The sequence below is a fragment of the Neophocaena asiaeorientalis genome, unplaced genomic scaffold (assembly GCF_003031525.2).
Source record: "Neophocaena asiaeorientalis asiaeorientalis breed wild unplaced genomic scaffold, Neophocaena_asiaeorientalis_V1.1 scaffold134, whole genome shotgun sequence".
In the NCBI taxonomy this organism is placed as follows: Eukaryota; Metazoa; Chordata; class Mammalia; order Artiodactyla; family Phocoenidae; genus Neophocaena; species Neophocaena asiaeorientalis.
The window spans coordinates 9,770,105-9,842,193 of NW_020185339.1; positions in this window are offsets into that span (position 1 = coordinate 9,770,105).

Genomic DNA, 72,089 nt, shown 5'->3' on the forward strand with positions numbered 1-72,089 from the left:
CCTCTTACTGTATCCTCACATGGCAGAGAAAGAGGCAGAAAACTCTGGTGTCTCATCCTCTTCTTATTCCTGTTGTATTAGGGTTCCACCCTTTTAACCTCTTTTAACTGTAATCCTTAAATTTTGGGACCTCCTTAAAGGTCCTATCTCCAATACACTCACAGGGAGGCTTAGGACTCCAACGTATGAATTCGAGAGCAATATAATTCAGTCCATAGTGATCACTTTTTTTTTTAACTAGTAGGTTGAGAAAGACTGTATAAGATTTTCAAGAGTATTACCTACTATTCTAGGTGTTGGTAGCTGGGATAACACCAGTGGAGGTGTTATTATATATAGCCAGAACAACATGTGTGAAAGCCCTGGGTTGGGAGGGAGTTTGACCAATGTAATTGGAAAATGGTGAAAACTGGTACGCCGATTAAGGGAATTGCAAGGCAATCAGGGGTTAATTCATGCAGTACCTGGTAGGACCTAAAAAGATTTCGAAGTGTTTACAATTGTCCGTCCCTCTGTATCTGTGAGGGACTGGTTACAGGACTGAAGGTATATGCCAAAACCCAGGATACTCAAGTTCCATAGTTGCCCCTGTATCATGGGTTCCACATCTGCAGATTCAACCAATAGCAGATCTTGTAGTACTGTAGGTATTTTTTTTTAAAGTGTATATGTGGACCCTCCTAATTCAAACTCATGCTATTTAATGGTCAAATGTAAATCTTGGGGAAAATAGACAGCAATTAGGGAGGTAACAACATCAAGACTGAATTTGAAGATGACTGACTCCATATAGGAAATGCATTGAAAGGGGGTGGGGAGCATTTATGCTGTAGGGCCAAATATAGGAGAGTAATAATGGGGATTTAGGATTATCAGAAAGCATATGAGGTATTCCTATGCTGAAAGAAACAATTTAAAGTTCAGTCATTGAGGAATGGTTGTACCAATCTTGCTATATCAAATTTTAACATTTTTGTATATTTTAAAGATGATTTTAGTAGTATTTTAAAAATAATTGAATAGCAGATAAGTTTTAGTTTAGATATAAATCACACCCATATTTATTCATAATTAATAAACATCATTTAATAATATGCTGAGTATATGCAAATATAATGTGTACACTTGGGGTAATTATAGTGGATATAACAGATAAAAAGAATGGTTTAAAAAAGTTTCTAATAATGAAAGGGCATTTAAGTCTCTTGGTAGTCAGAGCAAAATTGAAAAATTAATTAGCATCATGCATTTCTGTTGTCGATGAAAATTGTGTGTGGCTTTAAATTGATTTCTTCAAGTCTCTCATAATCATACAATGTTCTGCTAGACTTCTAAAAATATGCCTGTAAATTCCTGAATTTCTCTTTTTACTAAGTGTGATCAAGAATGACAGGAAATTCTCTTTGCAGACTCACATAGGGACAGATCAGTAGTGTGAAAGAAAGAATGTCCATCCTGTTGCGTCTGGTGCTGGCTTCTCTTGCCCTTGATTTTAGTTTCTTCGTTAACCTTTCTGGGCCCAACCTAACCCAAAACTCCTTCAGAGGCCCTGAAATGACTTTAACAGGGGACCATTTATTTTCTGCATCCTATTTCAGACTTAATAGCCTTAATACTTTTGAGGGGCCTAAAGTAATTTCTTTAATTTGTTCGTGGTCAATCAAGCTGAAATCTATACATGGCTCATTTTCTGCAAAATGAACAGCATCAGATTAAGATAGCTAAATGCTGTAAGGATTGAAAAAATATAGATCCTTGTTTGTGTGACATTGGAAAGTAAACACTAATCTCCAAAATTAATTTGAAGAAATACCATATCATATCTCTCATGTGTTACTTAGCATGTTTTGCAATATCAACTATCAAATTCTTTAAAATGTTTCTAATTTTTCTGCTGATTCTTTTAACTGGCACACAAGTAAATGATTATTATAACAAATAGGTAAAGCCCCATGGGTTATTCATTATAATTGTATCTCTGTTAATTCCACATGAATTTCTCACCCTATCAACATATATATTCAAGTAATGTATCCTTATGCTTGTGACAACAACTAATTTTTTTAAAAAAAGAGTTTTGAATAGAATATGGAGAATCTACTTGTAGTAAATAAATACTTTTTCTCCCATAAACAAATCTTTTAAGATAGGCATTTGACTGATTAACATAAAACATCATTGTCAAAATAATTATGTCTTTTTTGCAAAGTACTAATCATTCAATCAGTACATTTTAATATAGTGACAGGAAGATTTCTGAATTTGATTTACTTAAATTTTTCTCACCATATATAAATTTATTTCTTCTGTCACACTTTTTTTTTTTCTGGAAATGGAAAAGTAAAAAAAACAAAAAAACAAACTTTACCTAATTGTTTACTTTTAAGAGTTATATTATGCCCCTTACTTTCAAGAGCCATATCATGGAAAAAGGCACGATAGATTGTCACTATATTATCTTTAGCTATAGAACCGACTAACCATTTAATAATATCAAAAGTAAGATTTCCTATTTTCAAAGATTTAGTTTTCTATTCAAGTTAGATCTTAGCTAATTAGTTAGGTGTATCTGACTGAAACATGCGTTTTATCTTCCTTTTCTGTGTGCTGCCTTGCATAGAATTCAGCTGAAACATTTTAAAACCATGGAGTTATTACATAGCTAATATATTGAGTCAGTTAAATGGGTACTGAGAAATATGTGCTATTTCTTTCAATCTGTTCACTTTTCAACCAAAGAAGAAGAAAGGGTGAACAATTTTCTGCAAAGTATTTGCTGGCTGTCCTTTGAGTTATAAATTAAGAATAAATTTAGACAGAATCAAACTTATGTTTTCCCAAATTATGTAATAGTTATTCAGCAAATTTTTCTAATATTAAAAGCAAAGTACTTAAATTTATCATTTGGAAGCCATAATATCAGAATATTGATTATGAACATGCAAACAATACATCTTTTTTGAAAGAATGGGGAAAAATACAGCCAACAATTATTTATCTACTTTCAACACCTAATTCTACCAATTTCATAATTACAGCTAATATTTATTGAGCTCCTATGTGCTATTAATGATGCTAGGTACATAATGTGATCATTTTGCTTCATGTTGATAGTAATTTGATAACAGTGTTACTAGGCTAGATTATTATCCTTATTTTACACATTAAGTGACAGACACCTGTAAAGATGAAATAGTTTGTCTAAGATCATTCAGGTCAGAAGTAGGTGCTGAGGGAATCATTCCCAGGGCTGGCTGGGACCCCCTAAACCCTTTCTGGGAGAAAACTGGAACTAACTCTGCCCTACCTCCCTGCACTAACCTGCTTTGAGGATGGCAGTGAAGAGCTCTGGGAGGGAACACACCTCCCATGTGACTCCCACATAGACCATTAAAGTTATTTTATTTTATTTAAATTTTATTGATGTATAGTTGATTTACAATGTTGTGTTGATTTGTGCTGTACAGCAAAGTGACTCAGTTATGCATATACATATGCTTTTTCATATTCTTTTCCATTATTGTTTGTCACAGGATATTGAATATAGTTCCCTATACAGTAGGAACTTGTTGTTTATCCATCCTATATATGTTTGCCTCTGCTAATCCCAAACTCTCAATCCTTCCCTCCCCTACCCCCTTCCCCTGGCAACCACAAGTCTGTTCTCTATGTCTATGAGTCTGTTCTTATTTTGTAGATATGTTGATTTGGGCTGTATTTTAGATTCCACACACAAGTGATATTGTATGGTATTTGTCTTTCTCTTTCTGACTTACTTCACTTAGTATGATAGTCTCTAGGTCCATCCATGTTGCTGAAAATGGCATTATTTCATTCTTTTTGATGGTTGAGTAATATTCCTTTGTGTGTGTGTGTGTATAAAACACATCTTCTTTATCCATTTATTTGTTGATGGACATTTAGGCTGTTTCTATGTCTTGGCTATTGTAAATAGTGTTGCTATGAACATAGGAGTACATATATCTTTTCAAATTACAGTTTTGTCTGGTATATTCCCAGGAGTGGGATTACTGGATCATATGGCAACTCCATTTTTAGTTTTTTGAGGATCCCCCATACTGTTTTCTCTAGTGACTGCACCAATTTACATTCCCATCACAGTATAAGAGGGTCCCCTTTTCTCCATACCCTCTCCAGCATTTGTTGTTTATAGACTTTTTAATGATGGCCATTCTGACCAGTGTGAGGTGGTACCTCATTGTAGTTTTGATTTGCATTTCTCTAATAATTAGTGATGCTGAGCATTTTTAATGTGCCTATTGGCCATCTGTATGTCTTCTTTGGAGAAATGTCTATTTAAGTCTTCTCCCCATTTTTTGATTGGTTGGTTTAGTTTTTCATTGTTGAGTTGTATGAGCTGTTTGTATGTTTTGGAAATTAAGCCCTTGTCAGTCACATCATTTGCAAATATTCTCTCTCAATCTGTAGGTTGTCTTTTCATTTTGTTTATGGTTTCCTTCACTGTGCAAAAGCCTACAAGTTTGATTAGGTCCCATTTGTCTATTTTTCCTCTTATTTCTGTTGTCTTGGGAGGCTGACCTAAGAAAACATTGGTACAATTTATGTCAGAGAATGTTTTGCTTATATTCTCTTCTAGGAGTAAAAGACCCTTTGTTAAATTCTCCTGAATATACCTGAATCATTCTTAATGCTTACACACAATTTCCTGAGAATTGAAGAGAGAGATCAAATTGGTGTGTTGTTACAAAAGCTGTAGTTCCCAGAAAGATTTGCTGGTCTCTCCAGTATTGTAGCCATTAGCTACATGTGTCTATTGAACACTTGAAATTGAAATGTGCTTTAAATGCTTCAAGTGAATAGTTGAAGTTGAGATGTGCTTTAAGTGTAAATAGACACTGAATTTCAAAGACTTAGTATGAAAAGAAAGTAAGATATATCAGCAATATTTTAAAAATCTAATTACATGTTGAAATAAAAACATTTTGGAAATAGTGGCTTAAACAAAATATATTGATAAAATTAATTTATTTAATGTACTAGATATTTTGGTGGCTGCTTTTTACTGTTAAGTTGGTTCATATATGTATTGTCTCTGCATATACTTTTGTATTCTTATGTACATTTTGATTTGCCCCAAAGATCTTACATTTTTAAAGAGCAGAAATTGTCTTCTATTTAATTTTTAATAATTCATCTGCTGGCCTGAGATACTAAAGACAGGCTGGCACATGGCTCTGTGATAACTGGCTGTGGGTGGCGATCGCTTCCTTCCTTCTTTGGTGGTGTAATCTCATGATTATATTTGGGCAATCCTCCCTTTTCTAAACAACCATAGGGAACCAGTCATAACAACTGCCGTTTTCCTTAACAGTGATTTGTTTATATCTGAGCCAATGATGCAGTGCAATCCAAAAAGTTTTCTGAGAGCAAGCCTGGTGAGACGATTTGGGGATTTTTTTTTAGTATAAAGAGATTAATATGGTGGGGAAAGGTGTAATTAATTCTTCATTGATTGGATACTTTTCTTGGTTAGGAGCCTGGAGCTGTGACATATACCCTCCTGCATCACAATGAGGGTAGTTAAGTTGACACAGTAATATTCAAAGGAACCTGGGTTTCTGATGTCATTAGTTTTATTTTCTTTCTTCTTTATTTATTCATTCATTTATTAGTTATTTTCTTTATTCTTTATATATCCATACATTGTCATGCATTTCCAAAATAAAGATGAAAATTGAGCAGTTTTAGATGGTGATCAATATTATCTAAAAATGATAGGGCCTGGATTTACTATAAACTGTTATTAAAAAAGTATAAGATTATCTCATTCATAGATTTTCATTAACCCTAATAGTCATATATTTTATAGTTTTATCCTAAACATGCTGCAACTCCTGACGGTGTATAGATTCCTGTATCTAACATCACCATGCCTTTATATGTCCATTGTATATTTTCCTGATAGTTATGTATATTCTTATTGTGTTTCTCTGTCATTCATTTGGAACATTTTTTCTTTATTATGTATATGCTTTTTTATATCTATGCTTTTAGTCTACCTAAATATTTATATAAAAATACATATCTGAAGCCTTAAAAATAAATATATTTTCCCTAAACTACAATACATATTCACATGATTCAGGGGTTGAAGGATTATAGGTGATATTTACTCTAAATTCCTCCTTTTATAGTAAGTACATTGTCACAAAAAAGATTGTAGAGCTGGTAGTAGCAATGTTAGGATAAAAAAAAATCTCCTGATATGCCCAGCTTAAAATTTTTTCAAAATAATGACAAAATCTTGGCTATCATTCAGTTTTATATTTTCTAGACTATTGCAGATTCTAACATCATGCACCCAAATTTATGGTACCCATGCCCTACACAATCATCAGTCTATCACCTTCACATAAGTTATCTCCACAACAGTTCTGATTTTGACCAGGACTCCCCTATCTTTCCACATAGGCAGACCTCCTGATGTGCTGAGACTGTGTTCTCAATATTTTATTTATTAGTATAATTCATGAGCCAGGCCCAGGAAAGGTAGAAAGAGATATGGTAATAAAGATGGATACAGAATCCACCTTTGATTGTAATTAATGTGATGAAACTAAAATGAAATAATTTTGACTCCCCAAAGAAGTGGACTGTTGACTTTAGAAAAGCTTGTATTACAGATGGCAACATTATATTGATTTCCTCTGATCATCTTAACTCACCTCTATTTAAGAGCTGAGTTATTTGATAGGCTTTATTATCTATTCCCCAATCCCTTAATCATTCCCAGCCTGTGATCATACTTTTGCTTTGCTGCAAAGAGTGTTAAGCTTCTTTTGCTTATTTGTTATTAACAAAAATAATATTTTACCTTACAAAGTAAGTTTGTAACATGTACAATACACACAGCGAGTAAGCCTGATATAAATACGGTAGTTGAGGAAAAAGGAAGGGGGTCTTTTCCATTCCTCTGCTTTAATCAGAATTACTTGCACTAAAGAAAAACAAAGTGGTTCTGAAGAACATAGGGGCAGGACAGGAATAAAGACGCAGATGTAGAGAATGGACTTGAGGGCACGGGGAGGGGGAAGGGTAAGCTGGGACGAAGTGAGAGAGTGGCATGGACATATATACACTACCAAACATAAAATAGATAGCTAGTGGGAAGCAGCTGCATAGCACAGGGAGATCAGCTCGGTGCTTTGTGACCACCTAGAGGGGTGGGATAGGGAGGGTGGGAGGGAGAGAGATGCAAGAGGGAGGAGGTACAGGAATATATGTATATGTATAGCTGATTCACTTTGTTATAAAGCAGAAACTAACACACCATTATAAAGCAATTATACTCTAATAAAGGTGTTAAAAAAAAAAGAATTACTTGCACAGATTACCACATTGGTTTAGGAAGTCAGGCACTTTCCAAAAATCACAACTCTGGAGTCGTTCATCGTAGACAAACCTCAGAAAGACCTTCAGCCTGAAGACATACCATAAAAACATAAACAGCCTCCTAAGTTTATCTCATTGTCTCCATTCTTGTATAACATCTAGCCTGCTCTTATATTATAAAGCTAAGTTTCTAAAAAATCAAATTTAATCCTGTCTTTTCTTATGTTTAAGATATTTCACCTTTTTCATTCATTTCATAATAAAATTGAAAACCATATCATTAAATCCAAGGGCTTTTATAATCTGAACCTTTTGATAATTCTAGCATCATTTTTCAATAATTGCACTCCCTGAACTCTGTACCTTTGCCAGATTCAGTTGATGTTAGCTGTCTGACATCCCCTGGCCTCTCACTTTGTGGTGTTTGTGTATGATATTTGTAACAATTCCCCATTCCTGGCTCCTCATGGTTATGCTCAATTCATTTTTCCTTACTCATGTGACATCAGTTCCTTCACAAATCATTTCCTGAAGTGGTATGACCAGAATAGCTCTTTCTTTTATTTCTACCCAAAGTACCTTCTACTACCGAATGTACTTTTACTTGTGTTGAGGGGAGAGTTCATAAAATAGCTATTTATTAGTTTTTTGTTATTTTTAGAGAGAGAAATTGACATTTAAACATTTCAAGGATATTCTAATTTCTAGTAGCATAATCATCCTGGAAAGAATTATTTGAATGATAGCTTTCAGTTATGCATATGTGAGAAATGTAGACTAGACAGATCAGCCATTAAGTCACAAGTTTTGCACTAGATACTATTTTTGTAAGTCAGTGCCTGTGCCACAAGAGTAGTTACAAATTTTGCTATCACACTTACATTAGAGCCTCCATTATTCTCGAGAAAGGCTGGAATGCAGAAGCCTGCCCTTGCTTCTCCCTCATTGACAGAGAATTTTAAGATTACCGGGATGAGGTGGCCCAATCTGCATAAGGGTCAATGAATGCCCTGGGAGAAAAAATTTCAACACTTCTACCACACCACTTTTGAGATTCAATTTCATTAGAACATATCTGGTGCATTGTTATGATCTGGAGAAATGAGCCAGGATGATAAGTAGCTTCTAAAGGGGAATTCACCGTAAAAGAGAAAGGAGTCTGGACTGGTATCATAAAAGATTGCTAAGAGCCAACCATTCTGGGGCTATAGGTAAGTATATTGTAAAGAACGTGGTGGAGTGTATCAAAATGTAAAAACTGAGAGAGTTGTATCACAAAAGTAAGACACCTTGGAATCTCAGGTCAATTTGGTTAAAGTGCGAACAGCACCCAATCGCTCTTATAGGATCTTTCAAATTAAAATTTCCATATATGAATGCTAGATTAAAAAAATTAAGTGAAGTGAGAACAATCAGAATTGATTCTTTAAATAGGACATATAGAAATAAAGCACTCAAATATAAAGAATTACCAGAGTTTTAAGTCTCTGGTTTGGTGAAAATTACCGCAGCTGCACCCTTCTTCTTGGACTATCAAGGGGGTGGTCTCAGCTTTGGTTTCAACAACCTGGTATGGGAAAGCAGCTCGTCTGAACCAGTCCTTGATTTCTTGGCTTTATCCATGTGGAAGAGAGAGAGAGAAAAGAAACGATGTCATTACAATAGGGATCACAGTTGTAATGATATAAAAACTGATTTTTAAAAAAATTCAGTCCTGTATATATTGTTTAATAAAGAATTTCAAAATATACTGTAGGGCTTCCCTGGTGGCACAGTGGTTGAGAGTCCGCCTGCCGATGCAGGGGACGCAGGTTCGTGCCCCGGTCCGGGAGGATCCCACATGCCGCGGAGCGGCTGGGCCCGTGAGCCGGTGGCCGCTGAGCCTGCACGTCCGGAGCTTGTGCTCCGCAACGGGAGAGGCCACAGCAGTGAGAGTCCCGCGTACCGCAAAATATACTGTATATTTATTTTTCTCTACCACGGTGACCAGAGATCATCTTTGTCTTATCAGTTGTTACATATCTGGTACCTATACATAGTCTAGATCTGAACAGACACTGAATAAATATCTGTGAAAACAATGAATGGTGTAACATATTTTCTGAATCTAAGATGCCTTGGATTTTTCAAGAGGACTATAATTAAATTATAGCTTTGATGAAAACAAGACCTAAATACTATCACATAAAATGCAGTTTTAAATTATATAACACATATTCCCTTCAGAAAAATTTTAAAAATAAAAAATATGTCATTGATAATTAAGAAAATATGCTAAGTAATTTGGCTAAAATAAAACTTCCTGGCATGTGGAATACACGACACAAAAATGCAAATCTGGTAACTTCTGTTTCAGAACCGAAATATGGTCCATCACTTATAAGTTTTATAAATGTTTAAAATCCCATTTGCATCATCTCATTTCAATTTATAAACTAGACAAAGAAAAGTGAGACTCAAGGGACTATTTTATGAAGCTTGTACACTTCTCTAGGTGTATATGGAAGTGAAAATATGGTCTCCTTTGGTTGAGTAGTTTCTGAATTCCCCAATTGTTTCATTGAACATATTTGTTATCAAGAGAAATTTAACTTTTTAACTATAAGAAATCATTTAAAAATTATACTCAGAGACCTGAACCAAGAACTTCTACACCAAGCTGGAGAAGGGTATTTTCTCTCCTAGTTTGTGGAGCTGAAAGACCCTCTTCTCTTCATCTTGCAAGAATTTCATGCAGAAATTATTAGAGCCCAAGTGCTAGAGCACCTCACAACTCCTACCCATCACATTATATCATCTGCCTGCCTATGATGTAATTTGCTAAGAAAATATCATTGCCTACCATGGAACAGAAAGACAAGTTAGATAAAGCTCATGCTTATAGGAAGTATAGCAAACTAAATATTAATAAGAAATGTTGTTTTGATGGAGAAATGTCATCAGCAAGATGGTGGAATATGAGTTTTCTGCTGTCATTCCCTCATAGAGAATTGACTTTGACTACCACCCACAGACAAGTGTACCTTTGTGGGAGTCTGGGAGCTCAGAAGAGAAGTTCCAGCACACTGATGGGGAAAAAAAAAAAAAAATCAGAGAACAGACACATTGAAGAGGATAAGAAGAACAGATTCACTTTATCCACATCATCCCTCCTTCCACAGCAGCACAGCTCAGTGTCAAGAGACACAACCTCAGCCAGTGATTTCTCCCATGGGGGAAAGCGAGAGTAGCTAGTGAGAACTCAGCTTCCCAGACATATGGGATGCTGGCCAAGAATCCACTTCTTTCTTTCCTCACCAGCAATAATGAGGCAAGCCATGAGTAGCATGGCTGTGGATTGTGAGAGACTGGGAGTAACCAGGCTTGGAAAACATCTAAGGGCTGTGGATCCTACTAAACACATCATGGATCCAGTCAGGGAACCTGACCACAAACTGCTTGGGACACTTTGCCTATAGACCCCCCCAACTAGACTACAGGAACCCTAAATGCTCTGAGTGTCTCACTTATCATCCCACCTCCCACCCATGGCAGACTTCCATGAACCAGTATGGATAATGAGTGAGTCTTTGCAGTTGGCTCATGAACACATGCAGAAAGCCAGCCCACTCTTTGGGATTGGGAGAAGGCACACAAAATTAAGAATTTAAGGGCATTACCGTAGCAGAACCAAAGGCCTCTGAACCTAGCCTGGCCTTGGGGGATTGAGAAAAAGCATACAATTTAAGAATTCTCGCACCAGAGGGAATAAGTGTTGGGGAGGGTGGGGGGGTGAATCCATGGAAAAGCCCTGAGAGATGGTCAGAAGCTCTAGCTAGCCTGATTGGTGAAGGTAATTATATTCCCAAAGGGAATCAGTAAGACTGGAAGAGATGACTATTTCTTTAAATGTGAAGACAGCAACATAAGATTTCAAGGAGCATGAAAAATTAAGAAAATATGACATCACTAAGAGAACATAACAATTTTCCAGTAACAGATCTCAAAGAAATGGAGATCTACAAATTTCCTGACAAAGAATTCAAAGTCATTATTTTAAGGAAGCTCAGCAAGCTACCAAACTGCAAATAAATCAGGAAAACAAAACAAGAACAAAATGAGTAGTTCAATGAAGAGATAGAAATCATAAAAAGAACAAAACAGATTCTGGAGTTGAAGAATACAATGAATGAAATGAAAAATACGATGGAGTATATCAACAGCAGATTTGATCAATCAGTAGAAAGAATCTGTGAACACAAATACGAATTATTTAAAATTATAAAATCAGAGGAGAATAAAGAAAAAAGAATGCCCATTCTAACCACTTCTGTTCAACATACTACTGGAAGTCAGAGCAATTAGGCAAGAAAAGAAAAGTCATCCAAATCAAAAAGGAAGAAGTAAAATTGTCTCTCTGCAGATGGCATGATCTTATATATAGAAAAGCTTAAAGAAACCAGAAAAATATGTTGGAACTAATCAATCAATTCAGTAAAGTTGCAGGATACAAATTTAACTTAAAAAAAATCTGTTGCATTTCTGTACACTATAAACAAAATTAAGATGCATATACTGTTACTAATGTCACAATTTTTTTTGCCATCTTTCTAAAGAATTTTTCAAAACGTATATATTTCCTGAATTCAATAGTGACCTAGTACAACACATCCATATTCTCTTTCTTTCTCTCTCTCTCTGTCTCAGTCACACACACACACTAACACACAAACACAAGTCTCCATTACTTCTGACATTCAGAATCTACTTAGCAAAAGATAAGTCAATATAGTTACATCTAATGCCAATGCCACACCCACACCCAACAGAATGAGGATCCATCTCACATAGCATGTATTAATTACATTTACTTTTTTTTTTTTTTCTGGACACGTGCCTTACAGCATGTGGGATCTTAGTTCCCCAACTGACCAGGGGTTGAACCCACGCCCCCTGCATTGGCAGCACAGGGTCTTAACCACTGGATTGCCAAGGAAGTCCTTAGCATGTATTTATTAAAAGCTAACTGTCATCTCATACCATGCTAGTCGCTCCAGGGAACACAAAGTCAACAGAAGTTATTTGAATAGTCACTCAAATTATTTCAAATGCGGTTAGACAAAGACAGGACATACTGTATATTATTACTATTATGCCTGGTGGAAAATGATTAAACCAGCTGTTGATATAGTATAGCCATTGATCTGAACTCTCTCTGTCCCTTGAGGGGCATTAGGAAATATGTGAGGTTGCTAGAGGTTGTCATAGTCACAAAGAGTGAGGTATACAATGGGGGGGAAGCAGAGATTCTATATATCTATCAGAGTATGAGACAGTTCTGTACAGCAAAATATGAATTGATCCAAAATGCCAGTATAGTCCCAGAAATAAATAATACAGACTACTTATATACATACATATATGTATATATATTTGTGTATATTCAGTATAACAATTTTATAGCATTTCTTGCCATGTAGAAATATATATGAATTTTATATAAATATATGTATTTTACATATATGTTTTTCCTTCACTATAAAATTAAGGAAAATATCTTGAGAAATTTTATTTCAAAGAAAGAAATTTTACAGAGTTTCTTTATATATTTCAAAGAAAAAGAGACAGCAAAGGCTACATACACAATGTTACTGCTCTTCTAGGAAAAACAAAAGGAGCCACATTGGGAAAATATTATCTCTATCAAAAATTTAAAAATTGTTTTCAGTGACTACCATTCACCTTACACATACTTACAGAATTCTCTCACCATCCTCCCCTATCGCTGCAGTATGCATATTAATGTCTTTTTCTCCAGATAGAAAATTAGGGAAATGCCTTCTTATGAAACTGAGCTTGGGTTTCCAGAATGTGGCTGCTGCTCCCTAGGATACTGTGTGGTGTATAGATTGGTCACTGTTTTTGGTGCAAGAAAGCTAAACCTACCTGAACACTGAAGTAAAACATATTCTACATATCTTTCTGCTGCAAATAAGCTTATAGATATAGTTCTCTGGTTCAGAGAAATGGCCAGCTATGCAGAAGAAACTATGCCAGCTACCTAAATTAATAAACCTATGCTTTCATTCATAAATATAACTCGACAACAAAAAATTGGCAGATATTTAGAAAAAATAAGTACAAAAACTTAATTTACCTAGGAAGAATAAGCAGACTGTGGAAGAAATTCAGAGTGGAGACTATAACTTCTTAAAAAATTAAAATAAGAAAAGCAAACAAAACATTCTAATCAGTAAAATTAGAGGAATATGAGAAGATAATATTTCTGCTAAACAAGAACAAAAATTTATGATAAAAGCAATTAGAGAGCAATAATTCATAAATATTAAAAATAAAACTCCCCTATAAGTAAAAAAAATTGAGGCTATCTCTCAGAATGAAGAGTTAAACAAAAAGAGGTGCAAAGCATGAGACGAAATCTGAGACATAACATATTCCATATCAGAGGACCAACAAAAGACTAATAGACATTCCAGAATAAGAAAATTGGGGGGAAAAAAAGGCAGAAAGTTATAATTGAAGAAAGAGTAGAAGATAGTTTCCCAAAGTTGAAACATGTCATGAGTCTATTTTCAACTCTGGTTTTTGATAGAAAGAAATAACTTTCAGGTAAACTACAGTGAAAGAAAAGAACTAAAGAAAGAGAATCTAAGAAATCTGAGGAATCTAGAAAGATTCCAGAGGATCCAAGAAAATACCAATCTTACATTATACTAAAATGGAAATAAATGTCAGGCCTAGAGATAAGAAGATGTTAGAAAAGTCCATGAATTTTGTAATCAAAAACTGACCAAAAACTGAAAGTTCTTAATGATATGGTAACTATGGTATATGTTTTATCTGCCAAAATGAAAATGAAATTTAATTAGATTAACCAGAAAAAAACATACCCAGAAAAGTAATACATTATTTGAATATAAAGTAAATTAAGACATGAAATAATTTTTACATTTTATGTAAATGTGGCTTATGGCTTTCATTCTCTGATAGATACCTGTTATATAGTGAGCACTTGATAAATATCTGTTAAAGCACTTAATTAAATATAAGTAAAGAAAATTCATTTGACGCTGGTGCAAATAATTAATATACGGTTCAAATATATATGTTGCTGAAGAGGCTTTCTGCTACTTTGTGGATGGAATTGCTGGTTTAGCAGTAAATCATATTTGCATTGTCAAAGAATTATAAATAATGTATATTCTCAGGCTTCCAGTTTTTACACAATGACCTATAGGCAAGATATAGAATATTGTATTAGAATTATAGAGTTGATTGTAAATGTTTTAAATTTATTGCTAATGTAAATGTGAAAGAATGGAGATTTAAAATTCTATTAGTAAAACTAAAGCTGCCTCTTACCCTAACTGTGTAAGCTTATGGTATACCAGACTGATGCTCAGAGTAGGAGAGAGAAGCATAGAGGAGGAGGAATGCAAAGAGACACTAGTTTCCTCTTCTCATATACTGGAGTGTCAAGCAATGTAATACATAGTTGATAGGCCATAATATATAAGTATGCACATATTACAAAAAACCTATAAAATCTTTTTTTGGTGTTTTTGTTTGTGTATGTGTGTGTGTTTCCTGTGGTAACAAATTACCACAAATTTAGTGCCTTAAAATAACACAAGATTATTCACTTGCAGTTCTGTAGGTCAGAGTCTGGTGTGAGTCCCATAGGGTTAAAATCAAGGTTGGCAGCAGTGTTATATTGCTTTCTGGAAACTCTGGGGAAAGTACTGACTTTCTTGTTTATTCAGATTGTTGGCAGACCTAAGTTTCTTACCACTGGAAATGACCAAGGTCACTGTTTTCTTGGTATCTGCAGGCAGTCCGCAATTTACAAGCTGTTGCATTCCTTGGCTTGTGGTTTCATTCCTCCATTTTCAAATCCAGCGATGGTGGGTTGAGTTCCACTCACATTTCAAAAATCTTCTGCCTCTTTTTTAGTCTCATCTCTCTGACTGAAGCTTTCTTCCACTTTTAAAAGTCGTAATCACATTTAATCCACCTAGATTATCCAGGATAACTTTCTGATTTTATGGCCCATAAACTTAATTCTATCTGCCAAATTCTCTTTGTCATGTAACTTAACATATACAGACATAACACCAGGGTTAGTGTGAGGATATCTCTGGGGGTCTTACAGTAGATTTCAGTTCAGAAAAGTGCAGAATAATTAAGCAGATGCTGTGAATAATTGATTTTTTCATTAGGAAGTAGGCAGAGGTATCTACCTCCTTTGAGGAAGCATTCATCATGATTCTAGCATGTAGTTCCTAGCATTCTATGCGAATACCCAACCACGGTACCCAGATATGTTTGGCTAGACTAGTACAGTATCTGTTTTGAGCATAGTTCCTTCATGTTCTCTGAATTGAGCCATCCACTGCTATAGTAATGCTTCATAACAGTCAACTCCCAAATTCTCATTTACTGTTCTCTCATGTTTTTTGGGTCTTCTGGGGTAGATCTGCTTTAGGCTAGGCCATCAATTTTAAGTCCTGAATCTCCTCTGCATATTTCTCATTTGAAAACCCAGGGTCAAGGAACAACAACTAATTGGGTATGTTCTTTTCATAATGACTGGTAGAATACCACGAGGCTGGCAGAGAATGTGTGTTGGTTTGTTTTGGGTTTTGTTTATTTTCATTTCAATATTTGTTTTTAACTAAAAACCTTGAATGATACAGAGGATACAGCAATACGTGGCTGAATTTTCATTGAATGATTTTGGAACAAACTATAAATGCTTCTTATTGGTTATTTCACTTGAAAAAAAAGTAATCCATGGGTGATACTGCTGAGTCAGACACTATTTGAAGAAGAGGCAGCCTAAAGATATATTTTTTAAAATTTAATTTTATTTACTTATTTTTATACAGCAGGTTCTTATTAGTTATCTATTTTATACATATTAGTGTATATATGTCATATATTTTAAGTATGATCTTAGAACCCCTTTTCTCAGAATAACATAGTTATTTTTATTATTTTTAATTAATTTTTATTGGAGTATAGTTGATTTACAATGTTGCATTAGTTTCTGCTGTACAGCAAAGTTATTCCGTTATACATATACATATATCCACTCTTTTTTAGATTCTGTTCGCATATAGGTCATTACAGAGTATTGAGTAGACTTCCCTGTGCTACATAGTAGGTTCTTATTAGTTATCTATTTTATATATAGTAGTGTGTATATAGTAGTGTCAATGCCAATCTCCCAATTTATTCCTCTCCCCCTTCCCCCTTGGTAACCATAAGTTTGTTTTCTACATCTGTGACTCTATTTCTGTTTTATAAATAGGTTTATTTGTACCATTTTTAGTAGTTATTTTTAAAAAATCAACAGAAAACTTTTTTGCCCTATTGGAGAGCTACTTAAAAATATACGGGGCTTCACTGGTGGCGCAGTAGTTGAGAGTCCGCCTGCCGATGCAGGGGACACGGGTTCGCGCCCCGGTCCGGGAAGATCCCACATGCCGCGGAGCGTCTAGGCCTGTGAGCCATGGCCGCTGAGCCTGCGCGTCTGGAGCCTGTGCTTCGCAACAAAAAAGAGTATATGGTTGCTATGCCTGAGAATCTGATTTCAAATTAATTTCTCAACGGCAATTTCCATGCACCTTTTAAAACACCTTATTACTCTTGAACTAATATGCATTTAGTTAAGTTACATCATTGCTTTCTCTTAATGAAAGCAATTGATTCCTAATCTTCTAACAAAAACATTGTTAAACCGTACTATCTTTCATTCTTTAGTTATAATAAATTATTGCTTTAGGTCATTGTAAAGTATTTATCATGTATTCATATATTTGATCTCGTTTTCTCTACTCACAGCACTCCTCTCTATTAGGCAGAAGAAAGAATAGTGGATCTAAACTTTTCTACTCTAAATCTCAACCTATAATGCCCAGATGCTTTAGAAAATATTGTAAATTCCTAAGATTCCCTTCAAAACAGAGTGCTTAAATTTAAAATTTTCGAACAATTTTTGCTTTGAAAATTGTTTTTATCATAAATTTTAAATATTTAATCTATTTTAGGTTGTAGAATGTAATATGTAATGGAGAGATGATTACCTCTTTTTAAAGAAATATCTTTAAAATTACTTTGATGATGTAGTGGTTAGATGCAAGACAAACATTGGCTCAAATCCCAGCTACTCACTCACTGGCTGTATGATTAAAAGGATTTACTTAATTCTTAACATTTATCCTTTTTCATCAAAGGAGGCTAAAATAACCATAATATTATAAGAATTACTTTAGAACAGTCATGTAAGCTTTTAGCATATATCCCAACCCCTCAGCTGTTATTCCTGTAGCTCTGGCATTTTTTTTTCCTGTTAATGGAACAGCATGACATTTAGCCTGACATGAATTTTGAAATAAAAAAAAAAACTTAAAATCTGAGTATCTGAGTTCAGTTCCACACTTCCATCTAGATTTTAAAGGTGGTGTAGTATATTGCTTAATACTGTGGATCCCAGAGTCAGGGTTTCTTGTTTAATTTTTTACTTTTTCACTCAGAAGATGACTGACTTGAAGAAGTCACTTAATCTCTCTATTCCTCAGTTTCTGCATCTGTAAAATTAAGGGAGTAAATTAATATAGCAGAAATTAATTTGTAAGGTTATGAATCTTTAAGACATAAATCTGTGTAAAATGCTTAGGAGCATGTCTATGTTAAGGGGGTTACTCATGTAAAGTTGGTTCTTATTATACAAATTTTTGTACAAAAGGGAAGTATTTTACTTTTGTGTGATGTCAACATTTGACATTAGGTATAATGTTGTAGTCTTGCCCAGCAGGGATGGGAGATGTAAGAAAGAAAATTGGAGAAGTGCTACCAAAAAAATCCTTATTAAGTTTTCTTTGGACGTAAATGGCTTTATGTCACTGTCAAATATATTTTGAGTATACAATTATGTTTATGATTCATGAACCATATGAGACCAATGACAATATTATTGCTATTATTTTACTTTGCATTTGCATAGCCCTTTAAAATTTAGAAATCTTATTCATGTACAAAATTGTGTTTAATATTCACAAGCATAATGTGTGAGATGGGTTTACTTAAATACGTTTACTGATAAGAAAACTAAAGCTCAGAAACATTAAATAATTTGATAAAGTTTAAACAAACAGTAAGTGGAAGAGCTTAAATTTAAACCCTGGTCTTCTGACACTCATAATAGCGAGTTTTTCTTTGGAATCTAAAAGAAAATATTTTATTTAGGGATAGATGTTATCTCACTTTTTATGACAGGAGTAGAATCTCACCATACTAACTTTATGTAAGCTAAAAAATCTCAAAAAAAATTCAAAAAAAACCCCTGATAATTCTTAACGATGTCCTAAAATGAGGCCATACAGTCTCCAGAAAAATTAAGCCATTTTCTTTGTGACTTCTTTTTTTTGTTTTTTGTTTTCTCCTTGAGATGAAAAATATTTATACTTATAGCCAGAAAAATTTACTTGCACTATAAAAACATAGGCCATGTGGCCCATTTGGCTCTGCCAGGAAACCTCACATTCATGTAAGCCACTTATTTTACAGATGTACAAAGCAAGCTTTATTTCCTTGTGTCATAGATGAGAAATCTAGCCTTTTTTTAAGGGAAATATACAGCAGATCTAGAGATATCAATGAATATTCCATGTTAAGATAAGAAATATAATATTTAAAATAACTCAAAAACAAAACTACTAGGCACATGTACTATTGGTTTCCCATGTAAAATAAAACTTCTCCCTGAAGTAATTGTGAGTGTGTATCTTCTCTGGATACATATAATTTTTTCTTTTCTCCAGAGGAGGTCAAACTACAGGCAGCATATTGTGAAATTAATCAAGCATCTCATTTATTGTGTCTGATTGAATTTTTTTTTGTCTGATTGAATTTTAATGGAGCTGATAATCTAGTTTGACAACTTGCTGAATTATTGTCAGATATATTAAATAATCTCTTCTCATTATGTATGACAGTTAGTTAAGTGCTGTAAATTATGGGACTCTGTAGGAGTTGGGTGTGTTATAAAGCCAAGTAACAGGCACTTCTGGAGAGGGAGGAACTGTTCTTAAGTGACCTCTGATAATAATTCCCAAAGAGCATTCACAGGCAATTCTACACAGCCTCTTTTATTCTAGTCAGAACAACAGCTACTTACTTGAACAAGAAACAAAGAGCTAGCTAGCTAGATAGATCTCTTTTCTAATATTACTTGAATTTTATCCAAACTTGAAGACCCAGTTTCTAGCAACCTTGTTCAACTATTTCAGCCCAAAATTCACAAATATAATAAATATTTGTTGAATTAATTTTAATGCAGCAAAAGGAGTGGTAGTCAGAACTGTACTCTCATTGATAACATTGTATCCCATGGAAATATAGCATAACAAATTTGAAACACACACATACACTCACATATAGGCACACATATGCACACTATCATTGAACACTATTAATTGGTGGATGGTGGGGGTCAGGCTTCTCACTTTTGGAACAGAAATTTACAGATAAAAAAAGAGAGTAGACTAGCATGATTTATGTGGTAATGGATTAGAGTTTGAAACATCAATATGAACTCATTTTCACTGAATATAAATACAGATGTATGGAATTATTTATAAATTTATATACATGCATGAGTTAGTATATACACTTACATTTCCTTGCTCTCTCAGCTGAGAGAGCCTAGGAGCAAAGACAACCCAGTAGCAACAAGCACACCTAGCACAAAGAGTTTGTTTTCTAATACCATTCTCCAGCAAAAATAACCAGAACACCTTGGAAAACTAGCTGCTTTTAGAACTGGGACAGGAAATACCCAAGATGAGCCTGGAGCATCTTGTAGTACCAAAAAACAAGGAAGTGCTCAAAAAAACCCTACAATAATTATAGTATGTCAGATGGACACAAGAGTTAACCTAAAGAACTCCCAACAGCCAAAGCTGGAAAAATTTGAACAAAAAATAAAGCAGTATTTTATTGAATTATAAATGAATTATGAATTATAACACAAAATATATAAAAATCCATTAATACATACTAATATATAAAAATAATTGAATACTTTAATAAATGGGAGAGAATAGACAAATATTCCATATAGAAAAATTCCAAATAACTTATATAAATACTTCACTATCAAGAAGGTGGAGCATAACTTCCAACTCATTAAATATGGGTTGCATATAGTGACTTCCAAAAAGTACAGTATGAAAAGAGGAGAAAAAAATCAGATTAATTTTACAGTGGAGAAACCTGAAAGACACTAACTCAACCAGTTGATCAAGGTTAAACTCAACAATGTTGATAATATATACCCTTGATGTGGTATGATGAGAATGGCACTTCACCTCTGTGATCTTCCTCCCAAAATACTATATAACTCCATTCTAATCATGATAAAGATATCGGAAATATCATTAATGAAGGACATTCTACAAAATACCTGGTAAATACTCCTCAAACTGTTAATATCAACAAAATCAAGAAAAAATTGAAACCTGTTACATCTAAGGGGAGTCTAAGGGTACATGATGACTAAATATAATGTGCTTTCCTCGGTGGGATCCTGGCACAGAAGAACACTCTGTTAAAACAAAACAAAACAAAAAAACCTCTGAATAAAGTATGAATTTGAGTTAATAATGAAGTTTCAATACTATTTCATTAATTGTGATTAATTTGCCATACTAATGTGAGATATAAATAACAGAGGTTACTGGGTTTATAGGGTGTATTAAACCTTTGTGATATCTTTACCACTATTTTATGAATCTACACTGTTCTAAAATTAAAATCTTATTAAAATATAATATATTCATGGGACTTCCCTGGCAGTCCAGTGGTTAAGACTTCACCTTCCAGTGCAGGGGGTGCGGGTTCAATCTCTGGTCGGGGAATTAAGATCCCACATGGCTCACAGCCAAGAAACCAAAACAGAAAACGAAAGCAATATTGCAACAAATTCAATAAAAACTTTAAAATATATGTATATAATATATTCAAATTAGTTATGTATATATTATTAGCAGATACATATTAGGCTGTCTTCAATGCCTTTCTGGTTTTTTTTGTCTTTTGGTTTTTATTTTGCTATGTAGAAAATTATTATCTATATGTGGGTCTGCCTGAATATTTCAGACTTATATTTCTTTTTGAGAGCCAACATTACTTTCACTAATATTTTAAATAGAATTTAAAAATATGTGATAAGGTAGCTATTAGCATATTCCAGAAACAGTCTTTTTTTTTAAATGGGTCAAAAGTTATATAAAGAGAAAGATGGCTATAGTATGATGTTGACTTATCTACAGAGTAGGTGTAAGTGTGGTATACATTCTTCAAAGCAACATTTGTCTCATTCTTCAATACTAAGAAACATTTAAGAGAAGCTCAATATCAAATTGTCCATGCAGCCTGGGAGATGATACAGGAACTAATGTTCTACGTAAGCCTGAAGTTTAAATTTTACATAGATATGATTATTCCATTGAGTATGTGTGTGTGTGTGTGTGTGTGTGTGTGTGTGTGTGTGTTTGAAGAATATTTTTTCTATTTCTTGTTATTCTTTCTCTTCCACTTTTTCTTTTAACTTGTGTAAATGGAATAGAAAGTGCAAAATTGTGCACACCCTCAAATATGTATGGTTTAGCAGGAACTGTCAGAGAAAGAAGTTTTTAGGTTCATTCCAGGATGAAAATAATGGAAATGCCAAAAGGATGTTGAGATTCCATGTAAAAATTACATTTTGATGGCTCTGATTGTGTGCCTTCATGGAAATAATAAAACCCTATGATTTCAAAACACATTTAGATAGCACTTCTTTTTTTGACAATCCTCCATAATTCTTGAGAAGTATGCTATCATTTGTGTGTGTGTGTGTGTGTGTGTGTGTGTGAAGATAGAGGGAGATTTTGTAAAACAATAAAAATTTACATAAATTATCATTTGTAGAGGAAGGGAGAAGGGAGATTTCATAAAACAGTAAAAATATACATACCAGAAATGTATAAGGCAGGAAGAAAAGTGGAACCTAACTCTCAGTGTTGGGTAGTGAATATTTCTGCACTATTCTCCATGCATTATATATAAATCATAACTCAGATTACATTGTCTATATAGATTGCTTTGTACAGTATTTTGCAGAAATCAGCCCATGCAATGCTATTGTTATATACCTTGCTTTATTTTGACTTTACCATATAAGATGGTGTTTACCATGGTGAATTTTATGTTATAATGAAAGTTTTTATCCTATCTACTTGTATTTGAAATTTTATCTCTTCTTGCTTTCAAAACACTTTTAGCTACAACTATTCACATTTCTTTATTGGTTACATATGTTTGTTTATTTTTTATTAACATTTAATTTCTCTTTGCCATACATTAATTCTTAACTTTGAATGTTATTAAATGTGTTCTTCCATGGTTCCCATTCCTTGATTTTTATCTTTTTGTATTGTTTGGTTTGGGTATGTTATTTTAAGTTTCTGTGTTTTGATGATATATTTTTCAATCCAATTTTGAGTTACTTTTTCCTCCTATAAACTGAGAAATTCTACCTATTCACATTTACTATGCTCACTGATTTATTTAGTTTCTTGTCTGCTATTTCTTTCAACATATAATTCTTTCTACTTTCTTCAAGATTAATAGGATTTTTAAAATTTTTTCTTTATACCCTTTTCCCTTGTAGTGTGGAAGTTCTACCTCTGTTAATGGGCTGAACTGTGTTCCCTGACCCCCAAATTCAGATATTGAAGCCCTAAACCCTATTACCTCAAAATGTGACTGCATTTGGAGACAGAGCTTTTAAAGAAGTGATTAAGTAAAAATGAGGCCTTTAGGGTGAGCCCCAATCCAATCTGACTGGTATCCTTATAAGAAAAGGAAATTCAGATTCAGGAGAGACACCTGTGCATTGACACAGAGGAACGACCATGTGAGGACACAATGTGAAGGTGGCCATCTGCAAGCCAAGGAGAGGCCTCAAAAGACACCAAACTTGCCAACACCTTGATGTTAGACTTCTGGCCTCCAGCACGTGTGAGAAAATGCATTTCTGTTGTTTAAGCTACCAAGTCTGTGGTATTTTGTTCTGGCAGCCCTAGCAAATTATTATAACCTCTATTGAGAGTTGTTCTTAAAGCTCTTAAATATTTAACGTCCATATTTTAGCCTAAATTAATTTTTCAATATTAATAATTAAATGCTATCAGTAATGCTTTTCCATAGCAACAATGGTTTCAGCATGCTTTTACTTAGGGCTTTTCCCTTCCCCCAGTCTGATGGAGTTGTAAATCCAGATATTACGGTTTTTTTTTTAATAAATGCTTCTGTTTTCATAATGTTTTCTTATTATTTGCATTAAATTTCACATCTGCATTGTCAACTATTATTGAGATTCAAATATATTTTTAAAACCTTATTCCTAAAATATATTTCATTTCTCACATTCTTAAATTTAATATATGTTTCCTTTGGCTAAAGTACTTTCTCTATTCATGGCAATATTAATTTTTAAGAAAAATGTATGTGGCTGGTATAATTTATTTCAGTCTTTGTCACAAAATTGCTTTAATTTTCAATCTTCCACATAAGAGTATTTTGCTTAGATCCAGATTTTTAAGTTAGCAATCTTATCCTTTACAATTATGTAAATTCTGATAAATTCTAAAGGTTAGAAAGCCAAAAGGAAAAGGAAATCTGGTCTTAATTGATAATATTTAAAAAAAAGAAAAAGCAGTGCTTTGTGATTACTGTCTCTATACCAAATGCTAGAAAATTTCTTGTTAACTTGAAGTAAAAAAGAGGATTTTAATATTATGACCATCTTTTCACTGCTATTTTTTGCAAACTATTTGCCCTCTGACATGTATACTCACATGAAGTGTTTTCTTTCTTCATCATATTGTCATTCCTTTGAGTACCACAGAAATCCTTTCCTAAGTAAATTAATAAGAATGAAGTATATTTCATCAAATTAAATCTGACAAGAGTGATAACATGCTGCTTCTTTAAGTTATGGTTAATAGATGCAAGCATGCTGATTGTATGATAATTACAAAATGTAGAACACTAAATATTAAACAATTTAAATTGTTGACTGCAATAAAGTTAATGTAATCATAGTAGTCACTTAAAGGAGGCCCTTTTACATTTAAATAGCTATAAGCTAAAAAATAGTTCTTCATAGATTTTAGAATATAGATGTGTTCATTTACATAATATTTTATAAATATTCCTTTATGCAAATAAGCACTTTATTACTGAATTATTTCTTTAAAATTTCCAAATCTGTGCAGGTTATAGGGAAAAAGTGAGGTACTTCTTTCCTTGGAATAAATTATCTAATGTTCTGAATAAATAAACATTAGACTTTAACTTGCCCACCTACCACCACACACATGCACGTGTACACGTGCGCACGCACGCACACACACACACACACACACACGCATATACCCTTTAAGCACTCAGAACATCTGATTCACTAAAATTTTAAGTCTTACTTAAGCCAGTGATGAAAAAATGGCTATATTGAGGCAAAATGAATCATACTGAGAGATGTGTATAAACTTTCCATAAATATTAGTGGCAGAGAATCCCATTTGGCTTCTGGACCAACTGACATTGTTAATGAGGCACAGCTAAACCATCAAATGCGCAGGTTGGGATTATTCTATCTAAATGCACATACTAATAAATGAGTGTCTTTATAAATGTGTTCTCAACCATGCAACTAGTGTCAGAAACATCAAATTACATTTCTTTTATGAGAGTCCTTACACTCTGGAGTTGGAACTTAATAAACCCTACACACCTCACCTTATGTAGCTGGACTATTACCATAACACTGATCAGATCCACTCAGAATTAGGCACTAAATTAAATTTGTTCTTTGCTCTTTCACAATAAGTATTTAAATGACAAAAGGCAATTGTCAGAAAGTGTTGAAAATTCAATCAAGAAATTTATATTGAGATTTTATATGCTTCGGTAAAAGTGGTAGACACTAATGGATTTTGTTCTAAATTATTATATTAATACAAGTGAGCAGAATTTATCTAACAAACATTCTCTTTTTCAGAAATTTTGAATATAAGTAGTTGTTCTAATCTTCAATTTTGAGCATTTTGAACTCTGGCAGCAGAATTCTGGTGCAGAGAAGTAAGCTAGACAGGGAGTATCACTGAAAATCTTCATGAAAGAATGATCCAAATATTAAAACATCCTAAGGTAATCTTCAAAATCAAATCTAATAACTTATGGGAATGAATCATAACTTGAGAAACCCCTAATAACTGACTTTATGGTTTTCTAGTCAACTGCAGTGATCCCACTGATTCTATTCTATACACTTATTCTACACAGAGAAAGTATTGGATTGGCCGAAAAGTTTGTTCACTTTTAAGTAAAAATAAAACACGCATTTTTCATTTTCACGAAGAACTTTACTGAACAACGTATTCACTAACTGAAAGAACTTTTGGCCAACCCAGTATCTAGCTCACTTAAGTTTGCAAAATCCATTGCCAATGGATTCATTAGAGCCTCAGAAGAATATTGAAACCCTGTTAAATGTATGATATTAGGTATTTTCAATACCTCACTAGTATCCTATGGTATGATCAAGATATTAGACGTATCTGAAACACAATACTTATTATATTTTTGACTTATAAGTAAAACATATTGTGTGTATATATTTCTCCTAGGAGAAAAATGAAGCAAGTTGATTTTGAATAAATTTTTATTTGAAATATATATTATTATATAATCAATTATACTGTATAATAAAGATAATACAAATAAAATGGAAAAATGTTAAGTCTACAAATTATAGATCACCACAATTTTCTGTATATAGGCAAGGGCTCTGGCACAAACTAGTTTGTGTTCAAATTCTATTTTTGCCAAGTACTTGGTGTATAACCTTGGTTTCCTTATATCTAAGTGACAAAATAATGTTTCTTAGAATAGTGAGAAAGAGAATCATACAATTATTTTTGAACATGCTTTTTCCACTTAACATGGCATAAATTAATTTTCACACCATAAACATACACCTATGTCATTTTATTTATTTTGCTTTTTTCCAGTTTTGAGATAAAATTGACATATGGCATTGTATTAGTTTTAGGTATACAACATAATGATTTGATATATGTATATATTGTGAAATGATTACCACAGTAGGTTTAGTTAACATCATTCACCTCACAGAGTTACACAATTTTTTTCTTGTGATAAGAACTTTTAAGATCTACTCTCCTAGCAACTTTCAAATATACAATAAAATATTGTTAACTTTTGTCATGAAGCTGTACACTATATACCCAGAACTGATGTATCTTATAACTGGAAGTTTGTACCTTTTGACCTATGTTATTTTGATGGCATTCTGTTATATAAGAATATCATGCTTTAGTTTCCAAGTGGATTTTTAGTTTATTTTGTTATTTATTAGTGATTCACTGCATTTAGGTAAGATTTCGTTAGTTTGTTGTTGATTCTTTAATATTTGCTGAAACAGTGTACTCTAATAAATAGCCATTTTAATCAATATTGTATACATGGTGCAAATATAAGTATATTTTATTTGGTAGGAGGGATATCTTATTCAATGTTTTTAAAAATTTTTTCAGCTTTATTAAGATATAAGTGACATATAACGTATAATTTCAAGATGTACAACATGACTTCATACACGCATGTATTGTGAAAGGATTACCACAATAAGGTTAGTTCACACTTCTATCACCTCACATGATTATCGTTTTTTGTGTGTGCATGTGGTGAGAACATTTAAAATCTACTCCCTTAGTGCTCAAGTATATAATGCAGTATTGTTAACTACAGTCACTATGCCGTATATTAGATCCACAGAACTTTCTCATTTTAGGATTGAAAGTTTATATCCTTTGACCAATATCTTCTCATTTTCCCTATCCTCAGCCCCTTGGCAACAGCTATCTTACTCTCTGTTTCTGAGAGCATTTTAGATTCCACATAGATGTGAGATCATATAGCATTTGTCTTTCTCTAACTTATATCACTTAGCATAATTTCCTCAAGGTCCATCAGTGTTATTGCAAATGAAAGAATTTTCTTCTCTTAATGGCTAAATAATATTCCATTTTAATATATACCATATTGTCTTTTTTTCCCCAGCTTAATTGAGTTATACTTGACAAATAGATTTATGACATTAAAATGTACAGCTTGAGGATTTGACATTCACTGTGAAAATTCTCTCTATGGAGTTAATTAACATATCTATCACCCCATGGAGTTTATTAACATATCTATCACCCCACATATTTACTGTGTGTGTGTGTGTGTGTGTGTGTGTGTGTGTGTGTGTGTGTATGTGAGAGAGAGAGAGAGAGAGAGAGAGGGAGAACATTTAAGTTCTACTCTCTTACCAACTTTCAATTATGTTATACAGTGTTATCAACTATAAAAATGTTAGAATCTTAGACCTTATTCATCCTATAACTGAAAGTTTGTATTCTTTTACCAAGCTCTTCTTATTTCCCCTAATCCCCCCACACCCTGCCTCTGGCAACCACTTTATACTCTTTATATGTGTAGAGTATATGTTTGAATTTGGGGGCTTTTCTAGATTTTACATACAAATGATATCATGCAGTATTGTCTTCCAGTCTGGCTTATTTCACTTAGCATAATACTAAGCATAATATGATGCTAATTATAGCATAATCCATATTCATCTATGTTGCTGCAAATGACAGGATTTCCTTCTTTATAAAGGCTGAATAATATTCATATATGTGATATATTGGAGTTATATCAAAAAAATGCTGCCAAGAACAATGTCAAGGAACTTTTCCCCTATCTTTTCTTCTGGAAGTTTTATGGTATTAGGTCTTACATTTAAGTCTTTAACCATTTTGAGTTAATTTTGTATATGGTGTAAAATAGAAATCCAATTTTTTTTTTTTTGCATGTGGATATCCTGTTTCCCCAACACTGCTAATTAAAGAGAATACTCTTTCCCCATTGTGTGTTTGTGGCACTCTTGTCAAACATTAGTTGGCTGTATATGCATGGGTTTATTTATGGGCTTTCTATTATATTGATTGGTGTGTCTGTTTTTATGCCAGTACCATGCTGTTTTGGTTATTTGTGCTATATAATGCAGATTAAATCAGGAAATATGATGCTGGCCACTTTATTCTTTTTTCTTTGGATTACTTTGGTTATTCAGGGTCTTTTGTAGTTCTATATAAGTTTTAGGATTGTTTCTTCTATTTATGTGAAAAATACCATTGAAATTTAAATTGAGATTTTATTAATTTCATTGATCATTTTGGATAGTGTGCATATTTTAGCAATATTGATTCTTCAAATCCATTTAATATGGAATACCCGTCTATTCATTGATATATTCTTCAGTTTCTTTTATCAAAGCCTTATAGTTTTCAGTGCACAGATTATTCACCTCCTTCATTAAGTTTTTTCTTAACTATTTTTAGTTTATGATGCTATTGTAAATTGAATTGTTTTCTTAATTTCTTTTCAAATAGTTCCTTGTTAGTGTATAGAAATGTAACTGATTTTTGCATGTTGACTTTGTAGCATGTAACATTACTAAATTCATTCATTCGTTCTAACAGTTTTTTGGTAGAGTCTTTAGAATTTTCTATACATAAGATCATATCATCTGTAAGCAGAGACACTTTCACTTCTTCCTTTCTGATTTGGATGCCTTTTACTTATTTTTCTTGCCTAATTGCTCTGGGTAGAACTTCAAGTACTATGCTGAGTAGAGGTGGTGTAGTTGGGCAGCCTTGTTTTGACCTGCTCTGCCTTTGGAGCTTTCTTTTAAATTCTTCAGTTCAGTCACTATATTCTTCAGCTCTAGGATTTCTTTTCTTTTTCTTTTTTTTTAATGCTTTCTATTTCTTTTTAAACTTCTCATTTCCTTTATGCATTTTTCCCCAATTTTGTTTAATTGTGTGTTTTTGTAGTTCACTGAATTTCTTTAATAGGATTATTCTATTTGTCAGACAGTTCATAGATGTCCATTTGCTTATGATCATTTATTGAAGCTTGTTTCCCGTGGTGGCATAATGTTTACCAGACTTTTTTTTTTTTTTTCATTTTAACATCTTTATTGGAGTATAATTGCTTTACAATAGTATGTTAGTTTCAGCTTCACAACAAAATGAATCAGTTATATATATACATATGTTCCCATATCTCTTCCCGCTTGCGTCTCCCTCCCTCCCACCCTCCCTATCCCACCCCTCCTGGCGGTCACAAAGCACTGAGCTGATCTCCCTGTGCTATGCGGCTGCTTCCCACTAGCTATCTACCTTACGTTTGGTAGTGTATATATGTCCATGCCTCTCTCTCACTTTGTCACAGTTTACCCTTCCCCCTCCCCATAGCCTCAAGTCCATTCTCTAGTAAGTCTGTGTCTTTATTCCTGTTTCACCCCTAGGTTTTTCATGACATTTGTTTTTCTTAAATTCCATATATATGTGTTAGCATACGGTATTTGTCTCTCTCTTTCTGACTTACTTTCTCTTCAGAACGCATAAATCTTTCGCCTTTTACCAGACTTTCTGTAATCTTTGCATTTTTGCCTTGATATTGGTGCATTTGAGGATGCAATGTCCTCTTCTATACTTTACACACATTCACCTCAGCAGGGAAAGACCTTTATCATTCAGCTTAGCTTGGGATTCTGAATGGATTAGTTGGTAGTGTCCACAGGCAAGATGGGATTGCTGTCAGATTCACTAGTTAAAGTGAGGCCACTGCTCATGCTCTGAGGTCAGGGGGTATCACTGTTTCAGCTGCATTGTTGGATGGGCCTGCTGGCTGTAGTCTGTGTTCAAGTAGGCATGCTCTGTGGTCAGGTGTGGCCATCAGTGGGGCTCTGCAATTACCTTTGTTCATATGGGTTTGCAGGCTGTGTTCCCCAATAGGGCAGTGCTGCTAGTTGGACTCCATGATGGCACAGGTCTTTAGCCTGAGTTCCTGGTCAGGTAGGACCTCAGTCTATGCTCCCCACCCAGATGGTAATGCTGGTTGGACTCTGCATTTAGGAGGTGCTGCAGGCCGGACTTCCTGTTCAGTTGGAAGCCTAGGCTATGCTCTGCTATCAAGCAGGACTGCAGTCTTTGCCCTGAATTTAGCAAGGCTACTGGCTGGGCTCTGCAACTGAGCAAGCCTCTGTCTTTGCTCTCCTGTTGGGCAAGGTCATCAGCTGGGTTCCCTGTTTAGGTGGGACTTTCAGCTGTACCCCACAGTTGGATGGGGCTGCAGCGGTTTCCTGTGGTTGGACCAGGGAGCTGTCCAGGCTCCCTAGTTGGGTGGATCTGTAGGCTATCCTCTGTGATTGGGAGGGGTCACTCGCTGAGCTTCCTGACTGGGCAAGGATGCAGGTTGTGCTCAGCAATTGGACAAGACCATAGGCTGGGTTCTGTGGCTGGGCAGTACAATCGGCTGGACTCTGAGGCTACCTGAGGTCACTGTTCAAGCTCTCTGATCAGGTGGGCCAGAGGTCATGCCCAACAAATGGGCCTGAGAGGGCTGTAGGGTGGGTTTCATTGCTACCTGGGTTCTCTGGCCAGGCTTCCTGATTGGGCTATACTGGAGGGCATGTCCAGCAGTTAAGCAGAGCTCTGAATTTGCTTCCCTGTCTGGGTGGGATGAAGGATGTACTTTAAGGCTGCCCAGGGTCTCAGGCCAGGCTTCCTGGTTGAGCAGATCTGGAGGCTATGGTCAACAATTGGTCAGGGGATGCTGATTTGTCTCTCTACTCTGGTGGGCCATAGGATGTGCTCTGAGGCTACTAGGCATTTGTGGCCAGACTTCCTGGGGCTTGGGAGTGAAGGGTATGCTCAGCATTTGGTCCGGGCTCCAAATTTGCTTCCCTGCCCAGGTAGAGTTGTAAAATGGGCTACCCAGCAAATATGGTCCATAGGCTGGGGACCCAAGCCAATCAAAACTGCCAACCGAACTCCCTGTCCAGAAAGGGCCACCAGCTCCCCTCTAAAAATGAATAGAGCTGTTTGCTGGCATCTCTGCATGGAAGCCACTGCCTGTAGAAATGAGGTCCTCCAAGACCTGAGTGCTGGTCGCTATAAGCCCCACCACCTTCTCCATCCCTGAGCCCCAGTGGTCCAGCCCTGCAGGTTCCCTCAGTGATCCCCATAAAGTGAGACCCAAGTGGGTCTCTCAGGAAGTGTCCCACAATGCTGGAGAAGCTAGATGTCCATGTTGGGTTCTCTCTGTCCTACTGGAAGAACTGTATGACCAGGAGGGGCCTTTCCGTACAGTACTGTGCTGGCCTGTGGGAGGAGTGATGTGGTCAGTGTGAATCCACTCTTCTTACCCTTCTGCTATGTTCCTTCTAGGTCTCTGTGGTCCAGGTGTGTGCTTCAGCCTCATGTCCAAGTTCTGGGATTTTCACAAAGGTGTCTTGTCTATGTTGGTCCCTAACAAGGGTCCTCCTGCCTGGTGTCATTCTAGCCAATAGAACAAGACCAAGTCCAGTTTGGAAGCAAAGAAAAGCTTTATTCTTTGATCAAAGAATGGAGAGGTGCAAACTCTGTGCTCTAGAGCAGTGGTCCACAACCTTTCTGGCACCAAGGACTGCTTTCGTGGAAGACTGTTTTTCCACAGATGGGGGTGGGAGGATGGGGATGGTTCAGGTGCTCATGTAAGGGATGGGGAGCGAGGGAAGCGGCAGATGAAGCTCCGCTCGCTCCCCCGCAGCTCACCTCCTGCTGTGCGGCCCAGTTCCTAACAGGCCATGGACCTGTAGCGCTCTGCGGCTTGTGGGTTGGGGACCCCCGCTCTAGAGTACACTCTCTCCCAGCCAGGCCAGTGGCAGGGCTGCTTTCTAGGGATCTCATCGGTGGGGAGGGGGTGGAGTTCTCAGGGATCTGGCACGCAGCTGTGCTGCTCCAGCCCCAGATCTCGCAGTGCCAGGCCCAGTGTCTCTGCGCGCAGCCCACCATCTTGTATTGCCGTGTGGCGCGCAGCTCTTCACTAACAGCCCACGGAGCTGAGGTGTCAGTTTAGCCATTAGAGGTCGCACCCCTTTGGCCCTGGGAAACTCTGGTCTGAAGTACCTGAGGCAGGGCCTCTGCACACAGCATACTATGAGCAAATGAAACTAGTTGAAGCACAAAGGATTTTATTTTATCACCCAGATTCTAGTTTTATTTCCTGGGAATTGTTAAGGGGCTTTGCCAGTGAATAGGGATAGCCGCTAGCTGGTTTTCTTGTGAGGGGGACTGAAGTTAGGAGTAACCTGTTTTACAATCTTGATAATGCCACTCCCCTAGTCATAGCTGTTTTAAATTCCTAGTCTGATAATTTCAACATCCCTGCCATGTCTGTTTCTGACACTTGCTCTGTCCCTTCAAATTGCGTTTTTTGCCTTTGGTATGCCTTGTAATTTTTTTTTTTTTTTTTGACAGCTGGACATGATACCTCAAATAAAAGGAACTGCTGAAATAGGCTTTTTGTAATAGGGAGGTGAGGTATGGAGGGAGGGGAGGCATTCTATAGTCCTCTTATTATGTCTCAGTCTTTAAGTGACCATATGCCTCTGGACTGAACTTCACAAGTGATCTCAGTTTTTTCTGCTCCTTTAGGTGGGACAGGATGGCTGGAGTGGTCATTTCCCTTCTCTCATGTACAAGGATAGAGCTGACTGGAGTTGGGTATTTACCCTCCTCCAGGTTATTTAAGCTCTGATAATACCCCAGCAGGTTAGGCTCCAGTTAACTAGTTTCCCCTGAGGTCAGGCCCTGCTAAGAAGAACAGAGTGCTCTGGTGTATTTCAAAATAATTCCTTTTCCCTTCCCCCTGTTGGAAGCATGAAGGGATTTTTCTCTGATATTCATTTTGAGAACCTGGTCAAGATCCTGGAGATAAATCACACAAAATTTCAGAACCCCTTCAATAATGGGGGAACCCCTGGAGTTTTTAACTCTTAGAGTTGTCTGTATTTGAGCCTCCAGCAATTCATCAGTTACAGTTACAGTTTTCCGACCCTGGCACCAGTTGCTGCAGAGGTTTCTGCTTGTACATCTCTGCTCTGATAAGTTGAGACTCCTTATATTTGCCTGTCTGTCTCTCCATTCATGGAGGGAGCAGTTTGTCCTACGTGCGTCCCTCTCCTCTCCTCTGGATCCAAGAAGAGTTGTTGATTTTTCAGTCTGTCAAGCTTTTTACTTGTTTTTTGGGATGGAGTGGCAACTTCCAACCTCCTGACATGCAGAAATGAAAACTGGAGGTACCTCTGCAATAATATGTACACAATAATATATACTGAAGTCTACTTAGCACACTGCCTACTCCCATTCTGCAGAGGCTCACTCTGTTCTTTCTTTTCCAGATGCTTGCTCTTTATCTTTCTCAAACCTCCAAATCACTGACCTTATCTCTGTCACCTTTACAAAACTACAATATTTTTAGCATAGCTCATTTCCACTGTTCTTACTTCTCTCCCCCTAGTGTTATCCTGCGTGTTTTATATATCTGCATCTTTTGAAAAAGCTGGTCTTTTGTTCATAGTGGAAATCAATCATAACATGACAGGATAAAGTGGTGGTTGAGAGCTCAGACTTTGGGATGAGTCACAGAAGGTAATACTTCCATCATTGAGACGATGAACAATTATCAAATTATTTAATCTCTCCTATTCTATAAATTGATATAGCCCTTACTTCATGGAGTTTTCAATAAGACTGTATTTGTAAAATACTAAGCAACTAGCTTCTCTCAAGTGTAGACAATCAGCTCCTTGCCTCAGTTGCGCCCAACACCTAGTTGGATGTTTCTAACACTTCTCCGCACTTCCTTGTGCATTCTTGAAAACTGGGGAATGAGAGCTATTATATAAAAGCTTCCCTTTTCAACTTCTCCTGTAAATCTCTTTTACAGAACTTCTGAGTTCAAGGTAGAATTGGCACCGTTCACTCCCAGCAGTCATCTTTTCACTAGATTTACATCTTTCTCATTTTACTACAATTCATTTTTTTTACACGCTCCCTTTACCTCCCTGTGGAACATTCTATATGCATTGTATCAATATTCAGGTCTCTATGATTTTGTGAGTGTGTATGTGTGTGTTTTTTGTTGAGTCATCAGAGGGTTTACTTCTCTCTAGAGTTGAAGTATTTGGAAAAAGTTATATTCAGTAAGTTTCTTCAAAGGTCTGAGAATTCTGGGAGACTGAATAGTAAACTAAACTTTTACTATCCAACCAGTTGATAATAAAAATTCAATTCCAAGTGTCTGTTCCTGCAGTTTTATAATTCAATAGATTAACCACTTTCATTTCTTTTTTCCCCTCTGAATTCCGGCATATAGAATACAATTTTGCATTAGAGTATATTTTGTCAATATTCCTTATACAGAAAACTAATCATATGGTAACACACAATTCCAGAATACACTAGTAGCTGCTAGAATACAACTATTCTGTAATTCGCAAATTTTTATTGGTGGCTTTGTTTCACTGATCAATGACATGACAAATAATTGTTTTATTCTGCATTTTTTAAATACATGTATTTGTCTGAAAGAGGCCAATACCTCAGGAGTCGAGTAATGAAAGCTGTTTGCATATGCACATAAAATTCATGATTAAGTGATAAATTCATGGTCAAGAACATAAATATTTCTTTTTAAATCCATATTTATCCAAAAATTGTAAATATTAATATATTAATATAGTATCATATTCAATGATATAATTATTTTAATCATAGGAATTAATTATTTAAATTTTACTGAGATTGATATTATCAGTAGAGGATACTCATTAAAATTAACAATTGTAATTTGAGAGGTAATAGTGACACATTATAATACAAAAATCAGGCATGTAATGTGTTGTTTTCCTGTGTGTTACACATTACATGTGTAATAAACATGTAATGGAAAACAACACATTACATGCCTGCATTGGTTTTTTTAGTTAGCTGTTTTTGTACCTTACTTTTTAATTTAAAATAATAGCACAAATCAGTTATCTTCAGTAGCAAATAAAATTCCAATAATCAAGAGGCTCCTCAAATGTTGAAGATGTTTTTTTTTCAATATTTTTCTCTAGTTTTGTTAATTTAAAGTTCTTTGATCTTTGCTTTGAGAAACAAAATAAATATAGGTAATTTTTTAAAAGAAAGGCATTTAAATTAGTCATACTTAAAGGCTCATGGTGCCCAAATGCTTTCGTTTATGATGAATAACAGTTATTATTCTAAACTTGCAGAAACACTAGGTACACTGCATAAGCATGTTTTCCCCACTGAGCATCAAGTTGTCCACTAATTTGTCTTTGAAATACATCCTGGGCAAGATGTGCTCTGGAAATTGTCCAAATTAATCAGGCTTCTTGATCGTGTAGATGAAAATGCCTTTATAGTATATCACGTAAAGTATATTACATTAAAGACACTGAATAATCCTAGATTCCCAGCCAGCTTGTGATGACTATTATGTTGCCAATTGATTAATCCAATATAAAGGTAATAATTCAACTTTTTAATTCCCCAGCCTTCCACATCCAAGTAAATGGAACCATCATCCATCCAGTTGCTGAAAACAAAACCATTCAGTATTCTTTGACCAAATTCTTGATATGATAAAGCACTTACTTCATGGAGTTTTCAATGAGTGTTCTTTGGTTATTCTCTATTCCTCAAACTCTAACCCAGTCTGCGATCAAGTCCTGCAGACTCTGGTGCCACAACACATTCAGAAAAATCTACTCCTTTTCCAACTTCACTGCTACAATGTTGGTCTCAGTCACTGTCAGCTTTCACTGGAATGACTACAGTAACCTCCAAACTTGTCTCCCAGCTTCCTTTATTAATACCCAACATAGCAACTGGCATTATTTATTTAAATTTAAGCCACACCTTGATCAATTCTCAGTTTATAATTTAATACACTTCCATTGCAATAAGAATGACTGCAAACTCTTATTTTTGTTTTAATTTGGTTGATTTTATCTCATGCCAGCCTACATTTTACTCACTACAGTACAACAGCTACTGGCCTTTTTTCTGTTCCTTGAACCTGACTAATTTAACCCACTTATTGATTCTTCCCTCTGATCTTCAGATGGATGGTTTCTTCTATTCATACGTCCATTTATTCCTGGCTCATAGAAGGCTTTCAACAAAACTTTTGAATGAATAAACCTAGTATATAATGCAGTATTGTCTAACAAACCCCAGATGGCACAAGAAAGAAAAAAGCTCTAAGAAGGGTAGGTATCAGCAGTAACCATACAATCAATTTCAAGTATTCTTATAAGTCTGTTATTTTGTTCTTTATCTCCTGCTAAAATAAAATAATGTATACAGAGAACATAGTCCTATTGATAATAGTGATATAGTTAATTAACATAAGTAATACATATAAGTAAAATAACCAATATAATAAAACATGTAATGAAAGTTGACTACATGAAAGGCACTGTCCTAGTCTCTAGGGACAGATTTGCTTTCTCTTAATATGTAGCAAATGGGTAAAATGATTAGTTCTTTTTTTCCTTTTAGCATCAAAATTTTAATTCTTCATGATAATTTTAATCGCCTATAACATGATGTTAATGGCTCACCATTTGTCTTTCTTTCCTTCAAATTTATTGAAACAAAAAGATGGTCAGTAATATAGTAAAAAAGTTTAGATAAAATTTCTTCTTGAAAAAAAAGTTTGTCAATATTTAAATCTATACAAATCTATGTTTTAAATTTTATTGTTTTTTTTTTGTTTTTACTGTTGCCTCTCATGTATTATTATGAATCAAAATTACCTTATTTTATTAGCCAAAATTAAGAAATATTTTAAAGAATAATTAATAGTAAAAGAGACATTATTAAATACAATGAATGTTAGAGTCACTTAGGAAATTAAAACTGAAAAGACTTCAGTCATCTTTATCAAAACCCAGTAGTTCCAGATTTACCTAAACTCACCTCCCTTCCCCTAGAAATATAGCATACACCTGCATAATTTGGGGAAATATATTAGTATAATTTAACCTGAAAAACAGAAAAGTTATTATTACTAAAGTATAAAATATGAATTAATTCATTTGTCAATTTTCTCAGCAAATGTTTATGAAATACACACTGCATTCTAGACATTAGGCCGTGTATACAGAGCAATTACCAAGAGAAAGAAAACATAAGAGAATATGTAGGATTTTTTTTTTAAGCAACAGAGTGTGATATTTCAAATAATCATTCTACTTATGTTATCTTGCTTTATTCACTTCACCACTCTTATGCCATAGATTTCTGGTAGGAAACAGCTAACACGCTTCTTGTCTTGGTAGTAAATCTAAGATTGTAGCTCCTTATCTGATCAGCCACTTAATTGTACTACATTACAAAGTCATCTCCACAGAAAGAGTTCCATCTGATGTATTTTTAGAATCTCTAATGAAAAATTATTGCCCTCAAAGGATTAGCTATTTAAATTGAGGGGAAAAGTGTCTACCCTATTTCAGTTGAATTGCCTAAATAATCATCTGAAATAATTATTTGAATTCTTAAGTGTAAGCCTGGCCTTTTTGGTGCTATTTTGTATATTTTCCACATCGCTATTATTAATATTATTAGACACTTTGTCTACTACAAACAGCAATGGGTGGCTTTGTTGTTCCATTCCAGTGCTTTATGATTGAGGAGACTAGGTGGGTATTACTGGATATTACTAGGCTGGTAATATCCCCAGAGGTACAAAAAGTTCTCTTGATTTCAACATGAGAATTTTGAATAAATTAATCAAATTATAGCATTTTTTTGCTTGATTGACAACCCATAATTGTAATGTCCACAACACACTTATGAATAAAGAGCCTTATATGCCCAACATAGGTACATTTAGAATTTTCAAGTAAAACTTTACCAATAACAATTTGAAAACACATTGCTTCTTTATGATAAAGATTATAAATAGTTTTATCTATAAAATATAGTTATAACTTTATAATTAAATGTACCTTTAATGTGGTATTATTTTAATTGTTGTTTTCATTGTTTTTTTAACTTCAAAAGCTGAAAACTTTTATTAAATATATGAAAGGTCTTATGGTATCTTAAATGTAGAAAAATGTTATATATTTTTCTTTTTTTACAAATATATTTTTTCTTTGAACTATTTTCTCTTGACAGTAATAAACTTTGCAAGATTCACTATAGATTTAAAAATATTTTCAGTCTTTTGCTTGTGATGAGGATGTAGAAAGTCACTAGAGATGGATGCTTCCATCCTAACAAAGATAATAAGCTAGGGAAGCTAAAATATCAGATATTTTTCAACACATAAGGGACTTAAGCAAAGAACCTTAAATTAACTAAATTTCAAAAAGTGATGTCATTTTTAAAAATTTTTATTGGAGTATAGTTGATTTACAATGTGGTGTCAGTTTCAGGTGTACAGCAAAGTGAATCAGTTATACATATACATATATCCACTCTTTTTTAGATTCTTTTCCCATGTAGGCCATTACAGAGTATTGAGCAGAGTCCCCTGTGCTATACAGTAGGTCCTTATTAGTTATCTGTTTCATATGCAGTAGTGTGTATACGTCAATCCCAATCTTCCAACTTACCCATCCCTCCCACCTTACCACCTGGTAACCATAAGTTTGTTTTCTACATCTGTAACTCTATTTCTGTTTTGTAGATAAGTTCATTTGTACCCTTTTTTAGATAAGTCTTCTCTTAGAAGATTCTCACAGCCAGAGAGAGGGGAATTAAAGGAATATTCCACATAAGGTACAAGAAGAAACCTGTCAAATTTTGAATAAACTTTTAATATTAGCATTATGATAATGTACTGTAAAAGATATGAGTCCTGAACATCATGGACTTAACGCTTGGCTGTAATGACCACCAATACTTTCCCACAGGGCTTATCTAGTTCATGGGAATAGGGTACAGGAGGTTGGGGCACGTCAGGAGAACTGTAGCATGAGGGCCTTGTCCAGTGCAAGGCAGCAGTCTTCCAAGTGTTGAGTACGTCTACAAAAAAATTATCTGCTAACCTTGTATGCTTTTCTTCTAAGATCAGAACCAACCCCAATAATTCCACTTTCACAGCTTCTGTTCAACATTTATTTTTCTGGAAGCCCTCCCTAGTACAATAAGAATGATAAAATTAGTAATATATGTAAAGCCTCTAAAGGAGATAGTAAAACTTTATTTCTTTTTCAGATATTTTGTTGTTAGTGTATAGAAACACAACTAATTTCTGTATGTTGGTTTTGTGTCCTGCAACTTTACTGAATTTGTTGATTAGTTCTAACAGTTTTTTGCTGGAGTCTTTAGGATTACCTATAGACCTACCTCGGAGATATCACGGGTTTGGTTCCAGACTACTACAATAAAGTGAATATGGCAATAAAACAAGTCACAGAATTTTTTTGTTTTCCCAGTGTGTATAAAAGCTATATTTACACTATACTGTAGTCTATTAAGTATGCAATAGCATTATGTCTAAAAAACTGTACATATCTTAGTTTAAAAAATACTTTATTGCTAAAAAATTCTAACCACCATCTGAGCCTTCAGTGAGTCATAATCTTTTTGCTTATGGAGGGTTTGAAATATTATGAGAATTACCAAAATGTGACAGAGACACAAAGTGAATAAAAGCTGTTGGAAAAAATGATGCCAGTAGACTTGCTCAATGCATGCTTGCCACAAACTTTCAAGTAGTAAAAAGGCAATATCTGAAAAGAGCAATAAAGTGAAGCACAATAAAATGAAGTACAGTACATCTTTGTAAGACCATATCATTCACAAGCAGAGACAATTTTTTCTTCTTTTTTTCAATTTGGATGCCTTTTACTTCTGTGCCTTACCTGATTACTCTGGCTAGGGCTTCCAGTAATACGTTGAATAAGAGTGGTGAGAGTGGGCACCCTTTTCTTTTTCCTGACCTTAGAGGAAAAACCTTCAACATTTCACCATTGAGTATGATGTTAGCTGTGGGTTTTGTCATATATGGCCTTTATTATATTAAGGTATGTTCTTTCTACACCCAATTTGTTGAGAGTATTTATCATGAAAGAAAGTTGTATTTTGCCAAATGCTTGTCTTGCATCTACTGAGATGGTCATATTATTTTTATCTTTTATTCTATTAATGTGATTTATCGCAGTTATTGATTTGTGTATGTTAAATCATCCTTGCATCCTTGGGATAAGTCCCATTTAATCACAGTGTATGATTCTTTTAATGTGCTAATGAATTCAGTTTACCAGTTTTTGCTGAGGATATTTGCATCTATATTAATAAAAGATATTTGGCTGTAGTTTTCTTTTCATGTAGTATCCTTAACTGGGTTTGGTATCAGGGTAATGCTGACCTCATAAAATGGATTTGGAAGTATTCCCTCTTCTTCAGTTTTTTGGAAGAGTTTATTAAGGGTTGGCATTAATTCTTCTTTAAATATTTGGTAATTCACCAGTGAAACCTCTGGTTCTGAGCTTTTCTTTGTTGCAGGGTTTTTGATTCCTGATTCCCTCTACTTATCATTATTAGTTGGTTTATATTTTCTGTTTTTTTATGATTCAATCTTGGTAAATTGTATTATTCTATGAATTTGTCCATTATTCTATGTTATCTATTTTGTTGACATATAAATGTTCAGAGTAGTTTCTTATGATCCTGTGTATTTCTATGGTGTTAGTTGTAATGTTTCCTCCTTCGTTTCTGATTTTATTTATTTAAGTCTCTCATTTTTTCTTAGCTAGACTAGCTAAAGGTTTGCCAATTTTATTTTATCTTTTCAGAAAATCAGCTTTTAGTTTCATTGATCTTTTCTATTGTTTTTCTGGTCTCCATTTCATTTATTTCTGCTCTGATCTTAGTTATTTCCTTCTGCTAACTTTGGGATAAATTAGTTCCTCTTTTTCTAGTTTCTTGAGGTGTAAAATTATGTTGTTTATTTAAGATCTTTATTTTTCTTACTCTAGGAATTTAATGCTATAAACTTCCCTCTTATAAATGCTTTTGCTGTAACCTGTAGGTTTGGGTATGTTTTGTTTCTATTTTATTTGTTTCAAGATATTTTTTATTCTTTTGATTTATTATTTGACCTATTGGTTGTTCAGGAATATGTTGTTTAATTTCCACATATTTGTAAATTTTCCAGCTTTCCTTTTATAGTTTTATACCATGGTGGTTGGAAAAGATACTTGTTATAATATCAACCTTCTTAAATTTAAAACTTGTGTTGTGGCCTATCTTGTTTGGCAATATATCCTGGAGAATGTTCTGTGGAAGCTCGAGATGTGTATTCTGTTGTTCTTGAATGGATGGTTCTATATATGTCTATTAGATCCATTTGGTCTAAAGTATGATTCAAGTCCAACATCTTTGTTGACTTTCTGACTGGATGCTCTATCATTGAAAAATGGGATACTGAAGTGCCCTATGATTATTTGTCAATTTCTTATTCAAATCTGTTACTATTTACGTAATATATTTAGGTGGTTCAGTGTTGAGTGCCTATATTTTTAAGATTATTATATATTCTTGATGAATTGACTCTTTTATAATTATATAATGACCTTCTTTTTCTCTTGTTACCATTTTTGGTTTAAAGTCTATTTTGTCTGATATAAGTATAGATGCCCCTGCTTTTTCTTAGTTTCCCCATGCATGGACTATCTTTTTCCATCCCATCATTTTGAGCCTATGTGTACTCTTAAAGCTGAAATAAGTCTCTTGTAAGCAACATATGGTTGGATCTTGTTTTGTTTTCCTATCCTGGCAATCTATGTTTTTTGATTGAAGAATTCAATCTATTTACATTTAGAGTAATTATTGATAGTTAAGGACCACTCATACCTTGTTATCAATTGCTTTCTCACTGTTTTGTAGTTCCCTTTTTCCATTCTTCAGCTTTTGTTGCTTTCCTTTGTAAATTGGTGATTTTTTTCACAGTGGTATGCTTTGATTCCCTTTTTGTGTTTTTAAAGATTTAATTTTTTAAAATTTATTTTTGGCTGTGCTGGGATTTCGTTGCTGTGTGCAGGCTTTCTCTTGTGGCAAGGGGGGGGGGCTACTCTTCCTTGTGGTGCATGGACTTCTCCTTGCGGTGGCTTCTCTTGCTGCAGAGCATGGGCTCTAGGCATGTGGACTTCAGTAGTTTTGGCACACGGGCTCTAGAGCACAGGCTCAGTAGTTGTGGTGCACAGGCTTTGTTGCTCTGTGGCATGTGGGATCTTCCCGGACCAGGGATCGAACCCGTGTCCCTTGCATTGGCAGGCAGATTCTTAACCACTGTGCCACCGGGAAAGTCTCTGTGATTCCCTTTTTTTTTTAATCATTCATGAACCTATTATAAGCTTTTGCTTTATGGGCATCATGAGGTTTACATAAAACATCCTGTAGATTTTACAGTCTGTTTTACACCAATAACAAATTCAATTGTATACAAAAATTCTACCCTTCTATTTCCCCTATTTTATTTTTTAATGTCACAATATACTTTTTTGTTTGTTTTTCTTATTTTTAATTTATTTTTTCTATTGAAGTATAGTGGATTTGCAATGTTGTGTTAGTTTCTACTGTAAAGCAAAGTGGTTCAGGTATACACACACACACACATATATATATATATATATTCTTTTTTATATTTTTTTCCATTATGGCTTGTCCCAGGACATTGAATATAGTTCCCTGTGCTATACAATAGGACCTTGTTTTTTATCCATTCTATATGTAATAGTTTGCATCTACTAACCCCAAACTCCCAGTCCATCCCTCCCCCACTCCCGTTCCCCCTTGGAAACCGCAAGTTTGTTCTCTATGTCTGTGAGTCTGTTTCTGTTTAGTAGATAGGTTTATTTGTGCCATATTTTAGATTCCGCATGTAAGTGATATCTTACAGTATTTGTCTTTCTCTTTCTGACTTACTTCACTTAGTATGATAATCTCTAGTTGCATCCATGTTGCTGCAAGTGGCATTATTTAGTTCTTTTTTATGGCTGAGTGGTATTCAGCATCACTAATTATTAGGGAAATACAAATCAAAACTACAATGAAGTACCACTTCACACCGGTCAGAATGGCCATCATTAAAAAGTCTACAAATATCAAATGCTGGAGAGGTTGTGGAGAAAAGGGAACCCTCCTACACTGTTGGTGAGAACGTAAGTTGGTGCAGTCACTATGGAGAACAGTATAGAGGTTCCTCAGAAAACTAAAAATAAAATTACCATATGATCCATCAGTCCCACTCCTGGGCACATATCTGGACAAAACATTAAATCAAAAAGATACATGCACCCCTATGTTCATAGCAGCACTATTCACAATATCCAAGATACGGAAACAACCTAAATGTCCATCGACAGATGAATGGATAAAGAAGATGTGGTGCATATATACAATATGCTTCTTTTTATATTATTTGCTCATTGAAATTTTAAGGTAACTATAGTTATTTTTAATACTTTTGTACTTTAATCTGTATACTACAATTAAATTAAAAAAACAAAACAAAACCACAGTTCATTTGGAGGATCCATGGCGCTTTCCATCACTCTTTCCCAGTAACTTCTGTGCTAGACTCCTGATGGAGTCCACAATGCAGTCAGCAGGAACCATGTCCCTTTAATTCCCTCTGAGAATTTTTCTGCTTCCATCCTGATCTCCTCCCTCACCCCAGTCATGAAGATTTCAGTTTTGTAGTTTGGATGCTGCAAGAGAGAAATGAGTCTCTTTGGCACCATCTGCACAGCTGGGAAACTGGGAATTCACTCACTCACTTTCCTTCTTCCCCCACAGTGGAAATCATGGGCCCAAAAGAGCTTGTTTAGCCCTAAACTGTGCCACCATGGGGGATGGTTGACATAGACAAAGTCAAGCTGTTCCTTTTACCCATTCCAGTGCATCAAGACTTGTAATTTGTTTTTAGCTCCAACGGAGGGCTTCTCTGGAAGCCTGGCTTCCAAAAAGCCTCTCTTGTCCATGGACGATTCTCAAGTCAGTATTCTCCAGGTGCTCCCAGACCATGACTGAGAGCCCCTGGAACCAGTTCACAGGCTACTGCAGGATCCACAGCAAATACTGAAGTCTGTTTATTACACTATGCACAGGTAGGCAAGACTCCTTCCAGGTCCCTTGGTATATGGTGCTGGATCCCACAACTTTCACAGAGGCACTTTCATTCATGATGGTTGCCAAAACTTTGTTGTTTAAGGGGGTACAGATCAAACAATGTCTTATACCAGCATGATGCTGTGATCCCTCTCTTTCATCTGGCTGTCTTAGTTTTGATGATCTTGACAATTTTAAGGAGTATTACTGGTCAGGAATTTTGTAGAATGCTCCTCTATTAGGATTTGTCTGAGGTCTTTCTCATAATTAGACAGGAGTTACAAGTTTTGAAGAGAAAGTCCACAGTGGTACAGTGCCATTTTTATTTTATCACATCAAGCATACATTACTATCAGCAAAACAACTCAGTTGATATGACAAAGATTCTCTCCTTGACCAAACTCTAGCCAAGTTCTGAGCTCCCTTTTGGACTAGGCCTCCATCTGGACCTATTAAAAACTACACACTCTCAACACAAATGGTTTCAACCACTCTCACTCCCCACATTAAAAGACTGAAAGAAGCACTAACAGTTTCTAACAGGTTAAGTCCATATCCCTAGAATGACCCTAGCCACCTTAAAGTATCTGCCTGAGAAAGCTCAAGGCTGCCAAAAGAATTTCTTGTTTGTTCTAGCCAATGTCTGACAATAAGCCCCATGACTACCCTTTCTTAGAACATTTACTAAGAAAGGCTTACAACTGTGAATTCTTCCTCTGTTTGAGATGTGTATATATATCCTACAACTCAGGATTGCCTTTCTCAAAGACCTGAGAGCTCTTTCTTTAAAATGTTGTCATCAGGATGGATAGGACCTTTGTCTTCCAGTCTCTATGAAAGAATAGAATTGTAACTTTTAATAATTGCTAGCTAACAGACACAGCCGAATCAGTATTTATACTGACTAATGCTTTATAATTTTTCATTTCCCTGATTCTGAGTCCCTGTCTGCCCCACTTCCTACTCCTCATTCTCCATTTAAAATGCCCAGGCACCTCTGTACAAATCAAAACTGAGTTCCGTTTATGCTGGACCCTCTCCCTAGTGCAACAAAATAGTATTGATTAAAATCTGGCCTTACCACTTTAGTGTCCGGCCTTCTTTATCTTTGACAGATATCATCTTGATTATCTTCAGAGTAGGGTTTGTCTAGTTTTTCCACTATAAATTTACTCTTTTATTCCCCTCCTTTCCATACTGTACTCTTTGGAAGGAATTCACCATGTGCAGCCCAAATTTAAGGAGTAGGGGGCTGTGCTTCACCTCCTTGAGAGTGAAATATCTACATAAATTGTTTGGAATTGTTCTGCATGGGAAATTTGTCTCTTCTCCCTACAATTTACTAATTTATTTATTTATTTCTGTTTGAATTGAGCCCAGTATGAAAATTCTTATGAAATAGATTCATAAGAATAAATAAATCATTTAAATTTTTTTTGTACTTTGGTTTATAATAAAATACTACTTTTAAATTTTTTGCTCACATTATTTCAGCTTTTTTATTTGATTCCTGTGTTCCTCTGACATACTCCCGTCATTTTTGTTTTTGCTTTTGTTTTGTTTTGTTTTGGAGAACTTTCTTACTTTTTGGCATTATAACAGGATCATCTTGTATATTTCTTGCCCTAGTCCTACAAGCAGCCATTTCTTTCAAGAGCTTTGATTGCTTTTATTAAAGGCTGGTTTTTGAAACCAAGATTAGGGATCTAGATGTATATACTATGACTTTTGTATATTGAGCATCTATCCCTTGAACTGGTTAATTTCAAATATTAGTTCTAGTATTTTTTATGTAGATTGTTTAGGATTTCTTTGCAAATAACCATATTTGTGAATAAAGAAGTTGCTTATGCTGGTAAAGGGCAGTCTGTGAAAAATCTACATCAAGTATTATATTTTATTACCAAATGTTTTTCTTTAAAATTAGGATCAAAACAATGACCACCAATTTTCTTCAACATTGTTCTCAAGGTCCTAGTCAATACGTAAGAGAAGAAAAAAACAGAGTACTAGCAGTGGAAAGAAAGAAATAATGTTGTTATTAATAGGTTTGTAATTTTTTTTAAATCCCCACATAAATTACTAGAATTATTATGTGGTTTAGCAAGTTTACTGGAAAAATGTCACTGTAGAGAAATTTATTCTACACTCTATACACTCTCAACAAAAACAAAAATGAACCTAAAAAATTCTTAACAATAGCATTAAAATAGCTTGGAAAATTTTCAAGACCTCCGTATAGAAAACTACAAAATATTTATAGAAAAATATTTTTAAACTATATTAATATTTTATTGCTGCTGCAGCAAATTGCAACTCTCAAGGTCAGGAGTCAAAACTGGGTTCCACTGGGCTTGTGTCTGCAGGGCTGCACTTCTCCTGGAGACTCCTGGGAGAGATCTGTTCTTTTACTAGAGGCCATGAGTATTCCTTGGCTCACAGTACCTTCTTGCGTATTTAAAACCAGCAGTAGCACTTCAATTCTTTCTCACATTGCATCACTCTAATATTAACCACCCTGCATCCCCCTCTTTGGGGGTTTTCTCTGCCATGTTCCTCATTGCTTCCTGGATACTCACTACCAGATTCTTTAATAACTGTATTTCTACTAACAGTTTGTTCAAAGCAATCTATGCTTTTCTTTAATGCTTAAAATCCTTCCATCTTTTGTTTATTTCCCAATTCCAAAGACACTTCCACATTTTTAGGTATATGACACAGTAGCACTCCACTTCCAGGCACCAATATCAGTATCAGTGTCCTATTGCTGCTTTTACAAATTATCATAAACTTTGTGTCTTAAAAACCACAAGTTTATTACTTTATAGTTCTAGAAGTCAGAAGTGTTGTTGCCATGGCTGTGTCCCTTCTAGGTGAAAATCCATTTCCTTGCCTTTTCTAGCTTTTATAAGCCTCTATTCCTTGATTCATGGCCCCATCCTTTGTAAAGTATGTCATCTCCTCATGACCCCCTCTTACAAGGACTCTTCAGATTAAACTGGACTCACTTTCATAATTTACAATAATCTCCTCATCTCAAGATTCTTAATTATATCTGGAAAACCCTTTTTGCCATAGAAGCTAACACATTTTCTTATGATGGGGATTAAGGCATGGATATCTTTGGAAGGTCATTATTCTGCCTACCACAAGATATAAATAAATGAAGGTATTACCATATCATTGACTGGAAGGCGTGTAAAGATGCCAATTTATTCCAAATTGATTTATAAATTCACTGCACTCCTTAAAAATATCCAAGGAAGTTTTTAATGGAAATTGGCTAGTTAAATCTAAATTTTACTTAAAGGCATAATTTAAAAGTAGAAAAAAAAAATCCTTCAGATAAAAAACAAAGCAAGGATGTAGGACTTGTTAAACGAGCTATAAAATTTTACTGTGGGGGTCTTCCCTGTGGCGCAGTGGTTGAGAGTCCGCCTGCCGATGCAGGGGACAAGCCACATATATATATATACATACATATATATGCTTGTGTCAAGAAAATATAAACAACTCCTATCAAAAACAAACATACTAATAGAAAATGCAGGCAAGAAATGTGAAAAGGCACTGAAAAGGGATATAAAAATAGCCTAAAACTATGAGCATGTCCTCAACTTCATTAGAAATCAGAGAAATGCAAATTGAAGGCATTCCTGCATTCCTACCAGGATGGTTAAAGTTAAAAAGACTGACAATATCAAGTATTGACAAGAATGTGAAGAAATAAGACCTCTCATAACCTGCTGGTAGGGATGTAAATCAGCACAGCTATTTTGGATAACTCTTTGGAAATTTCTATTAAAATTGAATATATGCATCTTCTTGACCCAACGATTTCACTTCCAAGTATACAATCAATAAAAATGTGATGTGGTGATGGTAGCACAACATTATGAATGTACTTAATATCATTGAATTGTACTCCTAAAAATGGTTAAAATGCTAAATTTTATGTGTATTTTACCACGATAAAAAAATGGGGAAAAAAAGACATAAGGGAACTATCCACAAAATGCAACGTTGTATCTTTTTTGGAACCTGGCTTGAACAAATCAACTGTAAAAGTCCGTTTTTGAGGTAATTCAGGAAATTTGAATTTTGAGTGGCAATTAGATGATATTAAAGAATTATAGTTTCAGAAAGAATTATCCACATGGGCACCAATAGATAAGGACAAGAACATTAATTTCATCATTAATTACGATTGCTCAAGCTTGATACTACTGAAATGTCCATCAACATTATAATGAAGACTGTACTGTAGTATATTCAGACAAATAGAATATAGCAAAAGAAGTGAACAATGAGTAAAGCTCACACACAAAAAACAGAGTAAAAGAAATCACAGAGAAAAGTATTCATAATATACCTATTTCATTTCACATAAAGTGTTTTTCTTTTCTTTTTTAAGGCCAAACTAATTTATGTTGTTAGAATTAAGGAAAAGAGGTTGTCTTTAAAAGTGTTATCAATTTAGAAAAAAAAATGCAGGATACCCAGGTAAATTTAAATTTTAGATAAACAATGAAAATCTGTTTACTATGTACTAAATATTACATTTTGTATTTTGTCTGGCAGCCGTACTTTGGGGAAACTGTAGATGATGTGGATAGGGAAGGGGTTTGAGGACTTAGGTGATGCTAAAACTGTTTTTTCTTTACTCGATTATGTTACATGTGTATTCACTTTCTGATGATTCACTGAGCTTTAGCTTATGAGCTATGCATTCATATTTTGTATACTTTTGCTGATGTATATTTTACTTCATAAAAACTTAACTATTCATGTTTAAATGTAATAGGTTCACTGGAAGTAGTCAAAATAAAAATGGACTTGTCACGTAAATTAAAGAGAGGATTCAAACATGAGAATGGTGGAATTCCAGGAAATGAAAGATCCATTTTAGTGCAAAGAATGCATGTCCCATGATTTCTTACAAGTGTTTGTAATAGAGAAATTCTAGTAAACTTTTTGGTTGTGATCTTTCTGTAACTCACTAGAAACGCAGGTGTATTCTGTCTTAAGAACAAACCCAATTCAGTATTTATTTATTTTAGCAAATGAGTTTTAAATTTACTAATATATCTTACAATAAACCTGCATAGTTTCTCACTCAATATTACTTTTTAGCAAATGTTAGTAGGCCTGACCAGTCAATTCTCTATTCTGTAGAAGTAACTAACTAATAAGAACATGCCTTTACCTGCTAGTTACACTTGACTAATTAGTTCATGTAATGCCCACGTGAGGTAGGAAAGTAAGCATTTTACTTCCAATTTTACAAATGAGGAAACAGATGCAAATGTGTTAGACCATTTTCCTGAGGCCATTCAGCAAATCAATTGGAGAAGCAATATTTAAACTAAAAGTTTCAATTCTTTAACTAATTTTCTATTGACTTGTTTTTGTCAGGCTGTTTTCAACACATAAAAGCTAAAAGTCAAAAGTACTGTTTTGTACAAAAAGTATTCTGTATTCACATGAACAATTAGGATATTCAAAAATTATTCAGCCAAAAAAGAAAACATTCTCATTTTTATACATTTGAATGAATGCTCATTTTCTTATCTAATTTCTGAATCAGTAGGAATATGAAGGTAAGATGTCATTGCGGTTTTTATTGAAAGTTATATTTAAAGCACTGGATTTAGAATTTAGTACAGCAGACTGGGTTCTGGTCCCTCCTCTGGTAGTTTCGAAGGCTTTTGAATTAGGCAATTATTTAATCATGTAGAGTTTTAATTTTACCATTTCTAAATAAGTGGAAATGGGAACAACTGGCCTGTTTATTTTAATTATTGTGAAGATAAAAGAAGACAGTTTTTATGTTTTTATCAATGTGCTGTAAAATGCATAGCTTTGTATTTTTCTGTACTTCAGTGAGAATTTTTAGAAAAGGAAATAATTTACTTTAAAATAATCCTTAGGAAGATATTTCTGTAGTCATCCTGCTTTGCATGTTTAAACTATCTTAAAGTTTTAATGAATCTGTTTTTAAGTATATTTATGGAAAAGTAGAATGGTTTTAGATGGTCAAGTGTAGAACCGAATACACATGAAAAGCTAATCTAGGCACTTTTTTTTTCAGAATATTTAAAAAATGTGGCAAAACAGCTGAATAGTCATAATAGCTGGAGTCTACTGGGAACTTACTATTTTAAGACATTTTCATCTATGATATCATCTGATCCTTTCCACATCACTATTAGTTTACTATTATTTTCTCCATTGTCCAAATGAAGATACTGAGGCTAGGGAGTTTAATATCTAGTTTTACTCCTCTAGTACTACTTCGGTTTTACTCCTTCAGTACTTAGTAGCTGAGTAATATGAGCCAATTTTTTATGTCTCAGGTCCTCATTTGTATGCTTGGAGTAATAATTTACATTGTGCAAAGTGTTTATTTTAAATTTTTTAACACTTTAAAGAACTGGTATCTTTTTTTGAAGTAGTAAGCTATCAATTAATAGCTATTGTTACACTCTATCACATGTAAATCAATATTCTTTTCAATGATATATATTTTTTTAGTAATTCAAATTTATTGTGACCCAGAGAAGATATTTATTTTATTTTATACTGTTGGGATGGTCAATTTCTCACTGTTCCTTAATAACAGAACCTTAACTTTGCACAGTGCAGCAATATTCTGAGTCCAAATTGCTACCTTTCTCAGACGCTCTTAGCTAGGGGAAGTATATGACACATTTCTGGCCAATGTAATGTAACCTGAAGATATCTAGAAAGTTTTTACCCCCCCAATCTGGGTTCAGTATTTATTCTCTCTCTCTTGCCATTCTTTTTCTACCTATAACACCAATGTATGATTTAGAACAGCAATAGCCATCTGGAGACCATGATACATTAAACATGGGAATAGAAGCTAGCACACTAATGTTTCACTAATGGTTAGTGAAAAAGAAATTAAAAGACTGTGGGTCCCCGGTTGTATCAGTGAGCTGCACAATATGACTACTGAACTCTGGGTCTCTTGATCTCTTTTTGGTGATTGAAATAAACTTCCGTGTTCTACTATTTCTGGCTGAACACATTAGTAACTGATTCACTCAGTATGCTGACTAATGACTTAAGAATCATTGAGTTATGTGATTAAATTTTTCCTTTCCCTTAATGGATCCCCATAGGTAAATCTTCAATCATATTAAAGTTAAAATAATGACTGGTGATATGATTTAGTAGCAGCTCAAGTAATTAATAGATCGACTGTGGGTACACCATTAGTACTTAAACTATTCAAGGGAAGTTATCCTAACCTGGAGAAGTTCCCATTTGGAAATCAGCACTGCCATCTGCTGCAGATGGAAGCATATGATCCCTTATAGTTATTTAATAAAGATTTTAGAATTCTGTGAGCATCACATGACATATAAATTGCATGAGTGCACACTCGACCTCTTTGCCAGTTTCATGACAATATTATCCTTATAGCCAAGATCATTCACTTGAAAACTTTTTAAATTAATTCTAAGAAAATAATAGCCTTTATGAATCAGTGCAGTGTTGTTCAAAAAATTTATCATTTTATAAAAAAGCATTTATTAATTAAAATTATAGTATTCCAAGGAAGCTGTCCCCAAATCAGAACATTACTCTATGAATTACTTCCTACAAGGTTGTAAGTACAAAGCAATTCATCTTGCTCCCTTGAAAAGCAGACAACGTCCTTATATATTTTGCAGTGAAATTAGACTGTCTTCATATTTCTACTATATAAGAATGTGTGTGTGAAGGTCAAAATTTTCTTTAACCCACTGCTGTTTTTTTCCCATGTTTTCTACCAACATTTTGACCAAAAACGAATTTTTTATTTGTTAGTTTTAAAATTACAGGACCAATGTATCAACATTGTATGTCCAACCAGATTTTAACCATGCTCATTTTTATATTTGTTTCAGACCTTATTTTGTTAAAATAATACACAGTTGTAACTCCTATGTATACTTCTATCTGAATGTATTTCGTATACCTATATTTGTTAATATTATCCTAAATTCAGAAGTGAAGTTTCTGAAGCAAAATATATTATTTACTTAAAGCCAATAATTTTACTGCTTTCCTTTTGCCCCAGTTATTACACCTCAGGTGATGCAATGAGAACCAGATGTATCCTACATGTAAGAGGGTCTACAGTAGGCAAGAAAACTTCAAAAAAAAAAAAAGAATCTTGATGGTTACATAGGATAGAGAGGTAGCTCTTACCCTCAGCTTCTGAGGAAATACTCTTGAAAATGTAATGAGAATAATCCTGTGTCCTCACACTTTGGAAAGTAAATAAATCTCTCCAGAGGAGAAATAAGGCCAGTGTCTCCAACTTTAAAATCAAAGGATGTCTTTATGGTCCTGTGACTCTTCCTTCTTAGAAATATAACACATGCCTGTCTCTGGAGTTCTCTATTCAGTCACAAATTAACCTCAAAGTCTTTTCTTTTAGTTCAGGTCCCAAATTTCAGTAAAATTTGCTCAGGAAGCCCTAGTGGTAAAGAAACATAAAATATTTTCTCTGTAACTTCATACTTCCCTCTTTCTTGCCTCTGGAGAAATAACTTCAATTCTACAAGTTATTGTATATCCTTGCAGTGTATGTGTTTAAAATTAATACCAAAAAAAAAAAAAGCACTTCAGAACTCTCTTAGTTCATTCAAGCCACCATAACAAAATATCATAAACTGTGTGGCTTGTAAACAACAAACATTTACTTGTTTGCTTAGAGGCTGGGAAGTCTAAGAAAGGCACTGGCAGATTCAGTGTCTAGTGAGGGCAAGCATCCTGGTTCACACATGGTCCCTTCTTGCTTTGTCCTCACATGGTGAAAAGGATGAGCTAGCTCTCTGAGGTCTCTTTTATATGGGCAATAATCCCATTCATTAGGGCTCTGCCTCCATGATATAATCTCCCAAAGTCCTCACCACCTAAAACTATCCCCTGAGGGGTTAAGATTTCAATGTATGAATTTGGAGGGGACCCAAACATTCAGCCCATTGCAAGAAACTTTCATTTCATCAATTTTATATATCTATTCAACTATTTCACATATACTAGCACTTACAATTGCTGGGATGCTACTAATATTAGCTTATAAAAGATTATAATTTCAGTCTTGCTTGCACTTTCTTCACTCTTGCTTGAAGCCAGATGCCTATTTTTAACTGCCTTGGAAAAGTCCACACGCAGGTAACTGAATAGAAGTGATAAGAGAGGGCTTCTTAATCTGGTTCCAGATTTAGGGGAAACGTTCAGTATTTTACCATTAGCTATGATGTTAATTGTAGGGTTTTTGTTCTGCAAAAAGGATAAAGGCCTATTCACTCCTATGTAAGTATCTCTCTGTGCAACCCAATTGATTTAGAGAAGTGGCAAGAAAAACAAGAAATAAAATGTTATTTTCTGTGGTGGCCTGGACTTAAGATTTCCTAACCTCAGAGATGCCTCCATTCCTCCCCCATCTTGGTAAAAATTTATTCATCTGTAAGTAGGAAAGGAGAGAAGGAGGAGCTCAACCATACATAGGAAGAAAATACAATCCATGGCCCAGATAGTTGGACTCAGTCACAGGGCATTAAGGCTCTTCAGAAAAAAAGAGTTCTTCATAATCTGTGTATGACTGCTGAGAAAGCGGCTATAAAAAGGATTTCCACCCACGTTAGAAAACTGTGAAGAGACAGATAATAAATAATATTAAGCTTTGCAGGTCAAAAGGCAAAATAGAGGATATTAGACAGGTACTTTAGGTAAAATCCCTTCCCCACCTTATTTGCCTGGGGTTGGTCCACAGGGTAGTAGGAGTGCTTTGCACTTAGTTGCCGTCAGCTGTAGACAGTCTCTGTAAAAGAAAGACAGGATGAACAGAAGGGGTCTGGTGGGTGAGAGGGTGGGTACCTGGCTTAGTTTCTGACCCAGTTACTCCCAGATCCCCATGGTGTGCCCTTCTCTCCTTCCAGAGAGCTTGGCTCTCTCAATCTGTACAGCTTGGCTGGAGGTGAGTCATCTCCCTTGGACTCAAAGTTCCAACTCAAAGTTTGAGCCCTTGTCTCATCAGTCAAGTCCCCAGTGTATAGACAGTGGCCCTTGCAGACCTGGGGCAGCAGTGGGATACAACTGCCAGGGAAGCAGGCACTGGGATCCTAAGGGAAAGATGGGCCAGGCAGCCTGCTGGAGAGGTGCCAGGAGCCATGCAAAAACAAGGAGAGCATTGTATTTGGCCCACAGTCTGTAGTTTGCAGACCTCTGGTCTTTTCCATTCCTCTGATTTTTACATGTGAGGAAATACACAGGAAATTAAAGTAACTACTACTATCAAACAAATTATTTGCCAGGACCCATTATCTCAAGCATACATACCATTCATGAATTTGAAGTGTAATTTGATTCCCATTATCTGTCTATATATGATAAATGCTGTGATTATTCTGATGGAAGTTGCCTAAGATTACTAAACTAACACAGTGAATCAGGAGCGACATGACATTATTTCTTTTATCCCTGGAAGACTGATTACTTCCATGAAGAGCAGAGGAAGAAAGCAAATATATATATTTATTTTCAGTAATTATTTTCCAGGCTTTGAGCCACTTCAGATTCACAATTTTTCTATAATATAGTTATTACCAATCCAATTTTATAAATGAGTAAACACACATACACATAAACAAAAAGTTTGGCTAATATGTGGTAGAAATGGAATTTGAACATGGATCTGACTAGTCAACTTTTAACCCAGTACTCATCCAATAAAGCAGTGGTTTTCAACATTCTCAGTTTTGTTAAACAATCTAAAATATAGTTTTTGGTTCTTAATCATTATTTTACTCTTTACTACTTTGTTTTTGTTTTAGTATTTACTGCCATGACTGAATTTTCATAACTGTGAGTGAAGGTTCTCACATATCTGAATAAATATAGATTTTTTAGTGTATTGATATTTCACCATGCATTTTATTTCTTACATCCTATACGTTCTACTAATACATTCACATCACGTGATCTGTGTAATTTGATATTACTTTAGATAAATATCACCATGGTTGTACATATCTTCACAGTAGGGCCTATCAAATCACACATGTTAACACAGAACTTTAAGTGAATGTTTAAAGACCAAACCTCCAGCTACTGCTAGAGTATATGATAACCATTTGGGGATTACCAACTATAGAAAGAAGAGACAGAAAGCTTAACTTTTGTGGCAAAAGTTTAGAGATTAGGAGAGATTCCTTGCCAGATAATTTGGACACAGGCTTAGATGTTATCTTAATTACATGTGCAAGAGTAAGAAGTATATTTTACATAGCTTCCAGAGTTTTATTTTTGAGAACTATACAGTATTAGTTCTGCATATTTGATTCCCAGCAATGATGTTCACCATGATGTGTGAACAAGGAGAGCATGAGTATCCAAAGCTGCAGGGCTTCTGCGTTGTATTTGTTTTAATTTTAAAGTACTTTGGAGACCAAAGCATAAAATGTATTCGGCAATTGTTTTACAACTCACAGGTTCTGATTGTACCAGTATAATCACAGACGTAAAATTTTGGTTTCTATCTATACTCAAGAATAGAAAAATAGGGGGCTTCCCTGGTTTCACAGTGGTTGGGAGTCTGCCTGCCGATGCAGGGGACGCGGGTTCATGCCCCGGTCCAGGAGGATCCCACGTGCCGCGGAGCGGCTGGGCCCGTGAGCCATGGCCGCTGAGCCTGCGCCTTCGGAGGCTGTGCTCCGCAGCGGGTGAGGCCGGCCACAACAGTGAGAGGCCCGCGTACCGCAAAAAAAAAAAAGAATAGAAAAATAAATTTTCAGTATTGATCATCAATTTAAAGACTATGAGATACCATGCACAGTCATCTTTTGGAAGATTATGAAAAAAACTAGAGCTGTATTAATGACAGAAATTTACCTAAATGTTCTTTCCTGAATTAAATTCATGAGGTGAATAAAAATGTATTTTTTTAGATAAAGCTAAAGATTCTAAAGAAACAGATAATATGTTCCATGTGTGGAAATAATTGGTAAGAAGCATTATTGTTATTGAAAAAAATATATTATTGAATATTTAAAATTTACTGATGAAATAGAATAAAATTATACTACTATTTTTAGAAGGCTTACTTTTTCTTATGGCTCCTGTAATCTCCTAAAAAATAACATTGGATTAATTTGGTATTGAATAATAGTAATAAATATTTATGCTTGTTTGAACAGCAGAAGCCATTTGACTCCCATATAACCTCATTTTATACTGCACTTTTTGTGTTTACCCTGATACATATTTTAAGAATAAAAATTTCAAGTGCAAATTAACAACTCTGTATTATTTTATTAGGAAATAGAGGAGTTGTTAATATTTATAATTTTAGTGTACATTTGTGATCCTTTTAATTCTGAAAGCAACCATTAATGTGAAAACATTTTATGTTTAAATAGCATAAATCAAAGCAGAGTCAACCTCATCTTTTTCCTTCAAATTTTAATATTTCTGCTGCCCAGAGGATATATTTCATAGTGTGGTCTTCAAGTACTTTACCACGTACTTTGTACATAGTTAATCAACATAAACTACTGACAGTTATTGATCATTAGCTTCTCAGAGGTTTCTTAACCCTTAAATCACTCTAATAATGTCTCCATAATGGATTGTTTACTATTACTCTTCCTTGTGTACTGTAGCCATCATGCTACTAAGTCATTATTATCTTTGCCATCAGTGGAAAAATATCATCTTTGTGTAAAGGACATAATTCCCATTTCAACCAACATTGGTATTCTCTATGCAGTCAAGACTCTTCCCTCTCTCTCTTTTAAACGACTAATGACAATTGCATATTTAACATCATGGGTTACATTTAATTCACAGTAAATGATGAGCAAATGTGTAAAATTCTTGAAATTTTTGAAAAATAATTTTATCAATCAATATTACTAAGGCATTTTCATAATTTGTTGAAATTGGATAAAATAACTTTGAAACAATTTTACAGAATCTATATAAATATATATCAAGGTCTGATGAAATATATTTACCTGTTCATTTGATCTACTCAGTCTTTAGTCATTTCTAGAAATGGGGAGCTATTCATATTTCAGAGAAGTAGATAAATAGTCCCAAGTCAATTTTAGGACTACTGACTCTTTGATAAAGCTGCTGTAGAAACTGAAGACATATTATATATACATACATACATATATATATATATGTTTTAGTAAGGAAGATGTTTTGAAGTATTTGTAGCTCACCCCTAAAATACAAAACCCTAATAATAATATATATATATACACACATATACACATACATATATATACATGTACATATATATACTTCCCTCGCAGTTTAAGACTCTGCACTTCCACTGCAGGGGACGCGGGTTCCACCCCTGGTCAGGGAACTAAGATCCTGCATGCTGTATGGTGTGGCCAAAAAATAAAAAAAACTACGAAACTCAGTTCTAGGAGGGGGTAGTACCATGGTACCCAACTCCACGAGAGTGCCCGCAACACTTCAGCCTTGTCAGCGTTGATTATTGCAATTAAAAGAACAAAACAAAAGCTTTACTAATTAAAAATATATATATTCAATATATACACACATATATACATGTATATATGTGTGTATGTACACATATATATATATATGTACTGTGTATGTATGTGTATATATTCTTAGGGTTTTGTACTTTAGGGGTGAGTTACACACACTTCAAAATATCTTCCGTGATACTTTACAACAATCTATTGTTGGAGCTTTGGACTAAAAAAGCAATGAAAGTTAGAAATATTGAAGGCTGAGGTCAGTACAAGTGAAAAGAAGATGAAGAGGGAAAGTAGTTTTTAATCCTTATATTACAAACTTCTCTGTTCCTCTTACTCCTTCTTTTCTTTTTTCCTTTTCTTTTCCTCCTCTATCCTAGCCTCTTCTTCCTTTTCTCTTACTCTTCTTCATCTTTTTCTTCATCTTACTTTTTAGATAGTGAATTACTTTTGACACTGTCATGCCTGAAGCAATTCATATTTATCATCTGGAACTAATGTAATGAATCATATGACACTCTTATATTGAATAAAAATGAAGACATTATTTAATTTTTTTTAATGAAAAAACTAGTCCCAAGTCAGGAAAAAAAAATTTACATAATTATACTTTATTTTAGTAATTGTTTTAGGAACTGGGGTTTTCTTGTGAACATGATACAGCTTCTATCTCAGGGAGTTTTTAAACTAGATAGACATTGCTGCATCATATGCTAAATTAGAATAAGAAAGAACTGATTGCAAGTAAAGCACAATAGTAGGGGAGCACTTTACTAAAGTTTTGGTTTGAAAGATATCCTAGTCAACAATGTATAAGTTAAGATATGAAGGATGCATTGTGATTAACCAGATAAAGTGAGAATATGAAAGGGAAGAGAAAGTTTTCCACATAGGGTAAATAGCACTCATTTATTCATGCATTCAATAACAATTTCTTTTCAATACCTACTATGTCATATACATTTTTCTAGGCATTATGGATCCAAAGTTGGAGGAGAAATAACATCGAGTCTCTGCCATTACAAAACTTACAATCTTGTAGCAGAGAGGCATTTATAAAAGAATCACAGTAATATATGTATAATTGTATCTGTATTATATTAGTACATATAAATATGAGCAAATATTTAAGTGGAAGATCGGGAGTTGATAGGCAAATTTTGTGCTTGTGGTGGTGGTTGCATAGGAAGTAGGGAGTGGGAGTAGGGCACATCATATTCAGATGTGCTGTGGTGGAAGTGTAAGTAAGGGTCATATCTTCATTTCCAAAAAGATTAATGAGTCTAGAAGAAAGCAGTATTATTGAAGTGGATCCTGTGTTGATTCAGAGAGGAGATTATTGCAATAATTTAGTAATTGTACTTTCTTAAAAGTTGTATGAATATAGTTGAAGACAAAGAAAATATTTAAAAATTATCCAAGTGTGAAAAATCAATGACTGGTCATTATCTACCATAGTCAAGTCTATACATACATTATAATCCAAAAATTAGACTTATAGATAAATACAACAGACTTATATGTACAGTCTTTTTGGGCACCAAAAATACTCAAAAAAGTTAACAACAGACTTATATGTACATATAGATAAATCCAACAGACTGTATATGTACAGTCTTTAGGGGCAACAAAAAGACTCACAAAAAATGTTAACACTAGGCTCAGTGTAACAGCCAAAAATTTGAAATAACTGAAAAAGTCATCAACAGAATAATGGATAATTAAATTTTGTATATTCATACAATGGAATTATATACAGAACTGAAAAATTAATGAACCACTGCTGTAAGCAAAAATATGGTTGAATGTTGCAAACATAATGTTGAGTGAAAAAAAGACATACAAACAAAAACATAATATATGAATCCATTTTATAAAGTTCAGAGTTACTCAAAACTAATTCATGGTGTTAGAGATCAGGATAGTATTTATTTTGGGGGAGGATAGAAGGATAGTAACAAGGAAGAAACATGAATAGGTTTTTCCAGTGCTGGTAATTGTATGATAATTTACTGAGCTCTATACTGATGATTTGTATTCTTGTATTTATATGCATTGTACTTTAATTTAAAATAAAGGTTTTTAAATAAATAATGAAAATTAGAAATAGTTTTCATACACAGAAATGGGTAAAGTGGAGCCAAGGAAGGTCCTAGTGTTCTAGAATTATACGTGTTTTTGACATTCACTTAGAGGATATTAGAGGAAGCCCTGGGTTCAGCCACAATAGAAATGATTATTTTCAGTTTTGAATATTTGGAGCTCAGTGTGCCTTTTTCACATCTAAGTAGAAATGTAAAGGAGGCAGGGAATGGGTATGTTTCACAGCTCATAGAGGAGCTCTGGGCTAGAGAAATAAATTTGTAAGTTCATGTGCATATAGGTATAAAAATAAAATTATGTGAATACCTAGGGTTGGCAAGTGAGCAAATTTAGAGTTTGAAAGAAAGTGGGTGTGGAGTCTGCATATATAAATAATTTTTTAAATCAAGTTCATCTCGATGGGGAAAAGAAAGCTAAAAGAGGAGACCAGTGTGTCTGGAGTAGAGAGAAGGGGAGTGGTAAGAAATGTGATCAGGTTTGTTATTGGTGGGGACTTCATTTAAAAGCTGTGGTATTGCACAAAGGGAAGCAAAAAGAGAAAAGGAAAAAATGCTAGATGACAGACGCTGGGGCAATCTATCATTTAGAAGTCTGCACTGAACGGACCTCAGGTAAGACAAAACCCAGTCAGTTTTGATATACAGAAGAAGGCAAGAAACATTATGTCCCTGTCTTTCAGAGGCTGACTACATTAAGGATGCATGAATGTAGGTAGATCTAAAGTTCTACTTTTGAAAAAAATAAGGAACCTCACATTTAATTTTTCCTCTTGTTGGTAATGTGGTATGGTAGACAAGCTTAGAAGTATCTGAAATTTGAGACTAAAATAAATCAAAATAGCTGAAGCATAAATTTTGGATGATAAGGAGAAAGAACAAGGGCAAGAGGTAATGCTTATTTATTAGAATGAAGTAAGAACAAGCAACAACCAGAGTAAAGAACTTGAATAGCATGGGAAATAGTGTGCTTATTTATAAGCATATTGCCTTATAAAGGCACTGGAGAGAATATTAAAATGCTTAAGGAGGGAATGGACATATTGAAGGATTTTGTCTCTTCCTATATCTGTTCTGTATGTTTACTGCAGAAATTCGCTATGGCTTATAGAACTAATATGCACATGTTTTGCATACACGCTTCTCCACTGCATTCTAGTTTTTAAAAGAATATAAATGGATCTAAACTGCTGATTAAAAAATTGAAGACATTTTTCGTCTATAATTGGTGTGTGTCAGTTAAGGAGAAAGTAAGCTAATATACTCAATTCCTACATGAGAGAGAGCTAAAGCCAATATCATATATAAGTTAATAAAAATGTATATAGAGAAGAAAAATGCACATCCTAGTGTCATAGGGAGCACTGATAAAAAGAGAATCTTCAGAAATAATTCTGATTAAGAAATTGAACAATCAAAAGCAGTGAAGAATTACTGATTCTGCCAGCTACATATTGTACAGAGTTCAGGAGTCAAGATAAATATACCTAATATTGCTATTCTCTCTCTCTCTTTTCTTCTCTTATCTTCCTCTCTTTTTCCTCTTTCTTAAAATATTGTTTCTTTGCCTGATTTCCAGTAATTAAGAAGCAAAAAGTGGAAAAAATGAAATAAATAGATAAAGCACTTCTCATAAACAATTTTGTGAGGAAAATGTGAAAAACATATACAAAAAAAATATGCAAGCATATAAGCATCATGACTAAGTCCCTGTTAATGAAAAGTAGCAGAAAAGTAAAGAGCTGAAACAGACCTGAATATACATCAGTACTGGAATTATCAGACACAAATTACCTAAAAATAATGCTTTACCATATAAAAAGAAATGTGTTTTTTTAATTTTCAATTTTTTTTAATGTTATGAAATTTATTTTTGACTGTGTTGGGTCTTTGTTGCTGTGCATGGGCTTTCTCTAGTTGCAGTGAGTGGGGGCCACTCTTCGTTGTGGTGTGCAGGCTTCTCATTGCAATGGCCTCTCTTGTTGCAGAGCACAGGCTCCAGGTGCGCAGGCTCAGTAGTTGTGGCTCACGGGCTCTAGAGCGCAGGCTCAGTAGTTGTGGTGCACGGGCTTAGTTGCTCCGTGGCATTTTGGATCTTCCCAGACCAGGGCTTGAACTCATGTCCCCTGAACTGGCAGGTGGATTCTTAGCCACTGCGCCACCAAGGAAACCCCAAAGAAATGTTTTAAAAAATCTGCTAGGAACTAAAAATTACCCAAAAAACTAATGTATTTGAGGAAAATAAGTAAGCCTTCTAGAAATATATTTATCTGTCTTATCTATCTACATAATAATTGAAATAAAAATCTCCAGTGAATTTATTTAACATCAGATTAGACAGAAACACATGAAAAGGAAATTGGCAATGTAGAAGGATTTTTACAGAATGGAACACATAAAAGTGAAAAGATGAAAGGTAAAAAAAAAGAGTTAAGAAGAACTAGAGGGCTTCCCTGGTGGTGCAGTGGTTGAGAATCCACCTGCCAGTGCAGGGGACACGGATTCGAGCCCTGGTCTGGGAAGATCCCACATGCCGTGGAGCAACTGGGCCCGTGAGCCACAACTACTGAGCCTGCACATCTGGAGCCTGTACTTTGCAACAGGAGAGGCCGTGACAGTGAGAGGCCCGTGCACGGCGATGAAGAGTGGCCCCCACTCACCGCAACTAGAGAAAGCCCTCGCACAGAAACGAAGACCCAACACAGCCAAAAATAAATAAATTTATTTTTTAAAAAAAGAAGAAGAACTAGGGATGAGGTAAAGATCTAACATATATCTAATTGGATTTTCAAAAAGAAAAGAGAGAAAGAATGGGTAGATGAAATATTTGGAGGGAATGAACATCTGAAACTTTTCTGAAGTTGGTAAAATTAATCTATATATTCAAGATGACTAACAAATCACAAAAATAATACATACAAAAGACCTCCAGACTCCTGGAAGAGAGCTTGGAAGTCAGCACTCTATCCTAACAAAAAAAAAAAGCTGAACAAATGGAAAAATCAAAAATTGATCTTAGCTCTACCAGAGAAATGAGGTCGCAGGGCATATCACTGCCTCCAAAATTGAAGAGACAGGAGGATACAGAGAATCACAACTTAGCTGAGAAGAAAACTCACAAGCTGAAATCTCGCCTGAAGCCAATGCTTTGTAGCAAAACCTGAACTGTAATTGATGAATTTCCAGAGGCTCAGTGTGACAGCCTGAGAGGTAAAAACTTGGGGAGGAGCCCACAATTTCATGATTAAACAAACCCTAGAGTTCTCCCAGGTTGTTACAGAGAATATCATAGACAAATCCATTCTAGCTTCTATCAAGAGGAGGGGGAAAAGTAACCATTTTGAAATAGCCAGAGCATTCTGTTCTTCTAAAAAAGGCCTTCCCTCAAGAGAAATTATTGGGTTGAACTTTTTGGCCAACCCAATATTTTACCAGAGCTTAACCTATTGGAGTTTTATCAGAATCTAACATACCTGGTGAAACAGAAATACCCAACTCAAAGCCCCTCTAGCCATCCTTTCCCACCTGAAGCAAGAGAAAAGAACTGAGATGCACTTCATAGCCTAGGGGCATAGCTCACTAAAAGACTGAGACCTAATCATAATACAGGAATATCCGCCTCTCCCACATGTCTTACCACCACGTTAATGAAGGCCTGTTTACCTGAGTTGCTTTTACCTAGTATATCATGTCCAGCCTTTACTCCCCAATTACAAGACATATCAAAAGGCAAAACAAACAAAGAAACAAAAAAAAACACAGTTGTAACAGAGCAAGACTGTTAGAACTAGACTCAGACATAGCAGAGAATTTGAAAATATCAGACTGTAAGAATAAACAAACAAACAAAAAATTATGATTGATATGCTAAGGATTCTAATGGAAAAGATAGACAACATTTGACAGCAAATTGGTAATGGAAATTCTAAGAAAAAAGGATATATTAGAGATATTAAAAACAATACCTTATAACAGAAAAAAAGATCTTTAATGGGTTCATTAATAGATTGGACATAGTTGAGGAAAGAATCTCTGAGCATAAGGATCTGTCAATAGAAACTTCTAAAACTGAAATGCAAATAGAAAAAAGATTGAAAAGAAAAAAAAGAACAGACTATCCAAGAACTGTGGGACAACAACAAAAGGTATGTCAAATGCACAATGGGAATAGCAGAAGGAGAGAAGAGAGAGGAACAGAAGAAATACTTTAGGAAATAATCAGAATTTCCCCCAATTAATGTCACATACCAAACCACAGAGCCAAGAAGTTCAGAAAACACTAAGCAGGATAAATGCTGAATAAACTACATTTAGAATATCATATTTAAACTGCAGAAAGTCAAAGATAAAAAAAATTCTGAAAGTATCCAGGGGCTGGGGGTGGTGGAGGGGGGAAACCTTAACTACAGAGGAGCAAAGATGAGACCATCCAAATTCTGCTTATAAACTGTGCAAGCAAAAAGAAATGAGTAAAATATTTCGTATTCAAAAAAAAAATCTCCCAACATAGAATTCTTCAAAATCATCCTTCAAAAGTAAAGGGGAAATAAAGACTTTCTCAGATAAATAAAATTGAGATTTGTTACCAGTAGATCTGTCTTGCAAGAAATATTTTAAAAAGTTCTTCAGAGGAAAGGAAAATGATATGGGTCAGAAACTTGGGTCTACATAAAAAATGGAAGATCATCGCAGAAGGAATAAGTGAAGGTAAAATAAAAACTTTAATTTTATAATTCTTAATTGATCTAGCAGAGAATAATTTGTTTAAAATAATAATAACAACAATGTATTGGATGACTGTAACTTACATATGAGTGAAATGAGCATCATCAATGTTTCGATGGATGGGAGAGAGGAGTTAAAGATAGTTTGTTATTATAAGGTAATTTCACTACCTGTGAAATGGTATAGTTTTATTTGAAATTTATCTGATGAAAGACTTATCTAAAATATTCAAAGAACTCTTAAATCTCAACAATAAGAAAATGAACAACCCAATTTAAAAATAGGTAAAAGATCTATACAGATGCTTCACCAAAGAAGATACACAGATGGCAAATAAGCACGTGAAAAGATGTTCCATATCATATATCATTTGGAAAATTAAAACAGTGAGATACCACTACACATCACTATAATGGTCATAACTCAGAACACTGAAAATACCAAAGGCTGTTGAGGATGTGGAGGTACAGGAGCCCTCATACACTGCTGGTGGGAATGCAAAACAGTACAGCTACTTTGGAAGACAGTTCAGTGGTTTCTTAGAAAACTAAACATACTCTTGCTGTGTTTATCCAGCTATTGTAGTCCTTGATATGTACCTAAAGGAGCTGAAAATTTATTTTCTTACAAAGATCTGAATATGGATGTTTATAGCAGATTTATTCAGCATAGTTTTGGAAGTCCTAGCCATGAAAATAAGAGGAGAAAAAGAAATAAAAGGAATCCAAATTGGAAAAGAATAATTAAAACTGTCACTGCTTGCAGATTACATGATACTATACATAGCAAATCCTAAAGATTCTACCAGAAAACTACTAGAGCTCATCAATGAATTTGGTACGGTTGCAGTATACAAAGTTAATACACAGTTGCATTTTCTATACATTAACAATGAAAGATCAGAAAGAGAAGTTAAAGAAACAATCCCATTTATCACTGCATCAAAAAGAATAAAATACTTAGGAATAAATCTACCTAAGGAGGCAAAAGATCTGTACTCTGAAAACTATGAGATGCTGATGAAAGAAATCAAAGAGGACACAAACAGACGGAATGATATACCATGTTCTTGGATTGGAAGAAACAATATTGTCAGAATGACTGTAGTACCCAAGATAATCTACAGATTCAATGCAATCCCTATCAAATTGCCAATGGCATTTTTCCAAATCTAAAACTAAAAAACCTTAAAATTTGTATGGAAACACAAAAGACCCCAAATAGCCAAAGGAATCTTGAAAAGAAAAAAATGGAGCTGGAGGAATCAGGCTCCCTGACTTCAAACTATACTAAAAGGCTATAGTAATCAAAACAGTATGGTACTGGCACAAAGACAGACTTATAGATCAGTGAAACAGGATATAAAGCGCAGAAATAAGCCCATGCACCTATGGCCAATTAATCTATGACAACAGTGGCAAGAATATACAATGGAGAAAAGGCAGTTTCTTCAATAAGTGGTGCTGGGAAAACGGGACAGCTACATGTAAACAAATGAAATTAGAACACTCATTAACATCATACACAAAACTAAATTCAAAATGGATTGAAAACCTAAATGTAAGATCGAATACTATAAAACTCTTAGAGGAAAACATAGACAGAACACTCTCTGACATAAATTGCAGCAAAACCTTTTTTTGATCCACCTCCTAAAGTAATGAAAATAAAAACAAAAATAAACAAATGGGATCTAGTTAAACTTAAAAGCTTTTGCACAGCAAAGGAAACTATAAACACAACAAAAAGACAACCTCAGAATGGGAGAACTTATTTGCAAACAAAGTGACCAACAAGGGATTAATCTCCAAAGTAAACAAACAGCTCATGCAGCTCAATAAGCAAAAAAACAAACAACCCAATCAAAAAATGGGTGGAAGATCTGAATAAACATTTCTCCAAAGAAGACATACAGGTGGCCAAAAAGCACATGAAACGACTCTCAACATCACTAATTATTAGAGAAATGCAAATCAAAACTGCAATGAAGTATCACCTCACACCGGTCAGAATGGCAATTGTCAAAAAGTCTACAAACAATAAAAGCTGGAGAGGGTGTGGAGAAAAGGGAACCCTCCTGCACTGTTGGTGGGAATGTAAATTGGTATAGCCACTATGGAGAACACTATGGAGTTTCCTTAAAAATCTAAAAATAGAGCTACCACATGACCAAGTAATCCCACACCTGGGCATATATCCAGAGAAAACCATAATTTGAAAAGATACATGCACCCCAGTGTTCATTGCAGCACTGTTTACAATAGCCAAAACATGGAAGCAACCTAAATGTCCATCAACAGATGAATAAAGAAGATGTGGTACATATATGCAATGGAATATTACTCAGCTATTAAAAGAAATGAAATAATGCCATTTACAGCAACATGGATGGACCTAGATATTATCATACTAAGTAAAGTAAGTCAGACAAAGACAAATACCATACGATATCATTTACATGTGGAATCTAAAAAATGATGCAGATGAACTTATTTACAAAACAGAAACAGAGTCACAGACTTAGAAAATAAACTTTTGGTTACCAAAGAGGAAAGCTACAGTGGAGGGATAAATTAGGAGTTTGGGATTAACATATACACGCTGCTATATATAAAATAGATAATCAACAAGAACCTACTATGTATCACAGGGAACTCTACTCAATACTCTGTAATAGCCTATATCTGGAAAACAATATATATATATGTATAACTAATTCACAGCTGTATACCCGAAGCACAACATTGTAAATAAACTATATTCCAATATAAAATAAAAAAATTTAAAAACAGAAGGAAAAACATCAAATATAAGAAAAAGGGAAAAAACATAAAATTGACTAGCATAAATGTAAAGAGTGATCAATTCATCCTCTTTAAAATTTAGTAATTTCTAGTTCATAATAATATACCTACTTTATTTGCTTTTCTTTATGAACTATTGTATATATCTCATAAGAAAATAGAAATGAAAGAAATGAACAGCATAGAAAATTTCTATAATGAGACTTCTATTGAAAATATTAACTCGAGTATAAAATCATTGTTACCTCCTGTTGCAACTATTTAGACTCTTATTAAGTTTACAACAGTTACTTCTCATGGAATTTGCTTCTCTCCTGAAGAGAATGCTAACTCCAGTCAGGTATTTCAAGTGTGCTTCTCTTCCTCCTCCCACTCCCGCTCTTCCTCTGTTTTAAATTTCATAGCTGTGTAAAGTAATTCAGAGCCATGGATATTCCTAACATAACGTATAGGACAATATATGTAAAAAAGATAACATACAGTGCTTTAGAATGGACACTGACAAATTAACATAACCCATGGCTATGAAAGGGGGTCATTTCCCTAAAGTAAATGAATATATATTCACTTATGAACATCTTGCAACTTTGTAGTAGCTAATAATTTCTCCAGCATATCATGAATAAAATACCTATCAGATATATAAGTGCAAACAAACCATAGCAGATGGACTTGTTCTTTAAAAAGATTATCAACAACATGTAAATCATGTTCTGCATTTCTTTGATGGGATTAAATTGTTAGAATGGGAAAGCTAGAGGTATTTATTTACTTATTTCTGACAGCATCACTTGCTTCACGTTGCACTGCTTCCCATAGGAATTGCTGCTGGCTGCTACATTCATTTGGCTCTCTTCGCATGACAAAAAAGCTAGGCTCCATTAAAGTATCATTTGCAATGAATTTAGATCCTTCCTCAGGGATATATCTAACCATTAAACATTATGCAGGAAGACTGACTTTTAAAAAAGACCTCTATTCTTTGGATTCCAAGCTGCATTCAAAAATAGTCAAGGATAAAATAGAAATATTTGACAGAGAAAATGAGATAAATTAACTTTCACATGATCTTGAGAAGCCACTTCCAAATTCCAGTTAAAATTGCTAGAGAAAGTCTATGAAATTTAGGAGATAATCAAAAGGCTATTATTTTATATTTATCTGTTTGTGTTCTTCACACAAAAAACCTAATGTTGTAGCATCAGATAGAAATTAAGAATAGCTTTAAAGTTCAAGAAATATTAAGTAAAGCTTTGTTAATATGATCATTTCTCTTATAGAAAGTGGAGATATCAACTCAAAAATGTGAACAAAAGCAAAAAAAATTTTTAATTTAATTTTTTTATAAAGCATGTTCTTATTAGTTATCTATTTTATACATATTAGTGTATCTATGTCAATCCCAATCTCCCAATTCATCCCACCGCCACCACCACCACCACCCCACTGCTTTCCCTGCTTGGTGTCCATATGTTTGTTCTCTACATCTGTGTCTCTATTTCTGCCTTGCAAACCAGTTCATCTGTACCAGTTTTTCTAGATTCCTCATATATGCCTTAATATACGATATTTGTTTTTCTCTTTCTGACTTACTTCACTTTGTATGAGAGTCTCTAGGTCCATCCACATCAATACAAATGACCCAATTTCATTCCTTTTTATGGCCGAGTAATATTCCATTGTATATATGAACCACTTCTTCTTTATCCATTCGTCTGTTGATGGGCATTTAGGTTGCTTCCATGACCTGGCTATCGTAAATAGTGCTGCAATGAACATTAGGGTGCACGTGTCTTTTTGAATGATGGTTTTCTCTGGGTATATGCCCAGTAGTGGGATTGCTGAGTCATATGGTAATTCTATTTTTAGTTTTCTGAGGAATCTCCGTACTGTTCTCCATAGTGGCTGTATCAATTTACATTCCCACCAACCGTGCAAGAGGGTTCCCTTTCCTCCACACCCTCTCAAGCAATTTTGTTTGTAGATTTTCTGATGATGCCCATTCTGACCGGTGTGAGGTGATATCTCATTGAGGTTTTGATCTGCATTTCTCTAATAATTAGTGATGTTGAGCAGCTTTTCATGTGCCTCTTGGCCATCTGTATGTCTTCTTTGGAAAAATGTCTGTTTAGGTCTTCTGCCCATTTTTTTGATTGGGTTGTTTGTTTTTTTGATATTGAGCTGCATCAGCAGTTTATATATTTTGGAGATTATCCTTTGTCCATCGATTAATTTGCAAATATTTTCTCCCATTCTGAGGGTTTTCTTTTCATCTTGTTTATACTTTCCTTTGCTGTGCAAAAGCTTTTAAGTGTCATTAGGTCCCATTTGTTTATTTTTGCTTTTATTTCCATTACTCTAGGAGGTGGGTCAAAAAAGATCTTTCTGTGATTCAAGTCAAATAGTGTTCTTTGTATGTTTTCCTCTAAGAGTTTTATAGTGTCCAGTCTTATACTTAGGTCTTTAATCCATTTTGAGTTAATTTTTGTGTATGGTGTTAGGGAGTGTTCTAATTTCATTCTTTTACATGTACCTGTCCAGTTTTCCCTGCACCACTTGTTGAAGAGACTGTCTTTTCTCCATTGTATATCCTTGCCTCCTTTGTCATAGATTAGTTGACCATAGGTGTATGGGTTTACCTCTGGGCTTTCTATCCTGTTCCAGTGATCTATATATCTGTTTTTGTGCCAGTATATTGCCTTGATTACTGTAGCTTTGTAGTATACTCTGAAGTCAGGGGGTCTAATTCCCTTTTTTTCCCTCAAGACTGCTTTGGCTATTCAGGGTCCTTTGTGTCTCCATACAAATTTTAAGATTTTTTCTTCTAGTTCTGTAAAAAATGCCATTGATAATTTGGTAGGGATTGCATTGATTCTGTAGATTGCTTTGGGTAGTATAGTCATCTTCACAATACTGATTCTTCCAAACCAAGAACATGGTATATCTCTCCAACTGTTTGTGTCATCTTTGATTTCTTTCATCAGTGTATTATAGTTTTCTGCATACAGGTCTTTTGTCTCCCTAGGTAGGTTTATTCCTAGGTATTTTATTCTTTTTGTTGCAGTGGTAACTGGGAGTGTTTCCTTAATTTCTCTTTCTGATCTTTTGTTGTTAGTGTATAGGAAAGCAAGAGATTACTGTGCATTAATTTTGTATCCTGCAACTTTACCAAATTCGTTGCTTAGCTCTAGTAGCTTTCTGGAGGCATCTTTAGGATTACCTATGTATAGTATCATGTCATCTGCAAACAGTGACAGTTTTACTTCTTCTCTTCCAATTTGTATTCCTTTGATTTCTTTTTCTTCTCTGATTGCTGTGGCTAGGACTTCCAAAACTATGTTGAATAAGAGTGGCTAGAGAGGACATTCTTGTCTTGTTCCTGATCTTACAGGAAATTCTTTCAGTTTTTCACGATTGAAAATGATGTTGGCTGTGGGTTTGTCATATATGGCTTTTATTGTGTTGGGTAGTTTGCTTCTATGCCCAGTTTCTGGAGAGTTTTCATCATAAAAGTGTATTGAATTTTGTCAAAAGCTTTTTTTGCATCTATTGAGATGATATGGTTTTTCTTCAATTTGTTAATATGGTATATCACATTGATTGATTTACATATATTGAAGAATCCTTGCATCACTGGGATAAATCCCACTTAATCATGTTGTATGATCCTTTTAACGTGTTGTTGGATTCTCTTTGCTTGTATTTTGTTGAGGATATTTGCATCTATATTCATCAGTGATATTAGCCTGTAATTTTCTTTTTTTGTAGTATCTTTTTCTGGTTTGGGTATCAGGATGATGGTGGCCGCATAGAATGAGTTTGTGAGTGTTCCTTCCTCTGCAACTTTTTGGAAGAGTTTGAGAAGGATGGATGTTAGCTCTTCTCTAAATGCTTGATAGAGTTCACCTGTTAAGCCATCTGGTCTTGGACTTTTGTTTGTTGGAAGATTTTTAATCACAGTTACAATTTCACTGCTTGTGATTGGTCTAATCATATTTTTTATTTCTTCCTGGTTCAGTCTTAGAAGATTATACCTTTCTAAGAATTTGTCCATTTCTTCCAGGTTGTCCATTTTATTGGCATAGACTTGCTTGTAGTAGTCTCTTAGAATGATTTGTATTTGTGTAGTGTCGTAACTTCTCCTTTTTCCTTTCTAATTTTATTGATTTGAGTCCTCTCCTTCTTTTTCTTGATGTGTCTGTTTAAAGGTTTATCAATTTTGTTTATCTTCTCAAAGAACCAGCTTTTAGTTTTATTGATCTTTGCTATTGTTTTCTTTGTTTCTATTTCATTTATTTCTGCTCTGATATTTGTGATTTCTTTCCTTGTACTAACTTTGGGTTTTGTTTGTTCTTCTTTCTCTAGTTTCTTTAGGTGTAAGGTTAGACTGTT